Raw genomic sequence first — 69,729 nt, 5'->3', positions numbered from 1 at the left:
TTGCTGTTGTATGTAAGCATGGTTTGTCACCATTGGTTATGAGCCAGCATGAGTGGAGTCAAGTCAGCAACTCATAGATTTCCCCTAAAGCTTTGATAACAAATGCCTTTTGGCTGGCAGTGTTTATCAAGAATGTTTTGATATTGATATTCTGACTTTAAAGTTTACACATAAAATCTGCGGCTTATTAAAATTCCCCTCAAAGAAACCTCAAACATGCATGTCTGAGCCGTGTCTGCATGGCTTTGGAGTAGTGAAACTACTATGCTAAATATCAGTTCCACACAGAAAGGCGTGAACAAATATTTCTCACCTTGTTACAACTGAGAACCTTCAGACCCTCCATGCACGTAGCCCCCTTTAGATTTCATCTGGGCCTGGACAAGGTCCACCTACAAACATCAAGGTGGAAATGTTATACATTATAGATTGTATATATAATGTGTGAATATTCTGTAAAGAGGACCAAAAAAACCTACTGATGCCAATCCCAGGCCCATGTCCCCCGAGCCTACATGTGTGGTGTGAACAAAGTTTGTTGGCTCGCCGATCATGGAGCGATCAATCCGTCGCCGCCGTTTCTGTAAGCGAGTACAAGAAACTTTTGTTAAGATCAACGATCTTATTATCCTAAATATGTCTCAGGTAATAAACGTTATCAGAACGAATGAGGAAAAGGTAAACACAAGCCGTTACAGAGCCTTCTTTCCTCTCTCCTGCTTATCTACAGATATCTGTGCTGAGGAGCTACAATAAAAACAGGTCGACATTCATGATTTCTTTTATGTTATCTGCTAGTAGACAAACTGGCACAATAGCTGGTTGTTTGCTGCCTCTATAATGAACCTTATTGAATCTAAGTAAGTGCCGTGTCAGACAGGGGGATGTGGTGAGCCTGAGGCCCTGCTGCTTTTTAAATGTATAATAAAAAGAGGATGTAATGTGTATTTTGTCAAGCATGATTGAACCACAATGTTTTTTAAGAATGCAGTGAATATTCACAGCTCAGGTTAAACTGAACATAGGCTATATGGGCCAGCGTACTCCTTTACACCAGAGGATACTGCTCTGTTTATTAACCTACATTCTATCTAAAACATATTTCAAGCCAATTTCCGCTTCAAATCCAAGCCAACCAATTTCTCTTTCAGTTGAATGTCATACTCACTGGTTGTGGCTGCTCTGCAATGCAGCAGCTGAAACAAACCCAGAACTCAGTCATTCTGAGGCTGACGAAGAAGCCACAGCAGTTTCCTCTCTTAGTTCAGACGTCTCTCTACGTCCGTCTTCCTGTTCAGAGTTACCAGAGCCACAGACACGAACAGGAAACTGACGACAGACACACACCACTGGTTTATCCTGGGTTAACCGTTGGCACAAGAAAAGTTCTCCCGACACAGGGCAGCAGACTCCTGCAACATGTGGAAGTTTAACAAGAAAAAAAAAACACAGGTTTTAGCTTACAACGGCAGATTAATTTTGTCAAAAATTATGTTTTTCTTGTCAAGCAACCATATATTCATTAACTTTTCAAAGGGCACTGCTCTTATTTTCCAGAAAAGGAGTCGTTTAATGAAACCTATTGGCAATTTTTTGAAATTAAGAGTAGTATTATGTGGTTGATTGAGTTTTTTGTTTGGTGCCTAGTGTCCCGTCAACACCCAAAGATAATGAGGTCACACTTTGCCAACATTTGCATACATAGAGCAGCCCTTATGAGAAAATGTTTTTATATTCACGTTAAATACTGATACACATATTACCTGCATATATATTTCAGAGAAAGGGTAAACTGTACAACATAAAAATGAAAACCTAAAGAAATGAGCTGTACAAATGCAAATATTTGTGCAATAAGGAATGTTATGGTAAAAATCCACCATATAAATCACCATGTATTTAGCGTTACAATGTAGAACTCTGAGCATACGCATGTTGTTCAAGTGATCAATATGCCCAGTAAAGTTTCCCTATACATTCTCTATAGTATATCTTCTTCAACACAAGCTTCTCAAAGTGCTTTACACACATAGGCAACAATAAATAAGATCACAAAGATAGTAAAAACTGTAAAGACATCAAGGCAAAGACAAGAAATAAAACAAATTATGTAAAACTTGTTTTTTTTCACATTCAATCTCTTGTGACAAAGTATTTGACTATAACCTTGGGCTTTCATGGTTGTTGATTAGACAAGGTTTCAGTGTTATTGGTGATGTTATTAGCACTGCTGCTCTAAAAACATATTCTTTTTCATTAATATCTCCCTTAAGCTGATATCCAGAGGCCTGTTTCACTAAGAAGATTTAAAGGAAAAAGTAGTAAAGAAATCTTGAGCATATTCTGACAAAACCACTGCAAAGTCAGCTTCTTTATTCCTAACATTGTTTGTTGCCCGACTGTTACATATCCCAAATCATGTGGGAGAATAAATTCTTTCAGGAGTATGGGATGTCTTAATTCGGATTGATGATGAGGCTTATTTTAATGAAATGTAACGAAACTAAGAAAAGAAGAAATGTTGAGGTTTGGAGGCAAGAAGGACTACGTGAATTTGAATTGGAAATTTCAGAGCAAAGCAGCAGGATCTTATACTTTCTAGTTTTGCAACATTAGTGAATGAAATGCTTTTGTTGTGTTTAGATTCCTTTGCAGCATCAGAAAAAGACGATTAGACATTTTAACCCAGCCATTATTGCTGAGTGACGGGAGGTGACAGGAGGATCAAATTATCTGCCAAATGCAAAGAGCTCGCTGACAGAGTCGATTTCCTAACTTCTACCTCCAGCTGACATTACACATCTCTGACATTGAACTGTTACTGTGCACTTCATACAGCTGAATCATGTTGTCAAATGGCTAATAATGAGCGCAGAGGTACTTAGTGTTGATCTTAATGACTGTTGAAATCTTTAAAGGATTACTTACTCTGCCCCTGATCTCGGATTACACGCACGTAATCGGTATTTACAAACAAATTAACGTTATGTAACTTCGCAGGGCTGCGGCACAGAGTCTTCTCTTAACACGGCAAGTCCGAGCTCAATTCAAAGCTGCGTGCAATTCAATGCAGTTGCTGATGATATCCCAGTGTTGTACAATTGATCTAAATTGAATCGCGTTGGTAGAGTGGAGTCGCTGCCTGCAGCGAGCTAGCGTTAGCACTGACAGAGTTAGCTCACAAGCTAACGTTCACTAGCTCGCCAATAGCAACAGCCACTGACAGCTAGCTAACCAGGCTAACTGAGCCCGTTTTCGAAAGTGTGACTTCAATGTTCAACAAAATGGACATTAAAGACCTATGTATGTTCGCATAACTGTTGACCAGTCAACAAGTAGACCCATTTTGAAGAGTTATTACAATTTAAAGTGAATAAACTTACCGAATGACGGCCGGTTTGCCGGAGTAAAGGCGTACGATCGACTGAAAGCTAAAGAATGTAAAAAAAAAACCTACCAGGAACTGAGATCGTTGATTACGTCAGTAGACTTCCGTTACAGGGATTTACGCACTTCCGTGTTGACCCACGTTGTCACGTTTACACAGTAGATACAGCAATTCACAGGAAAATAACTTAGTACTAGGTACTCAAAATGAGGCCACTAACAGACGAGGAGACGAAAACGATGTTTGAGAAGCTTTCGAAATAGTAAGTGAACTTAGAGGACATTTTATTACATCTAAGATTCTAATAATACCAGAAGTGTTAGCATCCATGTTAGCCTATATGTGTGACCCATGCATTTTCTCCCACAACAGCATCGGGGAAAATATCAAACTTCTCGTAGACCGACCCGACGGTACCTACTGTTTCAGGCTACACAATGACCGTGTGTACTACATGAGGTAATACAGGCTACATGAAAACAAATATTGTGGAATCTAGCAATACTTTAACACAATGATGTTATTCATCATGGTTTTCTGTTCACAGTGAGAAAATTCTGAAGTTGGCCACAAACATTTCCCGGGACAAGCTCGTGTCAGTGGGGACATGCTTTGGAAAGTTTACAAAGACAATTAAGTTCCGACTGCACATCACAGCTCTGGATTTCCTGGCACCTTATGCAAAGGTGATTATTGATGCATTTCATTAATATTTGTATTTTCGCTTCCAAATATGTTAGCCTTCTTCACCATCCCTTCACTTTAGAGCAGTCCTTGTCATTAGAGCCTCCATCAGACTGTAAAGTTATCCCGTGTTGTATGTTTATTCTTAGCAGTATTCCACTGTTGATCTACTAGCACCCACTGACAATACCACTGTACTTATACGGTGCCAATGATTTGACCCTGCTGTTGATGCCAGTTGTTAAATGGCCATATGTATATTGAGGACTAAAAGTGATCTGTCACAGCAGTGATGCACTGTGTAGTATAATGTTTGACTAATGTGAAGCTCTCTGTCTTCAGTTTAAAGTGTGGGTGAAACCTGGAGCAGAACAGTCTTTCCTCTACGGGAACCATGTGCTGAAATCTGGGCTCGGGAGGATCACTGAGAACACTCAGCAGTACCAGGGTGTTGTGGTCTATTCCATGGCTGATGTGCCCCTGGTAAGTTTTGTAACTATGATACTGTGTTGCTCATGTAGTTGAAGACAGTGCTAAGTCAGGCGCTTGTATTCCTGCTTGAGCCACTGAATCATGAAATTCATGTGGGATGGCCTGAGATGTCGTGATTTATTGTGACTTCCAGTTTTGTTCCCTCAGTGCCATACAACAGTGATAGAATGTGTCCAGTAATTTGCCTTTAACCTGAGATCATAGAAGAAACATTTTTATGTCCGTGTACAGACATTTTTGAACCAGTCCTGTGTTTTTTGCTTGTCAGGGTTTTGGAGTAGCAGCCAAGAACACCCAGGAGTGTCGGCGAGTGGACCCCATGTCCATTGTAGTGTTCCACCAGGCCGATGTCGGAGAGTTCATCAGGAATGAAGACACATTAACATAAAGATGCATCAAAAACTGGACTGTCAAATCTCTCTTAGTCAAATTCAAGTCCAGTACCAACAACAGCCGTTCCCCTGTAACAGTGAGATGGTTGGATCCAACCGCCTGGTTCCATGGCATCTTAATAGCAGATGTTACAACTGGCCCATATTTACAAGGGTTTGTGGACTACAATGAAGTCGCCTCTCATGACTCACCTTGGGATTCAGATCTGCCATTCGCAGGATTTATTTGTCCCTGAGGCTCCTTCTTAACTCTGACTCAATTGTTGTCAAAATTAAGGAGGGGAATGCTCTTCTGTTCGGAATTCTTTTGTATGTCGTCTGAAATAAATCCATGTTGGTTTTGATTATATTTGAGTTTTCTACTTTATATAGGGGCTGCATTAAAATGCTCATCAGACACCATTGCAGATTTGACTACAAAAATGAGACAATATTGCCAATTAAACTATACACATTTATTACACTACAAAGTGTTGAGGACTGAAAAAATATGATACAAACAAAACAAGATGGCATAATGGACCTCAACATGAATATCTTTCTTTCACTTTAAACCAGGTTCGACTTCTTCATTGTTCTCCATCTGTCCTTCAGCTGGACGTTTGTTCTATCCTTAAAGGAATAATAAGCCTTTATCTTACTCCAGTTGCCCTCTCCGAATTTTTCAACACCTTCTCTTAACATCTGTGTTTCAGTCTCACTCCACTTCTGCAACAAAACAAAGCAACATGCGGTTAGTGCGCTCTCTGCTACTGTGACACAACAGCCCAAAACAGACAAATACTTTTATTTTTAGCTTTGTTGCAGCATGCATAAAAGTTTAACTGACTAAATTGAGATATCTGCTAGTGTGGTGCTTTCATCAGTGGGTGGAACCAGCAAACTTCTTAAAGTTAAAAAGCATCAATGCCTTTATGACTTTAAGTAGCTTTATCCGTGTTCCTTTCCTTTTTACTCTATTTACACGGTGAATGTACGTTTTCATAAATACTTTCAGTGTGTAATAAATCAAACAGTTTTGATTTTTGAGTTTTGCGAACTCAATTTATAGAGTTAAAAACGTAAGTCGTCGTTATACTTGCCTTCCTTCTCTGGCCGGAATTTGAAATGGTGCTTTCATCTTTTGATACTTTGGGAAACACAAATATTATATTAATGCATGTACAGGGTTTTCTATGGAAGCCCTTAGCAGACATGCGACCATAAAATGTATTTACTCCGTTTTCCCCTGATAACGAGGTGTTTCTGGTCGAGATCTCGAGTTATGGATCACCTTATCTTGGGATGACTTAGCTTTTTTTCCTGTGATAACGAGTTAATTTGTTAAAGTTGTTTTCTGGAGATCTCAACTTATTTTTTCCTTGTTATCTCGGGAAAACAACGGTGCCTTTATTATAGTTTTGTCTTTTACCTTTATTATTTTCTTATGGGCCTAACAGGTTGGGGGGGATGGGGATTTGGGTGACAGATGTGTAATGTCATATGTGTTGTAAGCTACTGGATGCCTAAATATCTATCTAGTTTTCTCATTATAACGTATTCATTTTAAGGATGCACGATATTGGATATTTTGCCGATATCCGATATCCTATGCCGATATTTTCCAACCCTTTTTGCCGATTTCGATACTGATATATTAGGCACGTGTTTTTTTCCACCTAATTGCAGAAAAAATCAAGTCTCCTCTGTAGTGGAATTGATATCATGCCTGCTCTTATTGTAGCAGCCCACTGGCAGATTCTTTAGATGGGCAATTCAATAAGTAGTGTTAATGAGATTTGGCCCCTCTTTGCATGACCGATGCTGAGCACAACCTTGCTGTCCAATTTGGAAACTTTGAAAAACTGCCATACCGCAGACATCTTGCACCATTCTTCACGCTTGATGGAAGAGGCATGGTGCACACTCGCGCCAAGTTAATGTGGCATTACGTCAAGCGTTTTTACGGAATCATCAAGCATTTAGGCATTATTAAAGTGTTCTTATATCGGCGGAAAATATGATATGAAATTTTCAAGCCATAATCTGCAGATAGCAATATGGTGCTGATCCCTAATCCCTATCGTGCATCCCTAATTAATTTGGCCCATTATCTCGAGATAATTAAGCTAGTTTTCTTGTGATAACGGGATAATTTAAGGCGATCTAGAAAACAAACAACAGGCTGGTCACTGCGATATTACAGACCAGGACATGCCATGCTGCCATTGCCCACACCAATGAGGTAAGTTAAACTTGTTTCTATGTTTGTTTTGTGCTTTTAAAACTCTGGCGATATGAGTGATAATCATCTGATGGCGGTGCCACATCGTTATCTCGAGATAACGTGATAAATAAGTCGAGATCTCGAGAAAATGAACAGAAATAACTTATCATGGGAAAACAGAGTAAATAAAATGTATGGATGCATGTCCACTTAGGGCTTCCATAGTTTTCACTGTCAGATGTACAAAGGATTATGAGAAGCATATATTTGATGAAATATTACCACTTTTCTTTCTGGAGTTGAAATAAGTCTCCTCGTCGCTCCATGTATCCTTACTCTCCTTGGCATTATTGTAAAGCTGTTTCCTGTGAACAAGAGCAGAGTTTCTTTTAATGCTTGGCACTCTATAATCTATATTAATTTTTAGCTGTTTTTTAAATATGCGCATCAAAATTTTATCCTGCTATCCACTTAACAGTCAGCTTATCATTTTTGCCACAGAAAATGTTTTTTAAAAAGGCTGTTTTTGGCAGCTTGCTGTTAATTGCCTCGTCCGACACCGGTAACGGGCATTAAAACTAACTGTATAGAAGTCAGTCTTCTTGCTGATGGCCTCCTTTGCTTTTGTACGTCACAGAGGCATCGATTTTACTTTCCATCTGTTTCATAACCAGCTAAAATCTCCTCACAGAAGCTTTCAAGACTTGTTTGTTTAATCATCACAATGAACAAAAAAATACATGTCAACATCCTGACACTGACAAGGTACATTAATCCAAATGAAGGTTAAAATAAGTCATCATCGTCCAGGCCCAATCTCGATGTCCACATTCACTGACTTTGAGGCATGTTCCCGCTAAGGCTGTCACTGCCACTGTCAAATCGTTAAGCGCACGAAGGCTCTCTTGCAGGCTTTCTGAGCCCTTCATACAGACTTTCCATAAGTTTGCAATTCTGCAGACTTTGCCTGAGGAATTACCCAGAGTTCATAGTAAACTTGGTGACGTATACAAACGTGATTGTCCAGCCCCCCACTAAATGTAACAAATGTTTGTACATTGAAATAGTATTCAATAAAGTTTAAATAAATAAAAAATATGTAAAAAACGCATGGACATGATGGGAAACGCAAATACATTTAGTCTGTAAGTGACAATTAAATAATCGCAAATGATTAACAATAATGCCTTTCTTACTTTTGATAGTTTGTTAACAGATTTTAACCCTGTAAGACACACAAAAACATTTTTTCCTATTAGATTTAATGACCCATCTGGTTTCCAGGCAACATGTGACACCATGATAGTTCTCACACCTCGAAGTCCGTGAGTGTTCAGTGCTCAGGCTGTAGGGTGGAGATTGGTTTTGGGCCCGAGTGAACTTTCCCATTCATAAAAAATATTACATTTTTGCATGTTAAGCTAGAATTCTTTCAAATCAGGTTAGGAAACATAAAGCTGCTGGTTTAAACTCTACTAACCATTTTTTACGGTAAGGAGCGCCGTCTCCCTGCTGAGGGGTGGAGCTTGTTCGTGGGGCGGGATGAAGAGGAAACAGACTGGGGGAGCTGTCCAATGAGGAGTCTGTGATCACGTGTTCACTTTCATTCCCTTGATCCCTGAATAAAACACAAGAGTTTATCAAATGACCAAATCATAAGCCAATGCAGTATATTGAAATCAACTGATTGTTGTATTTGGACTTGCTTGCTGAGAGGATCCCTGGCAGGTTTACGAGGCGTTTCAAAGCGTGATGGTGATTCCTGTGTGTCTTCATCAGAGTCTGAAGACATCCTTTTTGACCTGGTGGATCTAATGATGACAGTGGATACTTTTAACCAAAAACATTATTTGCTATTTGTCAAATTACACAAAGTGTTCAACTATCAAGGTAACAGCACAATGTGTACTTTAAAGACAAAATGATGCCTACAGATCCCATAAAGTAGAATCCCAACTGCTTTAAGTTGCATAGTTTTAATCTGCCTTAAAGTGAGTTCACAAAAAAACTTTATTACAATTGTAATATTGCGTACCAGAAATTACATCGCCCAGCAACCTTTTGAAGATTACTAAGAGAAGTAAAAGCAACTGCACAGATAGCTGGTGGCAAAAAATAAAGAAAACATTTTCATTTTCAGTTTGTACATTTTGACTTTACCTTTTGCGTGAACTGTTTGACTTGTTTTGGCGTTTGCGAGCGGGTTCCTCCTCTTTGTCTACTGACAACTCTGCCAACCTAGTCGAGGCTCTGCATGACAAAACAACAGTGTTAGCACTGTACACTCACTGAGCAAAACAGGCCTTAGAAAACCTCAGAGTGACACGTGCTACATGAAGACAGGTGTGAAAAATATTTTTGGTCATGTGAAAGTGATGATCTATTAGTTCGTGTTATCAAACATTCCTCTGAATACTCTGTTACACCTTGTACTTAAAAGTCTGTAAGCTTGTCGCGTGCTCATACAGGCCCTCAGCCTTCAGGTTAAAGCAGTTCAAAGACACTGCCTGCCTGCTTTAATACATCTCAATCCCACCACTACAGTCAAAACCATCATCTTATTGTGAGGCTGCTTAGGAACAAACTAGTGTGATGGAGATAGAGCAGCTTTGGGCAGCGAGAATACAGCGCAACATTTATTGATTTTCCTGTATATTACATTTGTTTAATTTGTGAAACTGAAAACCCCAAGCAAAGACATTTTCAAAGAATATGGTTGATCAGAGCGACCGCAAACTTCATGAAAAAAATTAGTTACCTGGTGTTATTTTTGTTACTGGCTTTAGCCGGAGACGGGGGCGGCTCTTCTGTTCTTAATTCAGCCTGCGGCTCTTGAGAAGCTGTGCTCTGCAAGCTCCCCTGGCTGTCCGGCTCGACAACAAGCCGTGCCAGACTGTAAGGCGGCCGCCTGCTTCTCAGCACTACAGGTGTCTTTGAGAGAGAACCTGCCTGTGTTTGAGGAACAGGGTCCGTCTGAGTCGGTTCGTCCGCTGGGGAAGCCTCCATGGGGCTGCCCGAGTCCCTCTGAAATTCTTGATTCTGCTCCGAGTCTTGACTGGTGCTCTTCTTTCGAGTAAATGAGGGGTGTAAGGAAAGAGAGTCCTTTCTTGTCTGTTCCTCTCGCTCCACTTCTTCCTCCAGCTGAGCGAATGTTCGCTCATCTGAACCTGCAGACAAAGCGTTGTAGGCCGCCTCCAGCCTGGTCCTCAGGATAATTGTGTGTTTACTGGAACATAAGATAAGAGACCAGGAACATAAACTGAACAGGGAAGTCATACCAGAGAATAAGAGGGATTGCCAGTCAACATATTACAATAGAAAGGTTCCCACATGATTTCAAGATTTGGAGGAAGAAAGCAAAAGGTCATTTCTGTGTGGGATTGTCAAACTGCAAAGGGTCCCTTCTGCCACTGCTGTTAGTACGCCAATGATTAAAGAGTGTGACATACTGTATGATGTTCATAAATTAAAACCAGGGTAGGCAGGTTCTTTTGTGTCCTCAGAGAGACAACTAGACTTCTGCGCATCCTCTTGGTTCTATTTTCAGGCTCTATAGAAGCGAGGCTGTGCAAGAGTCTTAGGCCAACCACAGGTCAATTTAGAGAGCAGGTGTTAATATTGGCTGTGTTCTAAAAATGCTGATGCGTGTGCACATCCCTTCAGAAGGTGAATTTTAAAGGCTGATTAAATGGCAGATATTCCTACATTAAGGGTAACTATACAAGCTTTGCCTATACTGTTAGCCTCCCCAAAAAAGGGAAGGCCAAATTCTTCTGCCGATAAAAGCAATAACATTCATGTAAAACATTTTTTTTTAAAAGTTCTGAAAAGTATTTCAGAAGGGATGGAGAGGCAATTGCATCAACCCGTTTGTATTCTGAGCTGCTGTTTTTAACAGAAGCATACTGCGCTTTGGTGTTTTCACAGTAACTATAAGCTTGTTTTAAATGAACGAGGGAGCCAGAGCCTACCATGGTACAAAGTGGATGATGTTTACTGGCAGATGACAGGACGGTCCAGGTTCGTCCTGCTCAACAGTCCCAGCTGTCCTGTCGTCTTCCTTTGCCTTCCTTTCATCAACGAGCCGTTTTGCTGCCTGTAACAAAGACATACAAAATATGTATAAGGACATGTACTTCAACAAATCAACAGTATCTGTGGACTCCCTGAACAAATGTCACAAAAATCACTTTCAAATATTTATTAGCAATAATTAAGGCCCATTTTCAAAAACAAAAAAGGAGCGTTAAAAGAATATGAAAGTTTAATTTGTGCTTAATAGACAGTAAGATACCTGGTGGAGAAAGGGAACGCTGAACGGGCAGAGCCCCTGGCAAAAGGCCAACATCTCCTCCTTGAACTGTTGGAAGTTGATTTTCTCGATGACTTCATGCGTTTTACTCTTCTGTCTGATGAGGCCCATGAATATAGCTTTCTGCAGAAAACACAAACATTCAGGGATAAGAAACACACAACGCAGTACACACATGTAAAGATCAAAAATTAAGTCAAAACTGCTTAAATTCACTATCAGGCTGAAGCATAATTATTTGCATCATAATTTAATGTCTTGGGGTGGAATAAATACACATAAGTAGCATACATAAGTGCAGATGTCAATTCACATTGCTTAGACATAGAAGTAAAGAAGATGGCTCCTGGAGGAGGAATGACTACAGGAAGGTGCTGCAACAGAGGAAGGTTTTGTGGAGGACCCACAATAAAGATCAATCCACCCTGTTTGGGTGATTGAGGGGGACATGACTGGAGCCAGCCAGCCAGCTACAGCAGCTCTTCTGTAGGCTAGTTCCCACCAACTCCCCTGCTGCAATGGAGTCTGCCCTCGACAACTGCTCTACGTGTTTTTCCACCAGTGTGTCCCTCCAACAGCCCTTAACCGAGACACACTGACCATCACAGCTAAGTAAAGCAGACTAAATCCAGGCAGGCCAGCAGGCAGTTTAACAACCAATGAATGCTCAAGAGGTGTGCTACTCAGAAGGCTGCTGTCCTCCAGTATGCATTTGTCAATCAAATTTCATTTGTATAGCGCCAAATCATAACCAAAGTTATCTCAAGACACTTTGAAAAAAGAGCAGGTCTAGACCGTACTTTATATTATTTAGAGAGAGACCCAACATGAATCCACCATGAGCAGCACTTAGCAACATTTGTGCAACAGCAGCAGAAAAACTTCCTTTTAAAACCTCAAGCAGAACCAGGCTCATGTTGAACAGACATCTGCCACTACTGGATAGGCCGAGGAGAGTGGGATAGAGGGAGATGCAGGATAGAGACAGACAAAGAGAGCAACAACAACAACATATGTTCTTGTTACATCAACTACAACAAATATTTAACATCATGCTATGTGGGTGCTCAGACCAAAAAACAAAAAAGGACCCTGCTTTTTAAACAAAGCATTGTTAACAACGCAGACTTTTCACAACACAACATTTCACGTGGCTTGTAGTAGCTACATCTGCAAAAAGGATGTGGTATGACTCTACCAACAGATAAAGCTGTGAAGGCAATTACAGTTAAGCTCAGCAGCTCCAACACCTGCTGCTGTTTGATCATCAGCCAATATAAAATGTAATGTCAACCCAACCAACTCCATTTTAACAGTACTCCATCTTTTGCCCCACTTAAAAAGACAAATAACATAAAACGCAGGTGATGAAATGTAATCTAGAAAGTCCAATTGGAACATTTGTTGTTTACTTTGGAAAGATCACAAGGTAAACAGCATGATACATGGTGTTCTTGTGATACCCTCACATGGACATCTTTGCTCACACTGCAACTTTTCTATAACAACACACTGACAGTATGAGCAATGACCATGTGGATGCTGTAACAGAGGGAGTTATTGAGTGAACATGCTGTTTTAGTTTCTGGACTTACCTTGCCAACCATTGGTTTGGGAAAGTGTTTGGTCAGCACACCTTTTGCCTGGTCAAACTCGTTGTTCTTAATCAGGATCCCCACGATCTGAAGACAGAAATAAAAAACGTTTCCTTAAGTTTAATCTGAGTAAACTTTGTGACATAAAGCACAGTTAAGCAAGTCTAGCAGATGTACAGTAGTAAGCATTAAAATATTTAACAGAAGATTTTAAAAAATGAATTAAAAAAAAACACTTACCATATCTTTTAGTGAAGTGCTGATCTTCTGGAAATCATCCGGTGAAATTATGTTTTCATCATTCATATTTTCCAGGATGGTTAAAGCTGATTCGAGAGGAGTCACTGACTGGTCAGAGTCAAATGACATGTCTGTAGGTAAAGACAAAGTTTGGGTCACAACATGCTACTTGGATTGGATGCTCAACTCATTTAGGCAAAAGCATTGACATTTGGATTTACAGTTGTTTTGTAATGCCACACTTCACAGCTTTCTATATCAGGAAATTAAATCCATTTGGGGAATTAAGTGACCAGACATATGTTTTAAATATGTATACTAATGCAGTGTTGTGGTGGTTGTGGTGCTAAGAAGAAATATCTTATTTGTCACCAAATCTGTTTTCATATTTAGCATGAAACAACTTAAAATCAATGAGAATATTATCTAGCATTTTCATGACATACTGGAACTTTATCTAATTGTGACATTACCTTAATATATTTAATCAACTGCAAATTATAACACACACACATTTTATTAAAGTATTTTATTTGCTAGTAAAGTAAATATTACAGATCTGCATTTTGGCTTCTCTCTTCAATGCTTTTAACTGTTCACTGCTAAACAATTTTAAACACAGATGCAGCTTAATTAAATCCCCAACAATACACAGTGTTGACACGGTTAAGGTGATCTGCAATGTAATAAAATAATGTTTATCTTACCAAGTTTTTCACCTTCATTTACCCGGGAGAGAAACTGCAAGACTCGGATCTTTGTTGGCATGACATCAGTGGTCTGCACAGGACGGACCAAGATATCTGCAACAGAAACATTTATAAACGTGTCCTTATCTGTACAGAGGGCAAGTAAATAAAAGCTGGCTCAACAAAGTAGAGTATTTTGCTGGTTAGTTAAAAACCCCCACCTAAACATGTACAGGACAAAATCAGCTAAGAGATGAGAGGTACGGCTTTGCCCACAGGTGGCACCAAAATCAACACAAACCAAAACTTCCTCACAGGATTTTTGCTTTATTTGGGCAGTTTTTAAACTTTTTTTTCCGGCTTTGCAAAAGAGCAAACTTCTAGGAATATGTTTAAAATAACAGGCTGCTTTTGAGAATCACCTGGTTAACGAGAGCCGTCCTACCTCTCCCAGAGTTCCTATGGGAACTTGTAGAACTGTCCACGCAGGCGCAGTCGTGAACGAAGCTAAGGCTAACTTTAGCTAGCTACATGTATTGGAATAATTAGTTCTATCGGAGACTAGCATTAAACATGACTCAAAACTGGCCATTGAGACATTTTAGCACAATTGACATGTAGTTAACAAAAACAGCACGCTGAAGGCAAAGTTGGTGGGACACAATGAGTAAACGTGAAATTGCGGTCGAAGAGCGAAAGTAGAAGGTAGTAAGTTAGCTTAGTTTGTTACTTACTTTCAACTACGCCTCTAATGGCACAGAAGTCGTTGTATTGGTCCTTTTTAAACATATCTAGAAAACAACAATAATAATAATCCACCAACCAACGGTTGACGATAGACTCATTTTCATTTTGGAGGTTGTTTACAGTTTCCTTTGCCGCCATATTCACAACATGACAACGGAAGCAGGAGGATCGAGTTAATATTGTGAAGACGGGGAAAGGCTGAAAGAACCGGGTTTTTATTCCCCAAGTTTAGTCTTCAGGCAGCGCTCCACCTCCGCCAGTGCTCCAGTTTGGTGTTGTCACCTTGACTGTCGTAACGTCGTTCAAAAGCTTTGGTTATACACGACTAAGACGTGTTAAAACCATAGACTGTATCTTAATAGTCATGTTAAGCGCGCAGTTGTGTAAACAGTGTTGCCTGAAAGTAAATTTAGAGGGAATACAAGACAACTTCTTCTTTTGTGCCCTGATTTGCAGATCTCACAGCAGCAGGAAACGTTATACTGCCGCCCACTGGACTACTGAGAATATTTTACCAGCGCCGTCGCTGTAACAAAACCTCTTTTAATTGAAATATGTCTGCGTTTCCCATGACGTTAAAGCTATTCATATTATGACACACATCTGAGAAGGTTATTAATTAAAAAATGTGTTATCACAGCGAACTCTGCTTACACGGACATTGATGTACTGGCATAAACAGAGTTTCCCTCTGTTCCCAGTGTTGACACTGTTGCTTTTGTTAACATTATCATAGACCTTTCATGTACATCTTCCATTGTCTGTTTGTTTGCATTTTGTTAGTGGGCTGTCATTTAAAAAAAAAACCCATCCAGTTGCCATATAACTCCAAGCCACACGTAAATATTTATTTTGTTACTGATTTGCTTAGGACGCCTGCATTATATTTGGGCTGCAAAATCTTTTACTTCTTGAATACTGAATCCCATTTCCTTACAACATATTGACCCAATTTCAGTTAATGTCCGCTTTATCTTGTATCTAAATTTCAAGTAAGTAACAGACATTTTAAGCTCATTCAACCAAACAGACACATTCTCCAACCTGCCATTTATTCTGATGTCCGCTTTTAGCAGTATTTGATGTCAGTCTGACACACACGGGGGGACCAAAAACACAGGAGTCGAGAAAAGTAATAGCAGATGATAGACAAGTGATTTTTAATTTAATCAAGTTTATTATGTAAAAGATTGACATTAATGATATAAGACATTTTTATATTATGACACAATTAAAAAAACTTGAATAAAACATTCCATTTATATACTGTTAATAGTAACCTTTATACTTTGTTATAAATCTGATGGCCTTTCTCCTTAAAGAAACTATCTCTCAGGAGAGCAAAAACTAAACCTTTACCAACTGTTCATGGAGATGTTAATGGTAACTCTTTGATCAGATAGCCATCATGTTCAGAATCGGTACTATACATCACAAAATGTTCTTTGTCCTACATTTTCTGCCTTTATCTCTAACATATGACGAGTGTGAGAACAGCCTTTGACAGAGTAGTGTTGCATTGTCTTACATAGTTGTCAAACAATCCTCTCCCCATGGCGACTGTACTTACTTAGGTAATACATCAGAAAGTGATGGAAATACAATTTGGGTATAACTCTTTAAATTCATTGTTATTTGATTCTATTGCTGAGCGTGAATGTCGATCTACATACCCTGTAAAAATTTAAGACATTAGAATTACAGCATCTAGGTTTGGTCATGAATATCCTATTGTGTAATACTTGTATACATAAACGAAGTCCAACTTATTGCACAAATAACACCAGTCACCACTGAATATTATATCCACTCAACACAGAAATATCTGTCAATCCAAAACTGATGTTCTGCTACTTCCTACACATACAACTAAAAGTTTAGTGTTTCAGTGTATTAGTACATTTTGTGTTATTTCAACTCTCACACTGGCTTCAGATGTAATTTTCCACCAGTACCTGCTTTAATACTGTTTCTTGATTACAGCACATTGTGTATCTTCTTGCACATGTATAAATAAAACAGCTTTTTTATGATTTTTATGGACATCCTGTTTGTGGTTTGGCTAAAATGTACTCCTTTTCATTTTGTCACCTCCTAAATTAAAATATACTCGAGCATGTAAAAGTAAAGGACCATTGAATGAAGAAAAAATGTGACATTGTTCGAATAACAAAGTGATAACGGCTGCTGAGGTGATGCAGTCCTGCAGAATAAAATGAGACATGAGAGGCCAGCGTTAAAAAAAAAATCCCCTGATATCACTTAACTTTCAGTGCTGAGTCCCTTAGTCCCACAATAGATGTGTTTTACATTCTAACGACAGCATGTTTTTTAAAACATTATAGCCATAAAGCATCAGATATGATTATCTTGTGTAAACAGTGGAGTTTGAGTTCCTTTTCATGACAACCACAGGTGAGAACAAACAGCAGTATCTTGTCAAAAACGCAATAAAAATGGAGGCTTTGAGAATCTAGATTTCACAATACTTTGAAAACACCAACCTCAGTCAGGCTTTACTTCTTATCCTAAAATCTAGATTAAAAAAGCTGCATCCATCCAGTGCAAACAGGCCCGTTGATTATGTCAAAATAGGGGACAAGTTGTCACACGATGATAAAACACTTTCATAAATATGGCAATAATGACAAAAGCTGAGAAATTCACTTGACAGAATGATTTTAAAGGCATGGATTAGTGCTCTAATAACACTGGATAGAAATCTGCTACTGTCCTGCCAATAGATGTTACAGGCGTGACATTTCTGGAGTGAAGTAGGAAAGGCCTCACAAGCATCCGCTGAGCTCCCCGAGACTTGGTTCAGTATTAAAGCTTGTGTAATGAGCCTGGTAGCTCAGCCTCTTTCAGCCGAGCAGTTCCTTTGTAATTCTACCGCCGGCTGCACAATGGAGCCTGACTCTGAAGATCAGAATGAGCTCACAGCGAGCTAAAGGAGGTTGTGCTAACTTTTAAATTCTCTTTGCTGGCACCACATGTTGGCCGAGGAGCATGCAAAGCCGCCAGGTCTGAGGCCGGGCTCCATCTTGGGGGTTTGTAAGGTTGTTTTTTCAGAGTTTAAATGCTGTCATCAAACTGTTCTTAAATGTGGATTCCTACTAAACACAGAAGTAGCCTGCAGTTTTCCCACATAGGGAAGAGCTGTGTTAGTAAATTCTAACTAAGTAACATTCAGTCTTTTCAGCAGGCAAACTTGTTCTACCTGAATCGCTTTGATATGAAAACACAGGGAGGCATATCTGTGGTTTTGGGGTCACAGATCACTTGCACAGAATGAGATGTGGAGCAGCATGTAGGAGTGGTGGAATAGCAAATTTATGGACATATACTTAACAAGTAAAACAAAACTGTGATATTTTTTTTTCCCAAATAAAGATTCAGAACAACAGTAGTCATGTCCAGTAAGTCATTATGGTCAGCTGTTGAGGAGTGTCACTGGGATGAAAGATTAAGAAGCTTCGGCAGTTATTTATAAAAAGGAAAATGTATTTCTACTGGCCTGAGGAGCCTAAAGAATCAACGATTTCAGCCCGAGGAAGCGAAAGCATGACAAAGGAGATGAGCAAATAGGAAAAGCCACTCAGTCTTAATGAATAAGAATGAGGCTTGTGTTCACAGTTGCCTGTTGATTCACTTGAACACGTGAAAAGCTTGTTTTCTGGCTGAGATATCGACTGATTGAGCTGTTATACATGCAAATCAAGGCAGCAATGTTCCATTTCTGAAGTCCACTGTCTTCAATATCTAGACTTTTTCCTCAAGTGCCACATAAGTAGTGCATGTCCTTGACAGTGATTCCCTCGCCGGGTCCAACAGTTTCAAGCGTTCGCCCACTTAGCTCCAATTGTCTGGGTCCAGTGATAATCAAAGATGTCGCTGAGACTTCAATCAATAATCTTGAATCTCATGTGCGCAGCAAACAAAAGGAACTGCTGTAGCCGCGTACTGAAGGTGCATGAGTTGAACTCAAACGGCACCTTGGACGGTCTCACAAGGAATAAAAGACTCACTCGAGTCACGAACTGCATGCTTTACCTAAAAACACACACAGAAACCAAAAAGCTGCTCATGTTAAAAACAATATTCCACTTGTAATTGTGCAGACCAAAGGTGTTGGGTCTCCATCAGCACGTGGGAGTGAGAATACAAACTTTCAGTGACGTGGTGATGCACTGTGGTCCCACTGGAGCAGCCTGACTGCGTGTCACCCACACATGAAGGACAGCCTCAGGGAGCAGAGGTCCATCTCAGCTCCCTGACAGACAAGGAATCTCGCTTTAGAGGCGTTCAAGTGTTGGTTAGCTGAATCAGTCTGATCTCCTCTCAGACAGAAAACTCAGAGCCGCCGCGGCGACCGTGGGTCAACAGCATCAGGCGCCGCAGACGCAGGCCTGTGAATGGATTGCACCACAGCAGGGAGGGCGGACCCCCGAACACAGATTTCATCCCGTCCCATCTCATGCGACGCTCCCACGTGGGCTTCTCATTTTTAAGACGTTCAATCTCCTGAAAGAAATTCAAAGCCGTCTGTAAATCAAAGGATTCCTCATTAACCTGTCTATCACTTTGGCTCATTAGCATGGAAAGATAAAGACATCAAAAGGGAAAAAACCCTTAAACCTTGTATCATCATCTGAGGAAACAAATTACATATTATATAATATAAAGAGCCAAAAGCAGTTATTTAAGACTAATCTCCTTTGTCATCTTTTTCCTAGATGTCCTCTTTATACGGTGACCCTCTTCTGCCACACAAACTCACACAACAACAAAGCGTAGGGATAACAATGGATACTCACCGTCTCGTCATTGCAGATGGAGTGGATCTGCGTACCAAACATTACAGCTGTGAAAGTGAGGAAGAGGATGGCTTCAAGACAGAGGAAGATCAGCAGCAGCACGGATACCCCTGGAGAGAAGTCGCTGCACTCTGGTCACAGGAAGAGAGGAAGAGTTTTTATTTTGCACGGAAAAACTGAAATGTCAATCGAAACATCGACTAAATTAACAATGTATTTTGAAGAGGACAGATTAGAAATCAGGGATGCACGATATATATCGGTCTGATTAATTACCGGCCGATAATGGGAATACTATATTATTATTTATTTTTCTGATAATACAATTTTATCCAATAATAATTGCTTTCAATACTCATCAACAAGCCTACACATTCCGACACAGTAGGTGGCGGTATGCGATCCGCCATTAAACACAGAGAAGAAGAATCCTCCTTTTCTTTGCAGAGCATGTGTGACTTTCAGTAGGTGAAACCTCCCCGCGATATCAGACTGAACAGGGAGGGGAGGGGCTAGATTGCCCAGTGCCACTATTTAATCGATTGTGGGTGGCGTCATTCTCTTGGATGGATACAAAAATTTGCTGAAATGGGTTGCCAAATATACTTGGCCGCCCCCCAAGTAAAGTCTATGTGTGGGGAAACCCTGGTATCCTTTTGGAGTCTAATGAAGTTGAGAAAGTTGATGTGTAGATGCTTCCATCTGTCTTCACTTGACGTGACCTATATGTAAGACTGATTGTGCACACATTACGATCCTCTCTCAAACTGTTCTAACAAGCTGTAAAAGATCATAGAAAAAGATCAGCCCATGTGTAAGCCTGACATGCCATTTTCCACCTGTCAGTAGTGTGGAATACCAGTGAGCATGTTAGACTTAGCAAGGAAATTTTAACCAATTTGTTTGAGTGTCATATCGTATTAAGCGGCAGAAACTGGAGTTCTAAGAATAAAGTCTTATTTTCATTGTCTGGCTCATTTCTTCAGCGACCCACAAGGGAGCGGGAAACGATCAGTGGCAGCTCTGTGATGACTGTGCTGCACAACTTCAATGACCTGTGCAGAGCAGCTGTTCTTACAGCAGGATAACAGCCCCTTTCTTTTCTTCCACTCTGTTTGCCTGTCTCTTCGACTCTCTCAGCAGTTTCACTGCCTTGCATAAATAGTTGTATTTCTGACTCACAAACTAAATCTCTCTGACATGCTGGGTTTGTCTTTTTGACTCAAACACACGCTCCAGTCGATGCTGCGAGACAGAGAGGTCTTACCGTTCCACTGGACTTTAATACAGCTGAAGAAGTGCATTCCACTGAGGGCCAGGGCGTGGGCTGAAATCATGGCTATGTACATCTGAAAGAGGAAGAACAGAAAAGGAGGGAAGAATGAGTGACAGGGAGAAGGTTGGTTTGCAGATACTCGCTTAATGTCGGCTCATTTCACATTTATAAAAACATAAAAACAAAAAATAGACCATATATGTTGCTGTGTCTCCATTTATGGCAGTCTGTAAGACCAGTAAACTAAATTTCATCACATAGGTGTCCTTGTACAGATCGGCCATTTATAACAGCTTTATGTTTCTGTCATCAAAAAAAGTCCCAGTCAGCACATGAAGCCATAAAAAGTGCTGATGTCGCCCTGAGAGTCATAAACGGCGTTGTGAGTACATTTCATGTAGGCTTGTGTCTGCTGTGCACCACTTGACTGCTGAGCTGTGAGCGTCAGCTGGATGAAATACTAGTGGGACATTTTTCAAAGAGGTTTGAAATCAGCTTTTTAGTTTCCCCCTCTTTTGGAAAATAATGTCACTTAGATCATTTTGACATTAAATACGCATCAATGAAAAAAGTACAGGAGAGTAGAGAGAAATACTTTTTTAAAAAGAGATGAGGCAATGTGAACAATGTGAACTTGTTTATTCATTTATTATAATATACACTGGAGGAATAACTCTATGTAAATATCGATTCTAAACCACTACACCCTTGTGAACTAAACAGATCACATCATGAGAACTTGTGTGTACTTACAGTGAAAAGAACAAAGAACCTCTGATTCTTCTCTCCCACACAGTTATTGACCCAGGGACAGTGGTGATCCATCTTTCGGATGCATCTTTTACAAATACTGCAGGCAGGAGAGAGAACATGTTAAAGCACGACACACGTCAACTCCACAGCCCCTGATTGCACAGAAATACATATACAGATGCTCTCGAAAGGGTTTTATTGGGGCATAGAGGGGTATTCTGTGTAAAATCGTCCGAAACACTTGGACTGACCTGCAGTGGTGCGCCCTCTCAGGCTTGATGCTGCAGCACTTGGGACACTTGTAGATGACCTCACCAGGCTTCAGCTGTAAGCTCTCCATGTACTCCTTGGTTGCGTTGCCCTTGGGAACTGCACCCTGAGGTGATGGAAGATAAGTACTGTCAGTTACAGATGCTTAAATAAAATCATGCCGTTATAGTTTAGAGACTTCAATCTGTGTGTGCAGCAAACAATTGTTTTCACCATTACTGAAATTGTGCAGGGCCTAAAAATACCCACAACCTGTACACGCTGTTCCAAAAATTATTCCTCTGGGGCGGTTAGCTAATACTGGATGGATGATTTTGACTTTTAAGGAAACACACTTTAAGCCTGACAAGATGTAGGATATGGAACGTTTTCATTAACGAAAATCTCTTAGGTCTGTGAGCCTACTATAAAGCCATTACCTGAGTGAATCACACCAGGTGTACCACTTACTGTGAAATCCTCAAATAACTCAAGACCTTTAAAGTTTGGAAGAAACCCCAGCTTGACACACTACAGCACAGCCGTCTGTGCACTATTTTGGGCTGTTAAATGGAGCAACTGTTACGGCCGGGCTGTTGTGGGCTAGAGAGCGAGAGTGGAGCTGTCATCAGTCATCAGGTTTCTCGGAGTAAGAATGAGTCAACGCTGCAGCAGCACTGATCATATTTGACCTACACCTCCCTGAAGCATGAATTGACTGAAATCACTGAGAGTAGTCTCAGAGTGTCAGAAACAAAGTGCAGAATAAACCTTGTGGTATCGTTGACTGCTCAATCACACACAGCAGCAGCAGTTCAGCAAACTAACACAGCCACACAGTTGTTCAGATTAGAGCCGTAATGGAGAGCAAGTTTGGGACACTATTGTAATGGAGTGATAACATACTTCACCCTGCAGAGGGTGAATCATCCTTAGCCTTGTAATGTCTATTTATTTAGGGCAAGCACTCACTAATCGATTGAACACAAGCTAAGACAAAAATAATACAATATATCGATACCAAAACAGCATCAAATTCTAAACCACCTCTAAAAAATCCAGTATCACTTGGGCTCTATTTCAGATGTAGTGCAAATGCAAAGTTCCCGACCTTGTTCCTGTGTTTTACTCCCTGGGAATATTTGATATATAAAACACTTTGTGGTTTGGATGTTTCAGAAAATACATTTTGTCACAACATTTACCCCCAGACCCCCCTCCGCATACACACATACAAACACACTAACCAACACAGTACCAGATTACATCATTGAGTTTCTGAGTAGTCCTTTTTACACTTCCAGTTCAAGACCGGATTATTACGCCTCTGTTACCTTCCTTCTTCTATGTAAAACGCACGGAGGCGGAATGGTGGGGCGAAGACGTTCTGCCTCTGAGCCGGCATTGGAGGTAGTAACAGAGGCGAAACGGCGTCTGTGTAAACGGCGGAGCCGGCAGGGTCAAACAGCGCCGTGTGTCTGTATTCAAAGCATGCACTGTTTGTTTACACCTCCTATGTTTGCTTCCACAAGGGCCTGTGTCTAACCCTGACAGTCCTTCCTGCTCGTGATATAACTGTCAAAATGTCTTCTATAATATAAGTCCTGATCCTGACTCAGTAAAGCTTGTGAGCACTTCATCATTAGATTTGTATCTAAGCATTTTTGAGGAGCTCAAATTTATGCTGTCCTTTTGCAACAGACGACAACAGAATTGATTTGTAAAGTAAACACAAAAAAGTCTTACACACTGATTCTACCCATATTTTCTGTTCCTCTTCTTCACTTTCAAACCCTGCTTTCTCCCTCCTACTGTTCGTCCTTACCGGGTCAGTCAGCATGGTGCGCATATGTGAGGCCAGTGCGAGGACAGCCAGGGAGTTGAAGGCGGCGCCGTTCAGCAGCGAGTACCAGAAGTTCTTGCTGGGCAGCAGCATGACAAAGTTCACCACAAATTCAGCGTACAGCACCAGGAACCAGGTGATGCTGGCACACACCATCCCGCAACTGTCCTGAATGAACCACAGTGTGCGGTTCCCCGCTGCGTGACCGGCGTGGGGACCACCGACCATCACTCCGGCCGCTAGGCTCCCTGTCTCCACATCTGACCCTGCCGACAGCAGCGGGTGGTGCTGCTCCATTTCTCGCAGTCGGTGGTTTGAAGACTGCATCCTGTCCTAGAGAGAGGGGACATAAGATTACATTTAGAACTGCTGTCTCTTTTCCACAGTATGAAATTGTCAATTTGTCAAACAGTTTGTTTACAAGTGTGTCTGTACAGAAAAATACACAAATGTGAAGCAGCATTCTATAGGGGTCACCTTTATCATCAAGAAGCGTCGCATAATGGCCCTAAACATGGCTACATATTTTATAGCAATCTGGCTAAAACCAAAGTTTCAGACAGACAACTTACTAGCCAACTTCCCACAATGCGACTAGTGGGAGAAACAGACTGTATGAACAAGGGTGGGTCAACCTTGGACTCAACTCTTCAGTGCCCTTTGAGCCATGCAGCTTTTATTACAAGAGACACGAGTCATGGGAGTTTCTTCCCTCTGTGTTCATGTCAAGGTCACAAGAGAACAGTCAGGACCGGCCCAGGAGATTGCCGGTATGTTAAGATAAATCAATGGCAGCTCTGATCCCTTTAGGAAACTGATCCTGCAGCTGGAAAGCATGCAAGGCATACAGGCTAATAATAACCTGCACACCCAGTTACCTCTGCTGGAGTCCACTGTCACAAAGCAAACAAAATAATTAATAATAATAGACCCAGATTAATGATAACAACTTTCTTTACCAAGAGTAGTTGAAGTAAAAGTTTTTATGCTTTATGACAGGAATATTTGGGTGGCTACAGATGATGTTCATAGAAGTGTATTTGACTCCATAGGATATTGTGCATTTTAAACCAAAAAATGCCTAAATGTAGATGCTATCAACATTGCTGCAACATTCCCCTCTGACTACTGAAGAATACATTTTTCTAATAGAGGAAAGAAATTACAAACCTGCTTTACAGGCGTCGGGTGCCTAATCGCTATAGACTGTTATGACACTGTCTTTGACAACCAGCCACACGTACGTATGCAGGCTCTCCGTTCATGAAATAAAAGTGAGTGACACAGCTGAAAGAAAAACCTTTCATAGAGGAATCTTGTTTAACATGCTTTACACCTCACCGGTCACTAGTTAGATTTTATTAAGCCACAACTGACTTGTTGCATTTGTCGATGTGGTGTCCTGGTAGACTGGTTTAATGCTTTGAGGTAAATCTCAGCTTCCTTTTGCTGTCCTTTAGATGACACATTTCCAGTGAGACGGGTGGTGCCGAGCTAAGCGGTCAGCCTTTAGCTGACTAGCCAGCCAGGCGGGTTTCCAAACACCACACTGTTGTTAGTTTCTGCTTGCATCCAAAGACTTTCCATGTCAGTGGGTGTTATTTAAAGTGCTTGCTAAATGGAAAAACAAACAGGGATGAGAGGTTTTTGTCATGCAGAAGCTGAAACCCCAAAACTAGCAAAGACGTCTTCCTGACAGGAACAAATACACTCCAGTTAGAGGGGTCCAGTTTGGGGCAAACAGTGACTTTATGAAAATTGATAGTCAGTAATAATTTAATTCTGTAATAAAAATGTACCTTATATTACAGTATAATTTATGTGTCTCCTACTCCTCACTATAAAAATGTTTTTATGAGCTAAGACAGTAAGACACAGCAGGTTTATGCAAACTACTGGCTTTAGGACCAGATTTTAATCATACAACACATTAATTCTGGAGCAGCACTTTAACTGAATTAGTTATGGGCTTGTCACAGCTGGTGACACAACAATGAAAGTTCTCCCGGAAAGTATAATTGAATGTTTCTTTAATTTCTGCTACTGGCTTTCTAAGAGGCTGCAAAACACTGCAAAATGCTATGTGACTCTGATCTAAATTCAGACATTTATAAAACAAATGCACATTTCAGAGGTGAGGATAAAACCATAGAAAATACAGAAGGTCACCTCCTAACAAATGCATCAGGTCTTTTATAGTAATTTTACTTATTTTAAGTGCATCTGGGCCATGTGTATCTGTGTGCATCTGTGAAAAAAGACTAAATAAAAAGGTCTTTGACTTTATGCTGACCAAACTTGTAAGGGTCATGGATGAGTCAAAGCGACGGGCAAACTTGAGCCTGGTGGATTGAGTGTGTCCCAATGGCATGAGAGGTTCAACTGTACAGAACACACGGGAATCAATATGCATCCTTATCTTAGAGGGGGTGATGGGAATCTTTTTGTGTGTTCTCAGTTTAGTACTGGAGTATTTTTAAAGTTTATTTTACACATGAATGACCCACTGTTTTGAAAAGTGACAATCTTGCAAAACAAACAATTTAACAAAAATGTTATATTGGCATTATTCTTTTTTTTTTTTTAGTTCAATTTTAGTGAATCATGCGGAAAGTGGGAATGATACGACCAAATTGCACGACTAAGTCCCAAGGTGAAATATATAAGCGCATCACCACTTAAAGTAGAATAGTAGTATAGTTACCCATTTAGAGACTATTTGAAATGTAAGTGTGATGATTTTATAGTTATCATCAAGACTTGCATTTCACTAAACATTCTCCTGTACATATAGTATCTTCGTTATCACTGTGCTTTTCAATAATTGTCTCCCAGAAAAGTTAAATGCACACTAAAATACATTTTTAAAACTTAGTTTCTAAAACTGTAAAATAAAGGATTCTGTGTTCTGACTTTTGTCCTAAGAATAAAGTGTTTTTACTTATTTATTGGGGCAACTTACATTGTAAGTTGAGCTCCACCCATTTCCACCTAATTAAAGGTTTAATTAGTCACGTAATTGAGAACACCTGCATGGGTGTGCTGAAGCCTTTAATTACAGCCCTCTTGACAGAATGAAATCATAGATGAGTTATAGTGTATGTATGTCAGCAACATCCTAATAACCTAACAAAAGTGAACAAAATAAACAGCTTCCACAGTTTCAATTAATGACGACATAACATGATGTGGGCACAGCTGAACTGTCTTAAAAGAAAACTCTTTCTTCTGCATCACAAAGATCAAGGCTGGAAAAAAGCACCGACTTTGATGATAGCTCCATTTCACACATCAAAGCAACTGAGGCTAGAAAATAAAATATAGTAGGCCTAAATAAATGATACAAAAAAGCCCAGATACTGGCTATCATGAATTGAAAGAGCCGACTCAGAAAATGGTAGTTACTGATGGATCAGGCTCTTTCATTCGCTTTGAGTCATCAACTACTACAGCATTAGGCAGTAAATAGAAAACATCTTCAGTGTTTGAACCTTGTTTTCAATATTTCCCAGCCTGCAATCAGTAAACTCATACTGTAAAACCAACACCAGCTGGAGCCAGAAGAGCTGATGAAAAATGAAGATGACACGAAGGGCTAATCAGCAGGGCTATCTTTAAAAGCTTTATAAGTACCTGCCATGGGATGCATCTGTCAATATGACTTTTAACAGCGTGTTCATTTCTAAATAGAGTTGTTTACCACATATCAGCAGTGTTGAAGTGCATGCTGTTTTTTCTGCTATACAAAGACAACCAGCATCATCCTTAAGAGGGCAGAAAATGCTCCTGGCCAGTTTAGGGCGTATTGATTATTCTGTGGTCAATGAAAGAGAGGTCCATTAAATACACAACAGCTGCTTATCCAGCTGTCTGCCCTTCCCCGTCAGAGGGCACAACTCAAGAGTCACCCTCACCTTATCCCTCTCCTTCTCTTCTCTCTGACAAACGTAACGAGCAGTGACCTCAGTGTCACCCTGCTCTCATCATTTTGCAGAGCCAGCACATAGTACGTCACAGAAAGCGCTTGCGATGTTTACTGTAAAACATTATTTAGTGAAACAAGGGCTGAGGCCAAATATATTGCGGAAGAAGTGTTTTGTCGATTTATTGAGTGATATAATGGCCCACTGTGACATTTCAAAAGTGCAACATAGCTTAAGGGCTACCTAATGTCATTCCAACTGAAAACAGTAGGAACCAAAAATAAAACACACATAAATCTGGGCTAATACCATTATAAACACAACTAATACATGCTGACTTGTTATTTGTATGGACTATTCTGTAAAAACTTTCAACCTACGATACCCACCACCAACTAACACCTCTGTATAAAGTACTAGGGCGCTGGATTTCCCACTTCAAAACTTAATACACTAGTTGCTCTAGTATTCTATTCTTTTAACAATGCTTTATAAAAATGTCCACACTCAAGTTCCTACAGCTGAAAGCTTGATTTCCATTTCCGTTGATTGACGACAGCTTGAGACTTCATTCTCTTTCATTCCGATCATTTCCCTTTTTAAATGTATTGAGAAGCATTCAGTGATGCAGGTTTTTCTTTAAGAAAGATACCAGCAAGACTTTGGATTGAGATCATTCAGCCAGGTTGCAAATGACTTTAAGTAAATGTTCATGGTTTAGTTATAGGTAACAACTCAGTACTTCCTAGAAAACCTTCTTCACACTAGTGAAAGGCAAAATGAGGAATGCCACTCTTCCAGTTTTAGCATGAGCTGCTTTTTTCCCCTGTTTACCCTTGTTACATACTGTTCTCCGGCAAGCAGAAGACATGCAAACTGAGAAAACTGTGGGGCAACTTACCTAATATGTTCTCTCTTCACAATAGTAACATGCTGTGGCGTGCACGTCCTGGACCAGCATTCAGGAAAAAGTACATACGTGGACTGGTGGGCAGACTGACACCTGAAAGACACGCACATGCACACAAAGTGTTTATTTAAACTAATATTTACTATGGAAACACACAGCATTAGTTTATTATACACCAAGCTCCACCTACTTAGGTGGAGTAAACAGATGACAGTTGCACAGTACTTTTTTTTGGTTTTGTTCAAACTAAGACTATGCGCAACATTATGAAACCCAATAAAATGCAATACCACAAACTACAGCTCCCAAAATAACCATAAATAAAATAAATTCAATAAACTTTACTAAAAAACAGGTGAGTGTTTATATGATCAGTTTTCAGACATTGCCATATGTCATACAATGTTTGCTTCCTCTCCAGATGAATGAGTCTGTCCGATGTCCACGGGTTTGGAAGTGTTCCCTTTTTTACTCCCAGGAAACGCACACCCATGATGATGGCTATTCATAACAGTGTGGTGACACTGCAAGTATTTTCTGCTAAAAGTCTGTTGAGTAATCACAGATTTTTCTTTCTACACTGAGGTGGCAAATCAATCATGTCCTGAGTGTTTCTGACCACCTCAATGGAGCTAATTAACTGTCCAAACCACCAGACTAAAGTGATCATACTGACCTGCATGCAGAAACAACACAGCTATACTTAAAAACACCATCAATAATGATGCTAACACCTTCAGAAACGTGTCCTAGTCTGAGTTAGGACACTACAATGAAATGTAACTAAGACATTCACATTTTTAATAGCAAAAGAGGATAACATAACTTTAAAGCCTGTCAAACCTTTAATCCATACAGGTAGTATTTTGCTTCAAACAGACAGACCACACATCGACGCACCTCATCAGATTAGTTGGGGAGGTGTGACTGAGATTAGAGCCCGTATTCACATCGCTGCTGCAACGGTAACAGTTGAGGTCGTGACTGAAACGGAGCACTATCAACAAACACACAAACAACCACACATCCACCCACACACCCATACAAACCGGGCACAGCAGCCTGACACTTCACATGGATCCAGACTGGAAGGTAAATCACGCTTGCTAACTAGTTAGCCACAAACAGAAGCTAACAGCTAGCATGCTAACACTATGTGCGAGCGACGAGCGCAAAAGCAGAGCCTTCAGAGTTATTGCTTAAGTACATACCTCAATAATCCTAATTTCTTTTGTTAGGGACGTCTCCTTAATACATGCTGAGGTCCCGTGTAAGCGAAACTACAGCTCCGGCGCAGCCGAGCCCGCAGCAGCGGCAACACATCGCTCTAACAACGGGCTGGTAGTGACCAGTAACGACGGAGCTTCCGGGGTTCGCCTCGGGTTTCTCCGGTGTCGTTCGCGAATGTCCGGCGATGTCGTATTTGCGTAAATAGCACCATCTCGTGTAGTCTTACAGAATTGCAGCTTTAAAACTGCGATAAACTCAATTCTCCGCTCGTAGGTGCTATAGGCTAAATACATTGGATAGCATTGATCCATACGGTCTAAAGATCCTGTTTAAGATAATAAACAGTTTGTTAAAAGGAAGTTATATAGTGTCAGAAGGTAGGTTTTAGTATGTATGTATGTATGTATGTACAGTATGTATGTTGCCAATGTGAAGTGTGTAAGATAATGTGTGCATGGATGCATGTTCTATTGTTTTCTGTGTAGTCTAAGGTCATAAGTCTAACGAAATAGTAACTTTTTTTAAATCTCAAAATAATTAATTTTTTTTGGCCTTGAATTAAGAGTATTTTTGCTGATCTTTTTTGAATTATTAATCTCAATTTACTGCATTAAGGGACCATCAAACCATTGTGTTTTAATATGTAATATGTTTTTATAGACAATTTTCAAATGTATGGCCTCTACTTTCTAAGTTTCTAAGTTTCTAAATGCATTTTCCTCATTATGCAAATAGCAATTGCACAGACTCAAAAAAAAAATATTGCATTAAACTTCATGGTGAACATTGAGTCTGTTTTAATGTCAGTCACTATTGGATACTTTTCAAATGAATCTGCACTTGAACTGCAGTCCCAACCTTGGACAGGGTATAGAAATGTTTTGAATATTTTACTGTGCAGACACAACCCTGATCTGAACCCAGTTTCAGAAACTCATCAGAGCAGAAAACCGTTACTGTCCTGCTCTCCATGAGATTAAAACTTTCATGCATGTAACAATTTTGTGATGTCACAAAACACATTTTTGGAACACACCTGCTCCTCACCTGGTTAAATATGTAGCTTGACCTGGCCAGGGTGTCTGTGGTCAGATGGGGACAGATGCCCACTTGTGGCATCAATTCCCCAGCAGGGAGCAGCAGGAGCTTCCTGGCAGCAGTCTCTGCTGTCATGTGTCTCCCAAGAGTGAATTATAAAGGCAAGACAAAGCAGCTTGGCCCTTCCCTGCCCTGTGGCTGCAGCTGCGCAGTGAAAGCTAGGGCTTCTGCCCTGCCCTCTCCTGTTCTGGTTCAGAGCCGATATCAGCTGTCTGCTTTAGAGGGAGGGAGAGAAAAAATACCCAGCAATCCTCTAAAGCAGCTTAAAGGCTGGGGACTGAAGCCATTTCCATTTCCAGAACTACTTCTCTCTCTCTCTCTCTCTCTCTCTCTCTCTCTCTCTCTCTCTCTCTCTCTCTCTCTCCCTCTCTCTCCCTCTCTCTCTTTATTATGGCTGGATAAGCAGCTGACTGACTGCCAAAAGAGCAGCCACAATTGCTACATGTAAGCTGTCTGCTGCATCCTCTTAAAAAGGCTCCCCTAACCTGATAAACATCCCCTAAAACATCACCTACTCGGATGTATGAGAAAAGGCGTTAGAGACAGTCAGGGACTAGTAACCCCAACAAGCAGTTGTATTTGATTTTAACTCTTGATGTAATCAGAGGTCTTGTATCTGATTAAATAATGAATGCTAAGTGCTCATGCAACAAATAAAATCTACCACAGGGGGCCTTGGGTTCCCATGTGCATTACAACTTTGGCGCAGCCACCCACTGTCTACACCACCCCCCTTGTTGACATGCAGGCTTTTGGAGTGAAACGAAGTGCAGCAAAGTGGAGTTGAGAGCAGAGTGGTTTGGAGGAAGTGTGTAATGCGACTGTAGCTGGTCCCCATCAAAGTTTTTCTCTGTGTGTTTGTTGCTGCAGGAATAAAAAGGGAAAAGAGGATGTGTGGCTTTGCTTACATCAGAGGGGGGGGAGAGATAAAAATACATTTTAAGAATAAGAGAGAGAGAAAACAGAAGCAAAAGATGAGCGACAACAAGAGTTCAGGTCAGGATAGCACAATTCGAGACCAATGTTACTATCATTAGCACATCTGTCTGTCAGCGGAGACTGACTTTTGACTTGGAGGTTTGCTAAAAAGATTTGTATCACTCTCAAATCTCTCTGTCAAGTATAAAACCAGTTGCAACCCTGCAAACATTGACTATGTTTTTTTCAACGTTCGATCAAGACGTCTTGCTATGGTTCAAAAATAGTTACAAAATGAAAGTCCCAGCAAGTTGTCAGCTGGATGCAGTAGCAACACAGCGTTCATTCGAAAGCTTTATGCAACAATTTAATATGCTTGTAAGTTTTCTAAAATGGTCAAACCAGTGTTCTGTCTGACCTGAACGTCTAGTGCAGCATAAATCTAATATACATACATTTATAAATCATGCAAGAATTATTTTATTGTTATTAATAGAATGTCACACTGTGCAAATGAAAAAAAATGTCTTATACAAATAATGACTTTTGAATCATAAACAACCACTATGAAAAAATGTGCCAAAATGTTTATAAAATATATTTTCCAGTAAATGGCAAACATGTTTCATATAGTGCACAATGTTCACACTGTTCTCACAAACTCGTTGTATGCCCACCTCCACCAGCTCTGGAGCTTCACTTCCTCACAGCAACTGAAGAAATAGAAACTTAACATGTTACTAAAGTTACAGAACAAAAGTAAAACAGCAAAAAAAAGCTTTCAGCTTGTTAGCTTAAGTCTATATTTCTTTATACTGAATCAAAAAAGTCAACAATAGACAATTAGATTGAAAACACAATAAGTTAATAGTTCTCAATGCATAATAATGAAAAACATCCACTAATGGGCATACATTATTCAGTCAAAACGGCTACATCTGCTGATGGATTATTAGCCTGCAAGCTAACATTAGGCTAATTCAAATCTAAATCTCATTGTGGAAATGTTACAATGTTAAAGTTGACTAAATCATGGGCATGTGGTTCAAAATCTTACCAGCGGACAGCTAGCATATTGATACATATAAGGGTACATAGATGGCATGAATGTGTTTTCTTTATACTAGAAAAATGCTGTCCAACCTGTGATTGCTGGGCAGTTAACGAGCTTACAGTTTAAGGACTGGGAACACAAGAGAAACAGCAGGCCTATCTCTGCCTGAAGGTAAAAACCCACCTACCCCCACCATGAAATCTAGTCATTAACGTGTTGCATCTTGTTGGTTTAGTAAACATCATAGACTGTATAAAAGGATGGACGACATGACAGCTCCCTAAAAGTGAAGTCAAAACATCTCTGTCGCCCCCTGCTGACTGGCTGCAGTATAGGTCATAAAGCCCGCCTCCTCCATGTTATGAGTTGGGACATGAGTCAAACTATAAAATCAAAATACACGTTAACATATTTTTCTGACAAGTTTAGTTTTAATTACTTATTTGATGCTGTAAAAAGGGTCTAACGCCATGATTGACAGCTCTGTTGAGGAAAGTCGAGAGGAAACAACTAACACAATCACTACAGTCACTTAAGTTTACATATCTGTGATCGTCTGCTTCAGACCAACACAAGAAGCTTTTCTGCTGTTAAATACGCCGACGTGTGGGATCTTTGCAGGGGGTTTTTCCGGTAAGTTCCACCCGCAGATCTCTACTGCACAACTCTGGCACAGGGGGCATTTTGGCTTTAATTTTGTACAATGAGACTCAATGGAGATGCGTCGTCCATCTTTATATACAGCCATTGATACGCATGTGCTGTTACACTAATTACCATTAGTCAGAAAGCCGAGGCCTGTTCATCTTGAGGGGAAAAAATTTAAAAAGATAAAGTGTTCATGAATTCTCAAAGCACACCATATCTGTTAAATACATACTGTACAACCTGGTGACCCTTGAGGTGAATCCATTTAAATGGTTGATTAAATCATCATTCACTTTGAAAGAAAGTGACGATGAAGACGAGTGTCCTTCTCATTATACATGTATATAAAGCCATTACAGTCTTTATAAATCTGTATGTAGGTTAGCACCAATGGCATTGAGTTCAAACATCACATGACCCAGTGCCTTTAAAGGACTAACTCTGCTAATTCATATTGACCTCGCTGGGTGCATTACCATCTGTCCATGCTGTACATATCAAAGAATAATGTATGCATCCAAACTCTCATTTAAACATGATAAGGAAATAGCAAAGTGACAGACGTATCAAAGTCTTGGGCACTGGGAGCGTTGTTCACTGCACAGAGGTTTGAAGGATAACACTGACCAGGGCCATGATTGAATGGCCTCTAACCTTGCGAAGGCTTATCTCTGCTCCATCCACCTTCGCCTTGCGGGCACAAATCCAACCCAGAAGCCTTTTAGAAGGGATTTTCTGAGAAGGGCAATCTGTTGGCTTTTCTGAAACTGCAAGAGTAAAACACACACGGACCTACACCATATGCCATCCAGTCCATCAGCTATTCTAGTCTGTTTTGTCACAGTGTCTACACACAGTTTCGCAATGCTTGGCTGGAGAACAAAGAGCAACGAAGTAGCATACACCATCCCAAAGATGGTTAAAGGTTGCTTATGTGCCTCCCGTGTTAGCTATAGAAAGTAGCTAAAGTGTGCTGTTGTGGTTGGGTTGGATCATTTTTGAGAGCCAGGTGAGGGATATCTTTTTAATCCACTCATTGTTTCCTACTTTCACTGTTCTATTTCTGCAGTAAGGGACAGGTATAATGGATTACACTGAGGCTTCTGTGAGAGGAGCCAACACACAAACAAGAACCTCCTCGACGCACAAGGATGACGCAGCAGACTCTTTTTGTTGTAACATGGTTTTTTTTAGTGAGTGTCCTCGAGGGTTCATTCAAAGTACCTAGAATGCATCTTAACCTTTTCAGCTGACATTATTCCCGAACCACGTTGCCTTTTACTCCTGCCAAACCTCATTGGGGTTCTGTAGACTTTGCCTTGATGTGATGGGATTAGAACTAAGCCTTGATCCAGCAGGTGCCCTGGATCCTTTCAGATCATCTCAGGTTAGCATGGAAAGTGTTCTATATACTACACACTAGAGACTTACTCCACTCTTTGTGGATAAAAGACGTCCATGCTTTGGCCTTAATCCATTCCTTAGTACTCCTTGTTGTGAAAATCAAGGCTCAGGTTCCTTAAATATTGGATGTGAAGATTCTTACAACATTTATGTTTCAATGTAAGGCTTCAGCATGTAGCTAGAGAGCTGAGCTCAATTTGGCATTAAGACCAGAAACAGTTTAACACAGCAGGCGTTGTTAAATGGTAAACCAATGTGCCTGTGTGTAAACTCCTGTAAACTCATTAATTTAATCCATACAAAACGAACGTGTGACACAGCATGACAAATAGCTGTTTGCAGAGAGTTATGTACCTGTGTGTTTTGAACTTTGATTTTACACGGTGGGCTTTGTCCATATTAAATAATCTGTTAAAGTGATATTCTCAAAGATTTTCATGTAAAAACATGTGTTAAGTCTCTATCTATCGCCGAATGAGATAACACAATGGTGATTGAGCCTATGGCCCACTGATGAAAGCCTTTGCATTTGCAGTATTACAGACTGGGTGTCTGTGGCGACATTGGTGGAACAAATCCCAAGCGGCGCCCAGTTAGTGACGTGTTTTCCATCACCCAGCAGTGGTTGGTCTACCAGAGAGGGTGGGCGGAGCTAAGCGGCTGCCTTTTCGGTCTCTGCAAGTGTTGCGAGTAAACAGTAATCTACTATGGCTGAACAAACAAAGAAAAGATGACTACAGATACAACTTCAAAAATAAGTGAAAATACAAAGAAAAAGAAACAAACTCGACGCTCAGATGAAGGCAAACAATCTGAAAAGGAAAGCGACCGTCAGCGAGGGAAATCAAGTGTTACTGCTACACTCACACATACACATGCATACAAGCATACACACACCAGCCTCCCTGAGTGCTGCATCACATTCGCCAAGATCGATACAAAGTTTATGTGAGGGCTTTTAAGGTAAGCTTCGCTTTCCTTTTCATAGCAAGTTGAGAGCAGCGTTAGTGTTAGTGTTAGTGTGTGTGTGTGTGTGTGTGTGAGTTGGGGGGGGGGGGCTGTCTGTGTGTGAGAGCGTGTAAGTCATGGTTGAGTGGCGATCTGCCTAAGTCTGGACCTTCATGGAGTTGAGGCGTGACTCACGGCTTACCCCGCTGCTGCATGCTGCGCTGTGTAAGAGACCACATAGTGGATGAGGAGGTCCATCAATAATTCAACAAAGACAGACTTCCTCTCTCTCTCTCTCTCTCTCTCTCTCTCTCTCTCTGTGTTCAGCCTGGGTTTTCTAACTGACTGAATCTTCCTCATACTTCCACAAACAGCCTCCATCTCCGGCTCTCTCATCTGCCTGCCTCTCTGCTAACCTGGCTGTCCTAAACCACTTAAAACAAGCTGCAACGTGCTTCCAAATTTAAATCTGAGGCCAACCCAAGTAATCTTTGGCTTTTAAGGGATTTTTTTCCAAACCAAAAACAAGACATCAAGTAAGATTTCCCTGATCATGTAAGATTAAGGCTACACTGAGTGCTAATCCTGTTCTGGACTATTTGTCTCAGACATGGGCTTCCCTGAGTAAGATGTCAAACTCGCTAGGGTCAACGGAGGGTGTTTAAGAGGATTTCCAGACATGATATTTTGACCACACATTTGCTCAGTGGTCAACAGTTACTAAAGCTTCACAGCAAGAAGGTACAGGACCCCACTGACTGACACTCTTTTCTCCAACTTACTACCCACAGAAGTGGATTTGGTCCTTCAGTGGTGTGCAGTGACTAAAAAGGGAGATGAGTTATTCTACTGAATTAAATAAAGTATACTTAGCACGATGTCTGGCCTAAAGCATACAGCTCTGTGAGAGGCTTCCTCCTGCTTTCCAACAGCCTTCAGTGAATTGACATTTGGGTAATCCAACAGTGGACATCAAGCTTGGCTTTGTGATTGTCAAGAAACTTCATTGTTGAGTGGGTTGTTGGGGTGAAGCTACCAAAGTTTACATCAATCTTACTACATTATCTGAACCAGTGTTATGATCAATATGATGATCTCAAGCAGGCGTCAAGCCTCTGCTAGCTGATTTGATGTTCTATAGGCCTGGAAGGTAGGGGTGATGGTTTGCAGTACTAAGAAGTAAAAATAGTTTCTAGTATCCGTTAAAATACTCAAAAACACATGTAAGATATTAAGTGGAACACACAGACTATATTGGATGATAATTAATAATGGATGTAGCCACTGTGTCATCATGTGTTGTTGTTTGTCTTTTTGAACCCTTCGACTTCAGCTTACCGGCCGCGGCAACGTTGGCTCTCTGGAGCCAGAAGTGACCACGGTCCGCAGGTTACCAAGGTAGAGGAGAGAGGGGTTAGCAAAGGCCAAGTTTTCAGAGCTATGCATTATACAACCCTTCATTAGCTGGTGAATGAGCTCTTTAACCATTGTATTTACCAGAGAATGAGATTTTTTTGTGATAGTTGCTAAGTGGAGATGTGCTTAGGACTAAAGAAGCTCAGAGACTTTGTAGAAATAGGCTGACTACAGTCGCCGTTTCACGTATTGGTGAGAGAGCGAGCCTTGGGTGAACAACACAGGCAGGTTCATCTAAATAGTCTTTGCATCACTATGGCCCGTTGTCTTCTCTGTGTCTATGACTACGATGCATTGGCAGCCACAAATGAATAAATGTACAACAAACACTGAATGAGCTTAAACCAGGTATGATGAGTGCAGCACACCTGCTAATTAGTGGTAAGATATAGAATAAAATAATAGAAGTTCACTCATCGAAAAAGACAAAATGAACAACAGACAACAACAGCACGATCACAGCTGAAAGATAAAGTTCAGTTACGCTCCGAATTATGTGTAAATTTAAGCCTTATTATAAATCGAAAGTAATGAGCTACAGAGAACAAAACTTTTTTGTATCTGCCTGTAAACATGTTTAATGCTGCTTAAAATTGGGCATTTTAATATGGGGCCTAACTCACTTTTGGAGCCAGCCTCAAGTGGCCACTTGTGGTACTGCAGCTTTGCACCACGTTTGCTTCATTTCCCTGCAATGGAGATTGCTGCTTGGTGCGACATCAGAACAAATATAAGAATTGCTATTGTACATGAGTCCATCATGTTTTTCCAATTGTTACCACTTAAGACAGCCTTACAGGTTGAAGAATTTAAATATGCCTGCATGCATAACTCATGTTCAGTCATTCTGTAGAAGCAGTATATTGTAGTAACAGCACCAGCCAAAACATAGTGTAGGCCTTATCTAGAAAGCAAACTTTAACATGAGAGGAAAGGGCAGTCGGTTCATGAGCTTTTCACTGGAATTATCAATAAGGCTGGCAGAGGATATTATACAGTTTTCTAATGTGTTTGCTCGGGGGCTTTATTGTGCTCTGAGGGGAAACATCTTTATATCAGTCCCCTTTTGACCGTTATCTCACACAGAGTGTAGTAAATGCCAGCAGGCTCCATTTTCTGCCTAAACCGTTGATTCCATATGATGAAAATGCACGAGAGGCAGCAGAAAGCCTCCATTAAAAGATACATTAGTGGGTATTATACTGCTAATCCAAGGACCTTTAGGAACCTGCTTATCTGGATTATACTGTTTGTAGATCATTTTATAGCATCATTTGTCAACTGCCCCATATCAAGTTCTTTTCCCCTCTTTTGGTTTCCTCGTCATATTAACCCCTTGAACCCCAGGGATGCTTCCGCTCATCTTTCTTTTTAATTCCAGGCTTCTGGTATCACTCATGACATGTCTCGATACGCACGCCATATTATTATGATTTTAAAAAGGCTTGTAAAACACTGCATGTGAATAGTATAAGCTTTGATCTAGGATATATTTTATGAAAAGAGCATTTTGACACAATTTGTGTGACGAGATTTCCACCAGGCAATTTGAATTTGGCTAATGTTAGCTCGCAGGCTAACGCTATGCTAGCAGCCGTTTTGGAGGCTCAGTTCTAAATGCAGTGGATGTTAGTCATCGTTATGTGTAGACTACTTTGAATGATTTGTTTTAAATAAAAAAATGAATTGGCTTTAATTGGTTCAGAAAAAAATATTAATCAATTTTCTTTGAACTTTATCGTAATCCTTAACTAAAATATGTTCACCATTGATTTTTTTTCTGAATCAGGGGTTGTTGGCAAGTTTGTATAAAAGCATAAAGCGAGAATGGATTATGTTCCAGGTCCAGAGAATACATCGTTATGACGTTATATTGGCATCCAGCTCTGACTTCAGTGTTAATTGGATCAGTTTGGGGCGCAGTTTAAAGTGGATCTATGCGTCACATAAGGACACAATGTAACAATGTAATTAAATTATATACATTAAGGGCAATAAAATCTGGGTGAAACCATTAAAGAACGTGTAGTAATGTGTGCTGAATGAACCCTGTTAAAAAACAACTGAGCGGGCCCATCTGTGGTAAGCCATACTTGGACCTTGCTACAACATCCAGGAAGGATTTGCAGCCAATGACCAGGCAACGTCTCTTGGATGTTGGTGCAACTCTCGTTTGGAAACTATTTTTGAAGCATGACGGGACGTTTTGATTGGACGTTGGAATGCCTGAATCGATGTCTCGGTGTTTGCAAAGAGTTTGTGAGGAAAAGCTGATGGATTTGTCCAACATAGTCACTACATGGATATAACAGACTATGAATTATAACCATATTTAGCACTGCAATCTAATTGTACCATCACGATGTAGGACATTTCCAGTAATATTTTGGTGTTCTCTACATTATGCAACTGTATTATTATAGCAACAAATAATTGGCCATTGCTTTTGCCTGACCCAAATAATTGGCCTAATTAATATGCTCTTTGTCTGCTTTGACTGTTTTTGTCTTCATCATTGCCTAACTAATACATAATGATTTAAAAAATGGAAATTGGCGGTTCATCTTTGATATTTTTATCCCTGCCAAGTTGGAAAAGGCTTTGTCAGGGAAAATCAATGATATACTTCACAAAGGTTTAGAATCCTAATAAAAATGAGTACTGAAATGTAAGACAGATCTCTCTTATGTAAAAATATATGGCATTTGTTTTTAGTAAATGACCGATATTACCAAAAAAACAACCACAACCTGACCAAATGTTGGTAGCAATAAAAAAAGGAAGACGTCGTTTCATGCGTCAGTGTAGCTGACGCTATCTCCTCTTTCTTATCTTGTCGCTCTTCTCAGTGTAACAGCAAACCACAGAGAGCCTCTGTGCGGGAAATCACATTGAGTTTTCCATGATGTGTTCACTCTGAGAGCAATCAGACCACAGCATGTCTGACTCATCCTAACACTTTAATGTAGCAGACCAGCTTATCAGCAATCTTATTATAGGAATGCAGGTGGAGCGACGCACTCCAGAGCCAGTTTTACAATGTAATCCTGTAATTCTGCCTCAATACTGAAAACAATTCCCTGTAAAGGTGATAAAGAAGAGCTTGGAGTGATATAAATTCCCCTGTTTGTGGTAACCAGAGGGCAACAGGTCTTGTTTGCCGTATTTATCCAGACTGTTTCAGTATATGTAAATCTACTAAAAAAGGGCCTCAAACCACATCGGATCCATCACGCTGTTCTTATACAACATGGGAGACGATGAGAGTGACTGTTTACAGTCTAATGCAATGTCAGTAAGTGAATACCTTGTGGAAAAATGACTGAAGAGTGCTTGCAAAGAGGTGAGAGGTTGCCATGGAAACATATTCAAAGGAAAGAAGATCCATTTGCCAAGATCTTAACAAAACATCTGACTCAGCCGAGATATCTGTTATTAGTCAGACATAACCGGCAGCAGAGCAAATACAGTGTAGAACGGTGTACAGTACAGAGAGAGCAGAGTTATGTACAGTCAGATTGTCATTAAACAGGAAGGTATAAATGTTAGCTGTTTCAGATTTTGAGCAAAAAATAATTGTTTTGTCAAATTATGGAATAAAATAAATAAAGCCCCGTGCCGCAGCAGCAGATGTCATCCTATCTAAAGCAGATGACGAGCCTCTCCATCAGTTCCTCGGGCACACTCTGCCCTTCAGCCCATTAGCTTCACACTGCAGTCAATGGATCATTAGGCTGCATCCGCTTCAATAATGCAAAAAGAGCAAAGCGGGCCAACACCACACAGCCTCATCTGCCTCTCACCTCTCAACACAGCAGGAGCTAACCAGGTAAACAACACATTAGCCTTCCAATGATGTGTGTGAGCAACAACTGGCATCCTCCACAGTTATCATGTGACACAGTTATGATCCATTTTCTGCCCCCACTATGATTGTAATATTAAGCAGTTATAATAAGTTAAAATGGTCCAAATCATGGGACAGGTGTGCACACATTTGAACTTAAAGTACTGCTTTATAAATGCAAATAGACATAAAGTCATAGAGAATATCTCGTCAGTCAGCCATGGCTTCTGTTGTCTCCTCTCCTGATGACTAATGGCAGGTATTGGCAGGTAGGTTAGAGCTTTGTGTGGCTGACAGACAGCCTATCACAGCCCTGCACACATTGAGGAAAGAGCAGCCAATGACAGGACGCATCAGAACCAGATGCCTGTGTGACAGAACCAATGGGAGCGGAGCTTCTTTGTTTCCCTGCCTGCATGGCTGTGTTCAGTGCGCACATGTGACCACAGAAGGCGCTTACTGGTATTTAAACATCATCGATTGGATGCAGAAGTGGACAGCACCCCGCACTGATAAACAAACCAAAACACAATGGATGATTTTGCTCCTGAAGCACTCCCTTCTTTATAACTCTCTGTGAAGATAGATCTATTTTCCGCGCCGCGCGTCAAACATCAACTCGACTTATTTTAAGCTGCTGACGAGAAACGCGCCGTGTTCTCTCCACTAAAGACAGTTACGGGGGGATGTTGTGACACTTGTAGCTGAATCTGGATTTCCATCTCATCAAATAACGGGAGAGGTTGGATTGTTTCACATCCCTTCAGCATCCGCCCTGCAGGAGAGGAGCTCCGGCGCTGTTTGATCTCGAGTGGGGAAGCGCAAAGGTAGCCTAAAGCCATTTACGGACGCATTAATTTCTAAGCCGCTCTCTGCTCCTGCTTGCAGACAGGAAGGAGCATGGATAGAGAGGAATTTGCTCTGACTAGAGCGCTGAGGGGATTTGTAGAGCTGGGGGTGTGCGCCTGTGGAAACTAAACTAAGGACAGCTGGCTCACGCGCCGTCACTGACAGCTCGCCATTTCTCTCCAAGCTTTCTTTTCTTTCATTTTTCACATTTTTGCCGTGAAGACGGGTCATTCTTTTAATCAATCATGGGGAAAGAGGAGTGCAAAACAATGCTGGACGCTTTGAACAAAGTGACTGCCTGCTACAGGCATTTAGTGATCGCACTGGGAAGCACCTCGGACTCGCAGAACCTGCGCGAGGAGCTGAAGCGGACCCGCAAAAAGGCCCAGGAGCTGGCCGTGGCCAACAGGACTAAACTGACCTCTCTGCTTAAAGATAAGAGTATCAGCAAAGAGGACCGGGCCGAGTACGAGCGACTATGGGTGCTGTTCTCCAGCAGCATGGAGCTCCTGGAGGTGGACATGAAGCGGTCCCTGGAGATAGGGCAGGATTTCCCCCTAAAGGTGCCCACCAGACACCTCATCCAGACGGGGATGACCGGCAGCACCACCACCGTGGCGGCGCGGGCTATGAGCGTGCAGAACATGAAGTACGAGGCGGACAGCAACATCGACACGGCCGACCTGCGGGACCTGCAGACCGAGATCTCCCAGGTGAGCCAGATGATGGAGGAGATGGAGATGAAGGTGCAGGTGGCGCCGTGGGCCGTCGAGGCGAAGCAGGAGGCGGGCGCGGAGCTCAAGTCCAACATGAGTGTAGGAAATTCCTCCGTGGGTGTCATCTCCATCTGCGAAGAGGAGCCCAAAGAGGAGGAAGGAGGTGGAAGCAGGGATGCTGGCTTTGCGTCGATCTGCGCCGTGCTCGTGTTCCTTGTCATCGTGTTGGTCGCACTGGTTTTGGGATATCTAGTCATCAATATGTCCTGAACTGTCTGAACCTGCAGCCCACACAGATGGACACGCTGCGCGGCCGCCCACGGGAGCAAGAGAGCAGGCAGCTCCACAAAAGAGGGAGAAAGAGGTTTAACATTTTTACGCACCAAGTCTTTCTCGGATTTGTGAATGTATTCGGGGGAAGTTGAGGAGTTGCACTAGATAAAATGTAGACGAATATAGCCAGAGAGAGGAACACCGTGGGCACAAATTGAAGTATTTTGAGAGGCCAAAGGGGGCCGTGGTCATTTTTGGAAGAGTGGGGGGAAAAAAAGTCACGAAATTACGTGACAGTGTCTGGCCATCAGGATGATACAAACAACACGTAATCCAAGTGGATTAGTGGAAAAGCTCAAGCGTAAATGTAGCCTACTGTTAAGTATTCCCCCCTTTGATGTTCTGCTGATTGTTGCTTTCAGTTTATGAATCCAGTCAGCTGTGGTGGGACCATGTAGTCAGAGCAGCATAGAGTAGTATGGACACTAATAGAGGCAGTGTTACAGCTAAACTCCTCACATCACACAGGTTGGATGTGATCAAATCTGCACTGTTTCACACTCCTGATAGCACAGTTTCAATACAAATCTGTACAGACAGTTTGTAGTCGGCCTGCATCTGGACTGCATTAAATCACAATGTGCTTCATGAGAGCCTTGGGACCTGAGAGACGCCCACTGTCTTTGAATAATGCACCCTTTCACTGTAAGCCTGCTCATGTTCCTTTACTTCAGGGTTTTCTCTTGCAAACAGTGTTGAATGTACACGTTGCAACATGTGAATAGAGAGGGTTACTTGTACATACAGACGGCTGTGTCAGATAGTGTACATACATAATTCTATTTAATATAATAAAATTTTCAAACACACCTGAAAACGTGTTGGAGGTTTGAAGAATGTAAGTCACATTTCTGTTATGAGTTCAACTTCTGCTGTCGGTTTAGATTAGCCCAGTTCATACGGGCCCACAGCAGATGCACACTGAGAGGTATTTTCAGCAGAGGATTAGTATCTTAATGCCTGGGTGTTAAAATAGTGTTTGGTTTAAAATGGAAAACAGACTAACATAGATGCTTTAACTCCCTAATGGATTTAGATGTAAGAGTCTTTGAAGGTATTCCTGTGAGAGAAGGCTATGTAGGCGACGGCTGTCAGAGCCAAAGCCTCTGTTAGGGGTGTGTGTTAGTGAAGGGGGGAGGCATGGTGGGAATGTTCTTGTGAAAGCATGAATTCAGGGTACGAAACAGCAGTTTAGAGTCTCCTCTGATAATAGTTTCATGTTAGAAATCATAATGAAATGTTGTCAAAGACTAAAGAACATCAGTTGAGCCAACAATGCCTCGGAAGAACATGTGTTTCCCTATGTTGTTTATATGTGTTTAAAAGGATTACCAAAAAGGGGCATTTTGCATGTGCAGATATGTACAATTTTATTCATCTAATGAGAATTGTGTGGCTTATTTCTCCAGCAGTTGGATGGTAAAGCTCAATAATACATACATATAATGTTGTAGGGAAGAAAAAACTCAAACACTGACTCCAAATAATTGTGAATTTTTAAAGTTTAATGATCAGTTTCAGCCTCAAAACTATTATTTAATCGTTTAGAGAAATGAAAGGAGTTACAAATGAGTTCAATTTGGATTTTCAAACTGGAATTGCAACAATAAATCGATTACAATCTCTTATTTCAAACTAAATTACACAGTTCCTGTTATGTTCTTGAACAGAGTCATAATATCATATTATAAGATCATTGGCATGTGCTGAGCTAAAAAGAAGACACAGCCAGGGAAGATATCGCACTGAGATTGTTGCAGGTGAAGTCGTGACAGTGAGATTCAGACAATGCATCGGGAGTGTTTCTAATAAATCCTATTAAGGAGAAGTGTTTAATTACCAATGCTAAGAAGTTACCGAGGATTTGTGTCTCTATTTCCATCCGTTCGCGTAAGCCTGTTTGTCGCTTGCTGGCGCTTTAAAACAGTCACCTCAGGATTCATACAGCCATGTTTGTTTTCATCTACAGCTATTCTCTTTGTTATAATCACATTACAGACACTGTCACTGAGTTACTGCTCCAGTGTGATTCTAATGAAAAGTCTGTTGTTATTGCTTCTTGGTTGCACATCAAATGAGCTCTGAATTGACTCGTGTGATCTCCTCCCCCCAGTCTTGAGCAGGTTCTCTGATAATTGTCTGCGGTAAATAGACCCCTGGCATTTAAGAGCCTTCGTTGCAGGCTGTGGAAGTATGTAGTCTCAAAGGACTGAATGTAATTATGGCTACCCTACCCTTATAAGCAGAGGCATGACTCCATGTGGGAGTAATGATTGCATGCAACCTATTTCCACATTTCTTATATTAAAAACTAAAGCCTGCAAAGACCTGCAGATTAAGATGGCCACAATTTGGGACATTACTTAAAATGCTTTCCCTGTTTTATCTCTGATTTCAGCCTTTCTGTGTCCTCTCGGCCTCTTGAGGTTAGAAACGTGTGCAGAAACATTAATAGAACATCGACTCCTGAAAGCAGTGAGGCCACAGAGCTACGATGATATTTTGGCAGCACTTTGATGCATGAAAATCAGCGGCATGCTAAGCTCACACCCGATTCGCAGAAGGCTTTCTGACATCTTGTTTATCCTTGTTGTCCTCTCACACAGGCACTAAGCTCTGCTCGGAGTGAGTCAGGATCCTCTTGAAATTCACGGCAGACTCACATTGTCATCCGGAGAGCCAAAAATATAAAGCCAATTAATTAAACATGGAGGAGAAAGGGAGGGGATTTAAATAGTGACGAGATGAAGCATCCTAAAACGTTGCATGCTTTTTGTGCCTCGCTTTTCAAGAGGAGCTCGTGCAAAAGTCTCCTTTGATGCAACTTTGAGAGCGTTTTTAGATCTGCTGGGATGATTTTGTTGCAGTCTGTTATGTAAGCTGAGTCTCAAAATAGCCACCGCATCAAAGTTTTAGAGTATTTGCTTCATTAGGTACAAAAAGTGGTGCCTAACAGGTGAGTAAAACTTCTCTGCAGCTGTCTAGAGGCGGTTTATTTCGTGTACGATAACACCGTTTATTCCTCTTCACTCCGTGGCTTGGAAACAAACAAACTCAGCAGGCTGGTTCACAGAGCGGAGAGCTGCACGCTTGGCAGACACAGACCTCTGCATCATCACCTCATCTGGACCAAGATGGTGGGTTTCCAAGGCTGTGGGTTGCTATAGAAACCCTTTAACGGACTCTCCACGGCAAAACAGCACAGAAGGTTGAGCAGTGTTATTTCAACTCACCCGCTTTTCTGCCATCACCATCCCACACATGTAGCACTCTGAAGCAGAAGGAGATGTGGTGTGAGGACGGAGAGGGAGGGCAGCGCTGAACCGGGGACAGAACCTCGGCTTCCTGCCCCACGCTGAGAGATGAAATGTGTCAAAAAAAGATGAAAATGAGATTAAGCTGTGCTGACCTCTTCATCGCTCCACAAGAAAATGCTTCAATCAGGTTAGAGTGACTTGAGGGAACGATCAGCACTTTAATACAAATATTCAATCACTTTACATAGTCCTTCTCTCCCTTTCCCCGTGAATATATCTCTACACTTTTCTTCATGCTGTTTAATAAACAATTTTCCTGATTCAGCCACTTCCTGCTGATTTTGCTCATCTAAGCAACCCACTGGTCTGTCGCATCTAAAGTGCACTTAGTGTTTCTGTGCCACAGAGATGAGGAAATAAGGCCACCAAGTGCGCTCTTAAAATATACTTTCTATACTAAATAGAATGGATTAAACCACCCTTGTGTTTAAAAACATAGCGGCCCACATACTTGGTCCTTTTGATAGTAGATGTAATATTTTGTCAAGAACTCTGAATTCTAATTCTTATTCTGCCTGTTTTGATTGTTTTCTCACATGTGCATCATAAGCACCTGAATGCAGTTTGACACAGCATCAGTAAAAACACCAAATTAATAATGAATAAATCAATCAGTTCAATTATAAATGACTTCAAAAATGGCAGACACAGGGTACAACCCATATGACAGAGATGATTTCTAACAGGTTGTCAATTTGCCTTAAAGGGCACCGCTGTGAGCAAGGAAGACACCCAAAGGAGAAAGAGTGGGAGCCCTGCAGAGCCTCCATCGCTGACATATGCGCTCCTACTGAGAGGGGGCATCATAACACGCACACATGCACACACGCATCTCCTATTAGCTGCAGGTGTTGTCTCTAATTCAGTCAGTCTGTTACTATGGCTAACAGCAAAATGTGTAAAAATATAATGGTTGTTTATTGTCTGATAGTGTGGAGCGAAAATGATTTATTTAAGTGATTCTAATAATTGTTAAGTAAAAGTAAAGAGCTTCATTAATCAAACAATGATCCCAATTTCTTACACACAAACAAAATCTGCCTGAGCCGCCTCAAGTGAGATGAACCTCCTGACTTTACCTGCTCTTCAGATCAGCGAGTATGTGGGTAAAACCTACACGTCTTCTGCACAATAAGGCCGTAAGCAATCACTTCAGTTCTGTTGATTACAAGTTTGTAAAAAAAAGAAAAAGTCATTCGTTCAGTCGGGTCAAGAACAGGGCTATTGTCATTGACAAGGACACAGCACGAGTACCACTGAAAGAAAAACTAATGATGGCTGAGATATAGCTGTTACAGTGTAAGGGTCCTTGACTCGTACATGCCGTCTTACTGCCTAAGCTTAAGGCCCGAGCACACCAGGGTCCAAAGAGTAAAATTATGCAGATAAAATCAATACCAATGGAATTACCACAATCAGAGCTCAATGGGCTTTTTTCACAGTGGACATATCGACTTCTAACAGGAGGAAAAGCACAGGCGTTAATAATAACCTTCACAATGGTTCTTATGGTTTTTAACAATGGTTTCATTCAGGTGTCTGAGAAAGCCATGACAGCCAGTCGGAATGCACAGAACCAGGACCATAAAATTTAAGCAGCTAAATGGAATACAGCCATCATTAAGTGCTTTTCATACTGCGATATGCTAAAAAGTCTTCTGTGAAAAAAACGTGGAAAGTCCGTCTACATGTTTGACTCGATACTTTGACACTGGATTTGCACCGTTGAACAATTGCATGCCGTGTTGACAGTTCCAACCTTAGAGGGAGCAGAGAGCCGGAGAATCCAAAATTAAGGAATTTATTAGCTTGTTTGACGTGTTGCACTGATCTGTTCACGACATGATTATACAGGCAGTTATGACAGAGGATTCAATGGAACAAATACAACTGTGCGAGTGAGCTAACCAACCGTTAGCTAGCTGTTTTTTATCCCCTAAATAACAGTTCTTTGTGTTCCTAATTTAATGACTGTAGCTTTACTGTTACATATGAATAAAACAAGGCCATCATTAATGCTATTCTCAGCACCTCTGCTTTAACTACTATGGCAATTTAAAGTATCTACTGTGATATGGTTTATTAACTGATATCATCATCAGCAGTAATTCAGACTCTGTAAATACATTTCTCATCCGCAGGCCTGTCTTAGTCCATCACATGTGCACAGAGGAGGTGTCGGCTCAGCACGTAGGTCGTGTCACAAGTGACTTTTTGAGTCATGAGGCACAGCTTGCCCTAAAACAGGGAGCAGATGGTTGTACTTGGGCGGGACGGTGATCTCTAGATACACGTTGTGTGGATCTAAGCTCACAAAGCGGTGCAGTCCAGAATCATCCCGAGGACCCTCCAGCTCGGAGTCCGTGCTTGTGTCCACCTGATCCTCCTCTGAAGGGTCCAACGGGTAACGACTGTCACCTGGAGAGAGAAAGTAGCAGACAAAGATAGAAATGGTTAATCTATGAACTGATTCTGTTTCATCATTTGCATTATAATCAGAACAATAGAGCGTGGTTGATTGAGTGCTGGGAGGCAGATGTGCTGCCAGCTGTACCGTCTGTTTAATGTGATACAGTAAAAATAAAGACAGCAGCTAAAATAGGCATTAGCAGAAGTTAGAATCCAGTTACTACAGCTGAACACATCTGTTCCTACTGAATACATAACTCTTTACTTTAAGCCAGCATTACTTTCACCGGAGAAGAAAGTGCATTTGGCAGGGACTATTTCTAGCATCTTATTTGGAGTGTTAATCCATGTAAAGTGTGGAGTACGTGGGATTGACTCACTTTTAAACTACAGTTCCCATGTTTTCCCATGTTTTTTCAGTGCAACAATGAAGGGCAAGAGTGAAAAAATATATAAAGCTCTAACTATTCAGATATGTTGTCTTTAAGATCATTTAATTGCTGGACATGTTTTGTGGGGTTTGTTTGCAATGACCAAAATATAGAATATCAATGATATTAATAAAGCTGCTGTAAATATACAATAAAGTCAATGGAGCATTAATTAGGCATGCTGCACTGATGATTAGATGGACAGTGAGCACCTGGCAGCAGTGTTGTGAAGGGTCCATCTTTTGGGGAAATAATGGGCAGCCACTGCTCGCAGCCCTCTGTGGCCCGCTGGCTGGAAAAGTTGTGGAGGTCATTCAGCAGAGGGAGACGACACATGCGGCTGAGCTCATAGAACTGTGGGGGGGCGATCCAAAACTCTTTTGCCTGGTACTTCTGCAGGACTTCTGAGGGTGTGGACCACTAAAAACATACAGAGAGGTCGTGTTTAGCAACTGTACATTTCAGTTTCTCCTCATGCTGTTTTAACCTGGTCAATGTACAACTCACTACCTAACTTTGCCTGTGAAAATGTAAACATACGCTCTTCTAGTCTACAAGCTGTGAATAGTTTCATAGTTTCAGTAAGAGACATCAAGAACAACTGTATAGAAATAGCCAATCTTCTCTCTGATCATGGTTTGGTTCACTCTTGTGGGTCAACTGGTTCCTGAGACTGTTTCATAACAGATAAAATGCCTTAAAGTTATGTAGGAAGTCTTGTTCCTCTGCTTTCAGAGTCAGTGAACAATCATTTTTTCAGAACCGTCGTCTGTGCTGATGATTGAAACAGGTCAGTCTCCTGCCTCTCAGTCTCAAAACTCCTTTCTGTAGGTCAAAGTGTAACCTTGACAGCTACAGTTGAGTTATTATGCAGCGAGGATCTCGTGGCTTTTAGGGATAAGGTTACATATTCACAATATATAGGCTACATTGTAAATATGTTAGCATGATGCAAGATTCAATTACTTGGAACACAGATATGTTATCATTTTAAGCACTGGCTGAATTATGTTTTGAACCCTTCCCTCAGGTTAGATGCAACAGGTGTCTCTGCCTTATCTGTTCTGTTTGTAATGAACATTGGACGAATGTTAATCGTTAACAAGAAACAGATGTAACAAATGTTACCCCCTCAATTATTAAACTACTGGGCAGCAACTAACAACTTAATGTATCATGGAATTACCTCTTTTTTATAGTAACACAATATAACGAATAATTGTCTATGGATCCCTTGCATTTTCTAAAGAAATAATAATAATGAATTATATGTTGACCAGTGGTCATGGACGTGGTCTATGTAACTGACTTTTTAAAAATACGTAAACCCTTACTTTTTTGTACTTTGGATGGCTTATACACCAATACCTAAATTTCTAGCTCAAGATACAGAAGTAGAGCCGGATACATACAATTATTTATGAATAATCCAGTATTTCTTTCATTTCTAAAGATTTTGTCTCATTCATTTATTTGTATAATACAATTTCTAACTTCCCTGATGAACATTGATGCTTTTATATAAGGTGTATAAATGTGTGTCACCTTAAAGTGCACTATTTCCCTCTCATCTTGCAGTGTGTCTGGGATCTCCTGCAGGCAGCAGATGAAGAAAACGGTGTCATATCTGGTCTTAAATCGGCCTGCAGGAGTGAGCCAGTTGCACCACTCATGTAAAGCCCAGATGTTGGGCAGCACCTCCAGCTCTCTGCACAACTTGATGAAGTTGGAGGGGTTTTCATTCACCAGAGCCCTCCACTTTGTGAGCTCACTGCTGCTCAGCCCGCTCACTTTGTTGTGCACCTGTTTTACCTGTTGAGTATCACACCTGCCATCTATGCTTTTTAACAAACTGTTCTCCTCTAGTTTAGACACAACCAAGAGCACACCAGACTCCTCAAAAGTCTCTCTTAGAGCGCATATCCGGAAGGCGACCTCCCCGGGGATAGCAGAGCCCAGCTTCAGTCTGTCTGTGGCAAAGATAGGAGGTCTGGTCTCCACCGGCTGTGTGACCCTCCTTAGACCAAAGTTAGGCGAGTTCCTGAAAGACTTAAAAATGTCCAGCCATTCACTAGAAAAGTCCGAGGGGTCCACCATCCCTCCGGGAAACACGTAAGCATTGGGCATGAATCCACTTTTACTGCTTCGTTTGAGCAGCAAAACGTCGTAATCAAAGCAGGACTTGTGTGGCAGGTGTGACCGTCCATTGCTGCTGCCCAGCGGTGTCCTTGACGGTAAACTGCCCGGGCCTAGCCTTTGTCCTGCGGCTAAAATTAGAGTGGCCGCCTCCTTCCAGTGCTTTAGTGTGGTGTTCATTATTAAAACAACGTGGGTTTTCTTAAATTTCCTCTAATGCTCCTCAAAGTTACAATCCCGAGTTGCTCAGCCATCTGCCTCGCGACATTTGTTTTGGCGGAAGTGACGTCGCTCGGAAATGACAGGAGCCCATCTGCTTTTAGCTTCTATCGCCACCTACAGGCTGATTGAAAAACAGACGGCCTCTAAAAGCAATATCTTTTATTCCACTGTCTGGTACATCTGAAAACTAATAATCAAAAATATCCTAAAAATATGTTTTATTTTTTGCACAAACTATTATATAAATCAATGACGTCCATGAATCCCGAGAGCCATTGAGTTAACTGGAGTGACTGACATTGGGTGATATAATAACTCCTGCTTATATACTTTCTTTTGCAAAGTACAGACTATGCTGCATTTTAACAGTGTTACTTATTTGAATTAACTTTCTTTTTAACCTAATTGAAACTGTATCCTATGTTCTATTATTCAATAACAAGTACAAGAAAAACACATTGAATTTAATAGTATATTTGCTACCTTGCATCAAAGTATTGTTTATCATTATAATACTTTATTCTTTATTATTTTTTATAACACCTTTATATACAAAATAACAAATAAATCAACCATTGGTATTAATCATTCAAATCCACTTCAAGCTCTGTTGCTTTTTTAAAACTTTTTAAACACTCAACCACCATTTTAAATATTTTTCTATTTCTGGTTATTCAGTATCAGACATTTCAGTGACAGAAAACTGATTCTGCCGTCTACCAATCTTCCAAACTTAAATGCCAAAATGCAGTTAATCAGTATAGACCATTCTTTCTCAAACATAATTTCTTCCTCAGTTTGTTAACACACAGTACCAGAACTATTTATATTTGTTGCTGTCAGTGCATTCAATTCAGATCTGCAGCCCCAGTGGACATGTCTGAAACCTTCTCTGTGTTATTGCTCTGAAGTTTTTGTTCTCAGGGTTACTGGGTTCATTCATTACCTTGAGCAGCAGAGGCTGTCTGTCTGCAGCAAATGTTGAAATTCTTGGAAAGGCCTTATAAGACATGACCCCCCATTTCTGCAAGTGCCTCAAGAGCCACAGTCACTGGAGGAAGACAGTGTTACAAATAAATAGTTGTGGACTTATTCCTAACTCTGATATTAAATGGTAAAAACTCAACAGAAAGCATGCCTTTCATACATATCACAGTGTATGCTAAGGCACCACATGTGCTGTAGAAAGCAATCCACAGATATACACATTTCAGAGTCCATCTTCCTTTCTTTGTCCAAACACAAGGACAAATTCTTCTCATATTTAACTCGACCCCCTCTCATTTCAAAGGATACAATAGTCTGTACCTTGAGCTGGAGCTTAAGCACATGCATACCCAGGGGGTCAGGGGGTGCTTAGGGGAACACAGAAGATGCTTGACTTTTCAACTACACTTATAAATCTAATCAAATCTGAGAGCAGATGAAACAGGTCGTAAAATTAATGTTCTCTATCTGATGAATGATATAGCACTTTAAAGTCAGTATATATAATCGATGAAGAGACAGTGGGGTGGATGGTGGGAAGCAGAGATTGTTGGAACTAAACTTTACTGGGATTCAGCAGGTACAGGAAAATATGGCAGGTAATAAAACAGTTCAGTATAAGGCTAAAACCGTCAGAGTCTCTGTACTGGGCTGGATACTCGGCTTTGTGAGCCGAATTGGGAGAAAGGGGAGTGTGGTAAGGAGTTGCCAAAAACACTCACACATAAATTCATGCAAGGCAACAGTACTGAGGAGGAGCAGGCAGGAGACGTGGTCGAGAGCGCAGCCGGCCCAGAACCCGGTAGCACTCAGTATGAGCCGACAAACCAGTAGGGAGCAGGCGGAAGGTAAGTTGGGGCCAGGTGGAGATTCGGGGAGTCAGCAGGATGCACACACAGTGACAAGTGTGCCAACACGGTGAGAGTCTCTGAGCAACAGGAAAACACAGGTACACAGGTAAAGAGTCAGGAAAACTCACTCTGTAGCCTAGTTGCAGCGAAACACCCAAAAGCTTAGGGGAAAGGAAGAAAGAAAGCAGGAACGCTGAGGCAGAACTCGTGGTCGGGGACAGAAGGCTGAGGTGATTTCCTGGATAACAACAAGGCAGGCAGGTCAGAGGCAGGCAGGGTCAGCAACGGGGAATCCGTCCAATAATGAGTGCTGGAAATTCTTGCGTGAGTGGCGAAGAAAAATCTGGCAAAGAGTGTGAGAGCAGGAGAGGCTTATGTACTGGCTTGATTACTGATCAGAAGCATGCACAGGTGAGCTGAGCGAACAGATGAGGTGGGCGTGGCTGGCAGGCAGAGTGGAGCAGAGGAGGGGAAAATACTGGGAGAGATCAGGTGAGCAGTGGAGTAGAACTGTCACACCTCTGGTCTGTAGTAGTTATAATAAAGGAAGGAAGAATAAAGGATCCGGTGGTTCGGAAAGAAATTCCAAACAGCAGCAGCAGCAAAGGTTTTGCATTAGAATACTCAAGAATGTCACAGAGGAGCATGCTTAGCTCTTCCTAGCTTTCATATCTACTCTAAAAAAAATCCCGTGTTTTCCAGAATGACATGTTTAAAAAGGTCGCCTCTGAAATGGGCCGTTCAGCACAGCTGCATGTTTCTATGTAGAACCTTGCTTTCGCTGAAATCGACCAATCATCATCCACCGTCATTCACCTCAGGCTGCCTTCTTGCACTCGCTTGTAGTCAAGTCGTTGTAGATTTCAGCTTACCATCTGATACCTCCTGGTGATTCTGGCTCGTACATATAAGGCTGAATAACCGATCCCAGAGCAGCCTTGTTTTCTACAACTTTGCCACGTGGGATCGCACACGTGGGGGAGGGGCTATGTGATCACTCCAAATACTGTCAGCCAATTGTGGCTAAGGTCTGATCTTGGAATGGCAAAACGGCTAATTTGGAGGAAGAGAGGCTCCGAAAAAATAATTAAATTAAAATATGTATACAATTTTTAAAACGAAACAAACTTTACCGACGTGATTCAAAAACACATTAGAATGACAGAAAATTGATCGCATAGCTAGAATATGTCCCCTTTAAGAAATTGAGACACCCAAAGGTCCTCAAACACTTTCAGTAAAATCCAACACATTGACAGAGAGAGGTTTGAAGACCAGAGAGGAGATCGAGAGGCAGAATTGAAGGAGAAAGTTACGAGAAAGTTACACACACACACACACACGCACACACACGCGCACACACACACACACACACACACACACACACACACACACAGACACACATTCATTCAGGGGTCTCATATATCCGTATCAAAGAGGCATTGTGAAGTAAGTGAGGTTATATAAGGTCATTGAGGGGGGTGTGCCTCAGAGTTTTTAGTTGAAAATGGATACTTTCCGAGTGATTCTCATTGAATCAGTCACAGCTGACTTTGTGAGTCTGTGTGGCATCTTATTGTGATTACTTAGAAACAAAGGAAGGGTCTTGTCACAAAACACAGCTGGTAAAAAATATTTAGACAATCACCAATATCCTCAGTTATATTCAAACTCTCCGTTTCCATATGATACTGTTTTTGCATACACACGCTGTCATTTAAAATGAAGACATCAAACTTCCATCCTCTCTTACCAGAAGGTTGACTCAGCAGCATCTCACCTTTGAGCTCAGATCAATGGATTTTAATAACTTTGTAAACTGAACAACTGGACACTCTGCTCCTGTCTTGTTACCCACCTCCAGGCCTGTCCGGGATGTCCAATCAGACGTAGGACCCTCCCACTGGAGGAGTGTGCTCGGTCTCAGGGAGCCCCAGGTTTCCTTTTGCATCAGACATTCCTGCTCTCCTTCATTAAACTTGGCTCTGTGTCATCTGTGTTTCATATCACTGCGCCTCTGCTACAAAATAACCACATTCAAAGACCTCGGAGCTGCACTGAGGGGATTGTTTTTGTCCGGGGCATATGTAAGTGGAAAAATTGCCTTTATTTATTTATATCATGTTTCAAGGGATATGTATAGTGAATGGGACAGACTGCCGTTCAAACAACCATATGCAGTTAAACATTATCATGAGAGTGGGCTAGCTACTTACTTACAGCTCACGTAAATGTATAAAGTTTATAGTTTTACAATAGAGAACAGAGGCAGGGGTGTGGGCTCACTGAAATGCATATGCGTGTATGAAGTGCAATAAGTAATTTAAGGACAGATTGGCTCGGAAAAATAACTACATTTGAGCTGGGAGCTGTGAGGTAAGAACAAATCTGCTACTTTTGCCAGCCTGTTATCAACCGCTGCTGTTCATTAAACCCACCACTAATCTCCATCTTCTAGCATTTAAGATACCACAGACAATTATTGACACTAACTGCACAAAAAATAATAAAAAATAGCTCTGTGTTGGAGTTTTACTTAAAATCTCCACCCACAAAAGTTTTTTTTAAGGTGGTATTCTGGAATTTATTGTGTATCGTGAGAGTTAAGCTGCTTTACAGTATAATGAAGCCTCTCTATTAGACATTCAACACTGTCTTCAGCTGTGTATCTGGCACTTCAAGCTGTAACTTGCGTTGCTTGATTTGTGGCTCTGAACAACTGTAACATAGTCATCACCAAAAAAACAATCTGAAGACAAACTATGCAAAGTCAGTCACAATATCAGGGCCTGTGCCTTTTACAGCCTTTTACCTTAATCAGTAAGACCACAGGTTTAACAATTAACAGTCTTCACTGTTTTGTTTGTGCTTGTGTGAGCATCATGTTCGAATCAGTGGAGATTGTACTGCCGATAGCCGCTCCGTTTTTGAGTTGTGATGACCTTTGATAGAGACAACAAAGATTAGATTGGATAACTCACCAAGAAACATAAACAACGTCTTGAAAAAGTTAATTAATAAGTTAGTTAATTTTGCATGCGTTTGTGTTTTTTACTCCTGAGCCAGAAGACTGAAATGGATGACGGCAGCATCAGGAAGAGGAAGGAGTCGCAGAACGGCTCCATTGGCCACATCGTGGACTGTCAGACCAAAGACAAGCAGCCCGCCAAGGCTACTGTGCTTCAAAAAGATGTGTGTGTGTGTGTGTGTGTAATCCTGAGAACAGGTCTCATTAGATGTTCACACTGGTAGGATCCCACCATGCGTACCTTTTAATACTAGTGGGGGCTGGAAGTGAGTACCAGGCGGTACCACTTCTACTGTCTCTACACATAAACTCCACAGTGATCCACTCTGTGGCGTCTGGGGCCCTAAGCTCCCTAAGCCCTTAAGTGAGTTTAGAGTTGTCTGGAAGGGTTTCACCGGATTAATCAGGATTATTATTTTAATGTATATAAATATTTAATAACTAGCACTACCTTTATAAAAGAAGGATCTAAGGTGATATGAAATCTACAATGATCAAATTCATTGAATGTCTGCTTGAAGCTGATTTGATTCCTTCCAAGAGTCACATGATAGAGGCCATAAGTGCTCTGAGTCGGAAGCCATGCTAGCACAGTAATGACTGTATATAAAGATGGATGACATGTCTCCACCTCCTCGCACTGTATGAATGAAAGCATTAACATACTGCCTTTTCCACTAACCAAAACATACATTTAACTTGAGGAAAAGATGGCAAAGATCCCGCACGTTGGCGCATTCAACAGCAGAACAGCTTCTTTTATTGGTCTGAAGCAGATGCTAATGGATACAGAATATTCAATGACTGTAGTGATTGTTTTAGTTCCTCCTCTACTCTGCTAATCCAGAACAGATCGACTGCAGGAGCCGTATTTGTCAACAGAGCTGTCGATCGTCCTTTTTACAGCATCAAATAAGGGAGGCGGGCTTTATGCCCTATACTGCAGCCAGTCAGCAGGGGGCGCTCCAAATGTTTCGGCTTCCCTTCTGGGGAGCTGTCCTGTCGTCCATCTTTTTATACAGTCTATGATACACAGTGGTGCTGTTGGAACAATGTGTAAAATTATGTATTAGCATGCCAAATTAAAGCTAAGTAAGATTAATAATAAATAATGCTGGGACTAATAAGAATATAATTTGGTTGCAAGTATTTTGTCATAAACCAAATGTTGGACAAAGTCAAATCATTGCTATATAAGTGAGGAAAGATTAAGGGATCATCAAAGTCGTTATGTTTCATCCTCTGGCCACCATGAAAAGTGTAGCCTACGAAATGTTGTGCCAGTCCATGATGTAGATGCTGGAATATTTCAATAAGTTACACCTTTGAGCTGCATCGAGTGTGACATGATAAATCAGTGGGTCCCTAAAGTCATTTCATTGAACAAAGTTAAGAAGTTAGCACTGAAATAACCCTTAACCCTCTGTTTGTGCTCAGGTTGGCCTTCTCAGTGGCATCTGTCTGATTGTGGGGACCATGATCGGCTCGGGCATCTTCATCTCTCCTAAACCTGTCCTGCTGTACTCTGGAGCGGTGGGACCCTGCCTCGTCATCTGGGCGGCCTGTGGCGTGTTAGCCACTCTAGGTGAGAACAGCATCCAAACCAATACAGGACTTTAATTAGCATCAATTAGTGATGACCATCTCTCTATTTTATCTAAAACCACACTCGAGGATACACTGTAATATGGACACAAAATGATAAGTTGATAGATGTTATAGGGGTAAAATATTTTTCAGCAAAATGTAGGTCAATGATGATGGAAAAAACACGAGACACACATGTCCTTCCCATTATTCCCATTTCCTTCTGCTTTAAAGTGGTAATCTCGAAGATCCCAGTTTTGTTCTCTTTGGCAGCTCCTATGTTGATACAGGGTAATACAGGGAGCACACTCCAGATATCCACAGTGTCGCATGTGTGACATCTCTTGATTTTCCTTGCTTTCCTTTTCAGACTGTTTGCCTTCATCTGAGCGTAGAATTTCTTTGGATTTTCACTTATTTTTGAAGTTGTATCTGTAGTCATCGATCTTTTCTTTGTTTGTTCAGCCATAGTAGATTACTGTTTACTTGCAACACTTGCAGAGACCGGAAAAGCAGCCGCTTAGCTCCGCCTACCCTCTCTGGCAGACCAACCACTGCTGGGTGATGGAAAATGCGTCACTAATTGGGCGCCGCTTGTGATTTTTTCCGCGAAAGTCGCCACAGACACCCAGTCTGTAATACTGAAAATGCAAAGGCTTTCATCTCTTCAATCACCATTGTGTTACCACATTCATTTAGACATTTATTTAAATGCAAATCTTCAAGATTATCACTTTAAGCTTTAGTTGCCAGCAGTGTTTTTACCAGCTGCTGTGAAGCTACATGTGACACTTCAACATGTAAACTGCAGGAGCTGGGGATCGAACCACCAACATCTACCACTGAGCCACAGCCTTTGCTGGTGTAACAAAGTTACTGCCACGTTTTCTCTTAATTTTAATCAGTGAACAAAGAAATTGGAGATGAAATGACTCATAATTGTACGTTGAAGTAACTACCACTTTCATTGTGACATGTTTATTAAAATGTTTGAAATCGTGTACAGCATGTCTATCAAAGTGTGTAGCAGTAAGACCTTTTAGCTAATGAGGTTTGAAGATTTATTCATCGATGAGCGTGTAGAACTCTTAGTGCTGATTATAAAATACGTTTCATCTGAATTCATCCGTCTCCCAGAGGCCCCGGCTGCTTCAGAGGAGACAAGATTCGATTAGAAAAAAATTCCCTTCAGAAGGTCTTGGAGTGCAAATTCTGACACATTCAACTAAAGCTTTGGTGTCTCTGAGAGTGAGCTGGTGGCCTTTACTGGCATGTTATTGTGCTACAAAAAAAGAGAGATCACAACGTAACCATTAGTCTAACAGTCTACTCTCTGTTCATGGTGTTGCATTATTATGTTTAGGGATTAAATTATAAGCATTAATTTAAGTTTTAAAAAAATGACAGAGTTTAAGAGAGAGTTGAATACATTCTAAACCTTAGGCTCACCTCTCTTTTTTTCTCTGTCTCTGCGTTTATGTGTTTGTGCATGCGGGTACGCAGGAGCACTGTGCTATGCTGAGCTGGGCACCATGATCACCAAATCAGGGGGAGAGTATTCCTACTTTAAGGAGGCTTATGGCTCGGTTATAGCTTACCTTTACTCCTGGACTACTGTCATGGTGCTGAAGCCCTCCTCCTTCGCCATCATCACGCTGAGCTTTGCAGGATACGCCTCCACTCCTTTCTACCCCGGCTGTACTCCTCCTGCTGTTGTTACCAAGTGTCTGTCAGCAGCTGCTATATGTAAGTTTCACCGTCAAAGTTTTTGATCACAACTATCCTACATTAAAATTGGACCTGCATCTGAAAACTTGGTCCTGAAAGCCGCCATATTGCATGTTATTAGTTAGCTGTTAGAGTCTTTTTAAAATCGTTATAAATTGCAGTGTAGATATGAAGAAAAATGATGTACTAGTGAAGTGAAAGGTGAAAATGTCTTAGATTTCTTGTAAAATTACAACTAATTATACCCATTAAGTATATGTAGTGTGTAGTATTATGATGAAGCTCTTGTGTCTTCTCAGTGTTGATCGTCTCCGTCAACTGTCTGAGTGTGAAACTGGCGAGCTACGTGCAGAACTTCTTCACTGCAGCCAAGCTCTTCATCATCATAGTCATAGTGGTGGCTGGCATGGTCATGTTGGCACAAGGTGGGCCTCCCCTTGCTATCAGTGTCTTTAATATACAGTCTTTATTTCTAACATGATGTAAAATGTAATAATATCAATCAATATTTAGTTATTTGTTGTGTGTTTTTGTGCAGGAAAAACTGATACTTTGTCAAATGCTTTTGACGGCACATCATCGTCTTTTGGAGCGATCGGACTGGCATTTTATAACGGGCTTTGGGCTTATGATGGATGGTAAAGGTTAAACCTTATTTCTCTTTGCTTTTTATTAGGGATGCACAATATTATTGGCATGTTATCGGTATCTGCAGATAATGGCTTGAAAATGACATATCGGCTGATGTCATTTTTCTGCCGACATTTTCTGCCGATAAACCAACGCTTTAATTACACCAACATGCCCGATGATTCCCTAAAAAAGCTTGACATAAAGCTACGACATTAGCTCAGCTCAGAAACTCTTGCCAATGAATAGAAGTTAAACAACTTTCACAACTCTTAACTAGCTAACAGTTAGCTCACATTCTCGTCATTTTACCGCTTTTAAAAACACGCTGAAAATACACTCGCGGCCAAGCCGACGCTTACAGAGTGTAACATAAACATCAGTGCAAAACTAACTTACATATTCATGGATGCACACGATCACTGATGTCTCCGTAGTAGGTGCAGTAAACAAGTCCGGGCATGTCTCCCTCACTGCCGTGTTTCGTTGGGGATGCTGCATTCAGGTGCGCTCAGAAACGTGAGTGATCAGACACCTCTTCCGTCGAGCTTCAAGAAGGGTGCAAGATTTTTGGCTGCTAAAATAAGAGTAGGCATGAATCAATTCCACTACAGGGCAGACTTGATGTTCTCTGCAATTAGGTGGAAAAAAAACATGTGCCTAATATATCGGTATCGAAATCGGCAAAGTCTGCAAAAAAAATCCAATATCGTGCATCCCTGCTTTTTATTAGCATTTATCCTGTAAGAAGTACAACTCTCCCTTTTAAAGAAATGCATGTATTTGTTATTTCCATGGTACAATGAGCCTTTTCCTTCTTTCCTGACTTTACATAATAGTTTAATTTATTGAAGTGCAGAACATGGCAGGTCAGTGAGTGGCAGTAACTGCCCCTGTTGTACCCTTGGGCCTTGTGCATATTAGATGCATGCAAGGAGGTCTATGTGCCTAAACTTAGCTGGACCTGAAATGTCCAAAGCAGCACCCTACCATTCCTCCTTTAACCAGCTTTCGTCTCCCTACCTGTAGTTGTACGAAAGGACCATTAAGGGTTGGACTATCTTGGGTTAGATTCTTCCTTCCTCCCCTCCAGGTGCAGGAGTGTGTGGCAGAACACTGCCGCCCCTTTCTTTGTAAAGTCTGTAAGGTCAATCAAAGGCCTACATTCTGCCCCCAAGTATTTCTGGGTTGACCTGGAGAGGTGGCCTCATGTGACCTCATTCACTTTCATTTTAAAGTCATGTCTTGATCAGAGCAGAGGGCACAAGTGTCAGGCTATAACATTTAGTCCCAAATAGGCCAATTAAAGGGCAGAGAGACTGAAAAACCTTTTAAAACCCCTAAATACCACATCGCTGACATTGAAGATTACCAGGGGGAGGGGAGGGAGGTGTGGTGATCCCTCGCATAGCATGGTGGGAGAAAGTAGGCCTGTGTGCGTGGCTGAGCGAGTCCAGGCTAATGTCAGTGTGTTGCTTTGAGGATCGAGCTTCTGTCGAGGACAAATGCCTTTAATTAAAAGGAATGGAGTTGTCAGTATTTCTTATTTTATGGGAGTATGATACCTTTACAGAGGACAAACCCTCCTTGTTTGTCATTCCCCTCTTTTTTTTTTCTTTTTTTTTTACTAGGAATCAGCTGAATTTTATTACAGAAGAGCTGAAAGACCCCTACAGGTAAGACAAAGTCACTTCTAAGAGATCCTTTTACTACTATTTAAGATGTATTTAAAAAATGGCATTTTGTTACAAATAAGTAAAGTAAATATAAAACGTGCTTTTTTAATTCTTTTCGTTTTTTTTGATTGTATCATTTCAATCAAGTTATAAAGAAGAGCAAACATTTTGATTAAGTATATACAATATTCAATTTTTATTTCTTAAAATTATTTGTTTTATGTCGATTAATCTCAGGAACCTTCCTCTGGCCATTATCATTGGGATCCCTCTGGTGTCTGTGTGCTATGTGTTGGTGAACGTTGCTTACTTCAGTGTTTTGACCACCACTGAACTGCTGCAGTCTCCTGCTGTAGCTGTGGTAAGAAGTAGTGTGGTGGCAAAAAACGTCCTGAGCTAAAAGGCCAGAATGAGGCCTGGACCCCTTTGAAGGCAGGCAGTGGAGACTGGCAGACATTCTATACAACAGTACACTCTGAGTTACTCCCAGGAATGTAACTAACTACGCAGTTTAAAACTTGAGTTGTTATACCCTATGAAGCCCCTTACAGAAATCCAACCAATCTTAAACCTTGAAACATTGGTGTCACACAAATGTGGAATTGTATTTGTCCCAAATTTCAAGTACTTCTTAATTTACATAAACCATTACATCACCTGACATGATTTGGCCTGAGCTCTCAAGATTACTTCATTTTAACAGCTACAGGTGGTGTACACACACATAAGCAAGATGAGTATCCACATGTTACATTTGAAAACCCCCTGCACTGGACACAGTTATCTCTGAATGTAGGTAAGGGTGGTTTTTAAAGAAAATATCAAAGAAAGCCTTGAAAACTTGAAAGTATAAGCAGCTAAGTATTGGTTCACTCTGCTGCTTTGTCTCTTCTGAATGATTGCTTGTGCCTCCTCAGACTTTTGGAGATAGAGTCCTGTACCCTATGTCTTGGATCGTTCCCCTCTTTGTCGTCTTTTCTACATTCGGAGCGGCCAATGGAAGCTGCTTCACAGCTGGCAGGTAAAAGACTAAAGTTAAATTAAAAAACTCAAGTTAAGTATATCAAATACAGACGAATAGGAACATATTTTTCTCTATTGCATTTGTGATGAGATGATTTGCAGCATTTTTCTTTTGAATGTGTTTTTAATTTTGCATAATTTATCATTATATGCAGCGTGTTTGCTGTTGATGCATTGTTTTAGCTTTTTGAATCATGTTTTTCCTTCTGCAGCGTGTTTCTGTCGTATTTGTTTAGACTTTTGTACATGTTTTTGAAATCCCATTGCATGCAGTCCATTTCTCCTAATGAAAATCTTGGACGGTCGCTTTGTCGTGTGCATGTTTGTTAGTGTAAGAAAAATATACACAACGTTTGAAAGTGAGGAAAAAAAAAAGTTTTAGCTGGAAAGCCTGGCAGAGTAGAGGAAAGTGATATAAATGCAATAGGAATACTCGTCAACATAAAACATGTCTGTGTCTCTCTCCTCTCACAGGCTGGCCTATGTATCAGGCAGAGAGGGTCACATGGTGAAAATCTTATCCTATATTAGTCTAAAGCACTACACTCCATCCCCCGCTCTCATATTCAATGTGAGTGCTGCATGTTTAAACCGCTCCCTCACATACTTTTGAATTCATTTTTTTTATGTTTAAATCATTGCATTATAGTATAATCTGTTAATACTTAAATCTGCTGAAGAAGATATTTCTCACTTCTTGTTTTTTTTCTCTGTTTCAGGGTATTTTGGCTATTTGCTACATTATCCCGGCAGACATCAACACTCTCATTAACTACTTCAGCTTTGCTACGTGGAGCTTTTATGGACTGGCAGCGCTCGCTCTCATTGTCATGCGATTCACCAGGAAGGAGCTCCACAGACCAGTGAAGGTGAGGCCAAACTTTCCAACCTTCGTCTCAACAGATTCATGCATTCTGATGCTTTGTTTACTTGAAACTGAATCCTTATCTTTACACACATTCAGACTACATAGATGCTGGAGTCTAATGTTGTGTTTCTGAGAAATTCAAGGTGTTATAAACCGATTAGGTTGCAAGATAAAGTGATTATAATATTTACTGAAGTGATGATTTAAGGCAACATCAGCAGTATCTCCAAATAACATAACCCTGCAGCCATTTAACACTAATGTTTCATATTTACGACTAAATTCTGTTGCGTTTGTGATCTATGCAGAAATTAAAGTAAGTATTAAACAGTAGACCTTGTTTAATTGTGTGCTTTTGTACTCAAAGGTACCAATTGTCATACCGGCCCTCATGGTCCTAGTGTCCTGCTACCTGGTCCTGGCTCCCATCATTGACAAGCCAGAGCTGGAGTACCTCTACTGTGCCATCTTCATCCTCAGTGGACTCCTCCTCTACTACCCTCTCATCCACCTGAAGGTCAAATGGGCACACAAACTCATGAGTGAGTTCACCTTTTTACTGAAAGTTGCTTTCAAAAGGTAGAAAACAAATTAAAGAAAATACAGTGTCATGTTTTCCTGACCTCACGGAGAACCGACTCGACTACTATTGATGTGACCTTTGACCTCCACTCCCCTGCAGGTCCCATCACCATGCACCTCCAGCTGCTGATGGAAGTCGTTCCTCCTGAGATAAATTAATGAGACAAGACCGCACTGACAACCAGGTCAACGTCTGCTGCTTGTTGCGAAACATTTCGAGCCTGGTTTTGGGAACAGCGGGCTACAAATTGTTGCCAAGACTTGGAGAGAGTCAAACATCAGAACTCAGCTCTGTGAAAAGCAATGTGTGAGAAGAAGTGAAAGGTGATGCACTGTGTTTGTGAGCTTGTGTACAGAGGTAGGATGACATCATTTGTCATGTCGAGTGTCCTAAAGGGACACCTTTGCTGTAAATAACATGTAGATAGAAAAATATAAGAATAGAAGATGTCTTCACATGGAGAAATAAATCCCTTACAAAAACCTTCCCGTGGGGATATTTAGGCCACAATTACAGATGTTAGGTTGTACTTTTTATAAGATACTTAACTTGTTTAATAGATATAGCAGCAGTTATAGGACGCTTTCTGCATGTTAATGTGGAATTTACTGGGCCAAAGATTGCATAATGTGGAGCATCGAGAGTGTTAAGATATGCATGAATGTGAGCAAAGTGAAACGGTAAACATTTTAAATGCAATACAGAAACATGAAGGCTCAGCAGATCATGGAACACGGTGTGAAAATATGTTATATTCCTGCTGAGGGTCTAAACTAAAACATTGAAACCAGTTTCTTTACTGGTGTTTGCACATTGTTTAGAATGTTCTAGAATAGCGCTGTGGTGCGATGGCTGGTGTCGAGCATCAAGTGAACATGGGAAATAAAACTATTTTACATCCAGCTATTATTTCTTCTGCGTCTCCCTGATCTGACTGATTCTACAGTATATTGTGTGCATTTTGTCTATCATAGGATACAAGCTTTGCATTACTGTCAATGTAACAGTCAGGCTCGGGATCTGTATGTATGTATGTATTTTCTTTTGACTGGAAATGTGTCTTGTGTAACTTCATGGAGGTACATATAACTGATTACACTATGCATCGCATTGTATCTGAAAGCACCAACAATTCATTCAGCAGTAAATAACAATTTGAAGTATATGTCAGATTAGATAACGGTCTAACAATCACTGTTTAAATCAGCGTAAGGTAACTTTCAGAGGACTAAGAAGGCCACAGAGCCTCTGTTTGAATAGCATATTTTATTTTTTACAGAGATGCTTTCAAATTGATTGTTTCTATTTTAGCAGTGGAGCTAGCTTTGCCTTCAATCACACTGATTAAAAGGTACAGCAAAACTGGGCCCTAAAAAGGATGATGGTGTCCACTCTATAACTATAAAGTCTTAACAAAACTGTTGCATTTTTTTTTGCTTTATTTATGGGACAGCTGAAGAGAGACAGGAAATGCTGGGAGTAGAGAATGGGGGATGCCATGCACCAAATGATCGGCAGACTGGGAGTCTAACCTGCGATCAGTGTGTCGAGGGCTGTAGCCTCTGTATATGGGGCGCCTGCTCTACCAGCTGAGCTAAACCAGCGCCCTAAAATTGTCGCACATTGAACTTCACCAAATTCCGATTCACTACAAACATACTGTAAGATATTTGTATTTTTTTCTTAAATGGGTGGTCTATTAATTTCAATTCATGGTCTGAATCAAGGAACCTTTAAACATTTGCTATGAAGAAGACAGAGTGTGTAAGTAGGCACAGTTACAAGTGAGAGAAATTAAATCAGTGTTTCAGGGTTCCAACTGTCCACCAGATGTCAGTACAGAACTGCAAATAAAGGATGGTTTGTGCATTTCTATGTGTTTACATTCATAATATTGCTTTGTTTTACATAACAGTTCTACAAGCAGCATAAAAAGTAAACAGTATTAAGCCACGAGAGATTGTTAACTTTTTTTTATTTAACAATTCATTCTGCTCTGCAAACAGAAGTGGTTTCACAACTTGATTTCAACTGTTGCCAAGCAACACATAAACAATTTCCTGCACTCTTGCTACTTTGTCTACACACTTCAGCAGATCAGCTACTTTGTATCAACATCATCATGCAATAAGTGAAGTGAGAGTCTGTTGACAGTTGCTTTGGTTGGCGGCCCGTGTGATTCAGAGGAACAGCTTGATTAATCAAGATAAACTGTCTGCTGTAACTTAATGAACAGTATTCAGAACACCTGGCTGAGGCGGAGTGATACACAGAGTGAAAAGTAATGTAATACTACAATCATGAGCTGTGTCCCAATCCGGGGGCTGCAGCCTTCTTAGGCCGGATTTGAAGGCGGATTGCGTCACAGCGGTGCATCAAAGGCTGTCCCAATTTGAAGGCTCCTTCAGATGCGGCCGACAAATGCATCCTCCTTTTCCAAGGCCACAAAGGAAACATCGTGTGCATCCTTCACGGCCCAGCGTATCCCGACATGCATTGCGCGCCAATTCAGACAAGATGGCGGACTCTTAAACGGGTGAGGAATACACTTTAAATGTAAATGTTTTTGGTTTCAACTCAATGGAATAGCTAGCGCTACACATGTTTAAAAAAAACGACAGGGGCCTTGAAACAAATTATCTTTAAAATAATAGGTTAAGTTATTTGACGTTAGTTATGCTAGCTAGTTAGCCCACTAGCTACCTGTTACGAAGCGACAGGAGCGGCTTTTGGTGACGCAAGGGTAGACCAGACCGTCTCATTTCACTTCGGCTTATACGGCCTACGCAGGCTATAAATGACTCGTCCGCTGTAGAGCTCGTCCTTTGAAGGATGCCGCCCCTGAATTGGGACACAGCTATGGAGTGCCTCTTGTCCCATCAGGTTACTTGGTCGAAAAATTACTGTTGTGTAATATTTATTAATGTATGTATATATGCTATTGTCAATAACTTATATTACTTTAATGTTATGGTGATCAATAACAGTAGTGGTGGCTGTAACAGTAGACAGAAAGTAATGATGTGGAGCCTTTTTTGTTGTTGTTCACATTCACTTGCATGGTAGAAGGAGTCTAAAGGGTGCAGGTCTCTGGCCAAGTACACATAAAGTAAAGTACAACAATGTGCATAAAGAACACAGGCCTGTACAAAGTGCATTTGTTCCTGTTTGTTGCCCTCTAGTGGCACACAGAGTCCAACTGTGCCATAGAGCAGGTTTCAGTAAATCTGCACTGGCTGTGCTGAATAGAAGGACATTTGCAGAGAAGCTGCTCAGTATCTTCTGCCAAATGAGGTTGGAACTGTGCAGAGAGGCAGCGTGTTTGGCTCCGTTTAAATTTGTTTGGTGCTTTTGTCGAAAGATGCTGTTATCCTGCAGAATCAACTGAACAGAAAGACTGAATACATGTTGACAAAATGCAGGACTCTCCTGCCAAAGTCCGGCCCTGGGACGGAGTTGTGATTCAGCGCACAGAGCTATAACATAACATAATTCCCTGGCTTACATCATATCTCCTCATACTATATTTTGGGGATTTTTGAAATTTAGACTAGAGACGAGCTGTTACATTCTGTTTCATCACTCTTTAATGAAAGAAACAACATTTTTCATTTGAGTCCTGCAAAGAGAAAAAGTGAAACCGCTCTGAATTTACAAAAAGAAGCTGTGTCTTTATGTGGTGCTGGTGTGCTTCTGAGATGATGCAAGGCATCCCTCCATTCAGTGTCATTAGTGCTCTGGGATTTAATATAAGTACAGAGTGAGTCATGTGACTTATTCGTAGTTATGAATAAAATTATTCATCTTCACAGATCCAAACTTAACTCCATTTAATCACATGGAAATGTGACGTGTGATTATTTTGCATATGGGTGTGTGAATGACAAAGTGTGTTTGACAATGAGGCATCATTTATCCTGCTGCTGATGCTGTCAGGCTGATAAATGGTTTACTTCATTGTCATGATGAATATAAGCCTGCTGAAATGATCAGGTGCATGCAAAGACTGTTTTACTGCTTTGACACTGTCACCTGTTCAATGTGCACAAATCTTACTCTACATTTCAGTATTAAATGGTAGAAGTACTGATACAACATGTAAAATACTCTGTTGCAAGTAAAGTAATGCAATCAAAATCTTAAGTAGAAAAACAACAACATATATTGACGTTCTGCAGTAGAATGACTGTTTTGATCATTTATACAACAGTAAGTTCCAACCAAGTAATGTGGTTGGACAAGGGGCGTTCCATAAGTGCTGATATAGAGAACAACATCACCAGGACTTTTCACTCTGTGTATCACTCCACCTCAGCCAGGTGTTCTGAATACTGTTAATTAACACTACAGCAGACTGTGTATGTCTACATTGATCAAGCTGGTGCCTCTGAATCACACAGCAGACTCTTACTTCACTGGTTGATGATCAATTTAAACAGATAAATGTTCATGATGAAAACAGCTGATCTGTGGTAACCTGTAGACACAGAGTGCAGGAGAATGTTTGGGTTGCTTGGCAACAACATTCAAGTCGTGGAACTAGTTGAGGTGGTGGAGCAAAAAATAAGCTGTTGTTGATTGTTACTTTTAACTACTACTTGCTGCTTGTATAACTGTTGTATAAAAAGCGAAATCACACTCGAGGTTGTGATGAATATCAGCACGGCTGTGATGTCCTTGTTGAGCTATAGTTGAGTATGTATTTTACAAACTGTATAGTAAGGTAGGTTGGTCCAGTGGTCTTCAACTAGGGGATCAAGGCCCTCATAAGGGTCCTGGGCTGAATCTGAGGGGTCATGAGATGTTAAAGTAGAGAGCAAAGAAGAAAAGTTTTGATGAACAGATTTGTATTCACTTTTGGATTTTTCTTTGATCTTTGCTGTTGTGTGTGAAATACTGGATAATTTAATCTATTTGGCATTTGATAGTTCTTTGAAATCGGAGGAGTTTTAAGGGGGAAACCTCTCTTTGGTGGAACTATTACAAACTCGTGACAGTGGGCCCAAGGTGACAAGTAAGACTTTATAAGCCAAATGTGTGGGAAACACTGGTTTCATCTTCATGAGGTGTTTGAAATTATGAAGTTATGATTTATTTTTGGTTTGTAAAATCTTAATCCGAAAAGTAGCTTGTCAGTGAGAAATGTAAGGGGAAAGAGTACAACATTAATAAAATGGATATATACAATTTCTCATACTGAAAGCTCTGCTTACGTACATAGAATAAATAGTAATAAATGTACTGTTTACATTGCTGCTTTAGATTCAGATGTTCAG

At 40.9% G+C, this 69,729-nt stretch overlaps 7 protein-coding genes across 9 annotated transcripts in view; 3 read left to right on the top strand and 4 right to left on the bottom strand.

Moving 5' to 3' along the window:
* Positions 1-3,449, bottom strand: part of cdc42se2 (CDC42 small effector 2) — a 6,316-nt gene extending 2,867 nt beyond the window's left edge. The window contains exons 1-4 of the mRNA XM_069664130.1: positions 3,384-3,449; positions 1,169-1,412; positions 480-581; positions 314-392 (exon numbers count right to left, since the gene is read on the bottom strand). Coding sequence (XP_069520231.1) covers positions 318-392; positions 480-581; positions 1,169-1,222 — 231 coding nt within the window. The 5' untranslated portion in view covers positions 1,223-1,412; positions 3,384-3,449 and the 3' untranslated portion in view covers positions 314-317. The remainder of the gene's footprint in view (positions 1-313; positions 393-479; positions 582-1,168; positions 1,413-3,383) is intronic.
* A 70-nt stretch (positions 3,450-3,519) lies between these two features.
* Positions 3,520-5,305, top strand: nip7 (NIP7 nucleolar pre-rRNA processing protein). The gene is made up of 5 exons (XM_069664381.1): positions 3,520-3,650; positions 3,761-3,847; positions 3,936-4,074; positions 4,415-4,555; positions 4,833-5,305. Exons 1-5 carry the CDS (start codon positions 3,595-3,597, stop codon positions 4,950-4,952), a joined length of 543 nt encoding a protein of 180 aa, XP_069520482.1. The 5' UTR covers positions 3,520-3,594; the 3' UTR covers positions 4,953-5,305.
* A 29-nt stretch (positions 5,306-5,334) lies between these two features.
* On the bottom strand, positions 5,335-14,942 carry terfa (telomeric repeat binding factor a). The gene is made up of 13 exons (XM_069664370.1): positions 14,733-14,942; positions 14,017-14,112; positions 13,310-13,440; positions 13,070-13,156; positions 11,457-11,597; positions 11,134-11,258; positions 9,921-10,388; positions 9,323-9,412; positions 8,869-8,973; positions 8,643-8,780; positions 7,445-7,527; positions 6,039-6,085; positions 5,335-5,664 (listed from the first exon to the last, which is right to left on the bottom strand). Exons 1-13 carry the CDS (start codon positions 14,881-14,883, stop codon positions 5,506-5,508), a joined length of 1,821 nt encoding a protein of 606 aa, XP_069520471.1. The 5' UTR covers positions 14,884-14,942; the 3' UTR covers positions 5,335-5,505.
* Positions 14,943-15,902: 960 nt separating this feature from the next.
* zdhhc7 (zinc finger DHHC-type palmitoyltransferase 7) lies at positions 15,903-29,853 on the bottom strand. Of its 3 annotated transcripts, none has more exons than XM_069663832.1 (8): positions 29,728-29,853; positions 28,508-28,609; positions 23,666-24,016; positions 21,843-21,967; positions 21,592-21,688; positions 20,830-20,911; positions 19,563-19,693; positions 15,903-19,290 (listed from the first exon to the last, which is right to left on the bottom strand). In XM_069663832.1, exons 3-8 carry the CDS (start codon positions 24,008-24,010, stop codon positions 19,087-19,089), a joined length of 984 nt encoding a protein of 327 aa, XP_069519933.1. In that variant the 5' UTR covers positions 24,011-24,016; positions 28,508-28,609; positions 29,728-29,853; the 3' UTR covers positions 15,903-19,086. The 3 variants fall into 3 exon arrangements, with proteins under 3 accessions (XP_069519933.1, XP_069519935.1, XP_069519936.1); XM_069663834.1 differs by having other exon boundaries at positions 15,903-19,269; XM_069663835.1 differs by having other exon boundaries at positions 15,903-19,266.
* A 12,199-nt stretch (positions 29,854-42,052) lies between these two features.
* On the top strand, positions 42,053-43,981 carry LOC138592021 (regulator of G-protein signaling 9-binding protein). The gene has a single exon (XM_069662626.1). It carries the CDS (start codon positions 42,174-42,176, stop codon positions 42,912-42,914), a length of 741 nt encoding a protein of 246 aa, XP_069518727.1. The 5' UTR covers positions 42,053-42,173; the 3' UTR covers positions 42,915-43,981.
* A 4,100-nt stretch (positions 43,982-48,081) lies between these two features.
* Positions 48,082-51,537, bottom strand: nudt19 (nudix (nucleoside diphosphate linked moiety X)-type motif 19). Its single transcript, XM_069657495.1, has 3 exons — positions 50,680-51,537; positions 49,347-49,554; positions 48,082-48,712 (listed from the first exon to the last, which is right to left on the bottom strand). The coding sequence occupies exons 1-3, from the start codon at positions 51,448-51,450 to the stop codon at positions 48,495-48,497; spliced, it is 1,197 nt and encodes a 398-aa protein (XP_069513596.1). The 5' UTR covers positions 51,451-51,537; the 3' UTR covers positions 48,082-48,494.
* A 4,856-nt stretch (positions 51,538-56,393) lies between these two features.
* Positions 56,394-64,611, top strand: slc7a9 (solute carrier family 7 member 9). The gene is made up of 12 exons (XM_069660068.1): positions 56,394-56,522; positions 57,796-57,943; positions 59,449-59,691; positions 59,973-60,098; positions 60,212-60,311; positions 61,935-61,979; positions 62,217-62,340; positions 62,897-63,000; positions 63,477-63,573; positions 63,722-63,871; positions 64,238-64,412; positions 64,553-64,611. The coding sequence occupies exons 1-12, from the start codon at positions 56,406-56,408 to the stop codon at positions 64,609-64,611; spliced, it is 1,488 nt and encodes a 495-aa protein (XP_069516169.1). The 5' UTR covers positions 56,394-56,405.
* The last annotated feature ends 5,118 nt before the right edge of the window (positions 64,612-69,729 follow it).

This window comes from Semicossyphus pulcher, unplaced genomic scaffold (assembly GCF_022749685.1).
Source record: "Semicossyphus pulcher isolate SPU_LCO1_2020_fin unplaced genomic scaffold, fSemPul1.0.p SCAF_1, whole genome shotgun sequence".
Lineage (NCBI taxonomy): Eukaryota > Metazoa > Chordata > Actinopteri > Labriformes > Labridae > Semicossyphus > Semicossyphus pulcher.
The sequence above is the reverse complement of the archived record's forward strand: the minus strand, read 5'-3'. Positions and strand labels throughout refer to the sequence as shown.

What these genes read in the sequence shown, in the direction of transcription:
- zdhhc7 (XM_069663832.1), bottom strand. Translation starts at nt 24,010, where the DNA reads ATGCAGTCTTCAAACCACCGACTGCGAGAAATGGAGCAGCACCACCCG. An exon ending in GCACCATGCTGACTGACCCG is followed by an intron (nt 21,968 to 23,665) that starts GTAAGGACGAAC and finishes CCATCACCTCAG; the next exon opens with GGTGCAGTTCCCAAGGGCAA. An exon ending in GGTTCTTTGTTCTTTTCACT is followed by an intron (nt 20,912 to 21,591) that starts GTAAGTACACAC and finishes TTCCTCTTTCAG; the next exon opens with ATGTACATAGCCATGATTTC.
- nip7 (XM_069664381.1), top strand. Translation starts at nt 3,595, where the DNA reads ATGAGGCCACTAACAGACGAGGAGACGAAAACGATGTTTGAGAAGCTT. An exon ending in GACCGTGTGTACTACATGAG is followed by an intron (nt 3,848 to 3,935) that starts GTAATACAGGCT and finishes TTCTGTTCACAG; the next exon opens with TGAGAAAATTCTGAAGTTGG. An exon ending in TCCTGGCACCTTATGCAAAG is followed by an intron (nt 4,075 to 4,414) that starts GTGATTATTGAT and finishes CTCTGTCTTCAG; the next exon opens with TTTAAAGTGTGGGTGAAACC.
- LOC138592021 (XM_069662626.1), top strand. Translation starts at nt 42,174, where the DNA reads ATGGGGAAAGAGGAGTGCAAAACAATGCTGGACGCTTTGAACAAAGTG.
- slc7a9 (XM_069660068.1), top strand. Translation starts at nt 56,406, where the DNA reads ATGGATGACGGCAGCATCAGGAAGAGGAAGGAGTCGCAGAACGGCTCC. An exon ending in CTACTGTGCTTCAAAAAGAT is followed by an intron (nt 56,523 to 57,795) that starts GTGTGTGTGTGT and finishes GTTTGTGCTCAG; the next exon opens with GTTGGCCTTCTCAGTGGCAT. An exon ending in ATGGGCACACAAACTCATGA is followed by an intron (nt 64,413 to 64,552) that starts GTGAGTTCACCT and finishes ACTCCCCTGCAG; the next exon opens with GTCCCATCACCATGCACCTC.
- terfa (XM_069664370.1), bottom strand. Translation starts at nt 14,883, where the DNA reads ATGGCGGCAAAGGAAACTGTAAACAACCTCCAAAATGAAAATGAGTCT. An exon ending in CATTAGAGGCGTAGTTGAAA is followed by an intron (nt 14,113 to 14,732) that starts GTAAGTAACAAA and finishes TTTCTGTTGCAG; the next exon opens with ATATCTTGGTCCGTCCTGTG. An exon ending in AAATGAAGGTGAAAAACTTG is followed by an intron (nt 13,441 to 14,016) that starts GTAAGATAAACA and finishes CTTTACCTACAG; the next exon opens with ACATGTCATTTGACTCTGAC.
- nudt19 (XM_069657495.1), bottom strand. Translation starts at nt 51,450, where the DNA reads ATGAACACCACACTAAAGCACTGGAAGGAGGCGGCCACTCTAATTTTA. An exon ending in GGGAAATAGTGCACTTTAAG is followed by an intron (nt 49,555 to 50,679) that starts GTGACACACATT and finishes GTATGTTTTTAG; the next exon opens with TGGTCCACACCCTCAGAAGT. An exon ending in CTTCACAACACTGCTGCCAG is followed by an intron (nt 48,713 to 49,346) that starts GTGCTCACTGTC and finishes TTCTCTCTCCAG; the next exon opens with GTGACAGTCGTTACCCGTTG.